At 41.5% G+C, this 69539-nt stretch overlaps 1 protein-coding gene across 4 annotated transcripts; it reads left to right on the top strand.

Annotated features, from left to right (window-relative positions):
* The first annotated feature begins 33096 nt into the window (after positions 1-33096).
* PRDM1 (PR/SET domain 1) lies at positions 33097-56641 on the top strand. Of its 4 annotated transcripts, none has more exons than XM_033234729.1 (7): positions 33097-33391; positions 34958-35206; positions 42319-42438; positions 46023-46275; positions 51520-52628; positions 53072-53200; positions 53607-56641. In XM_033234729.1, the coding sequence occupies exons 1-7, from the start codon at positions 33350-33352 to the stop codon at positions 54180-54182; spliced, it is 2478 nt and encodes an 825-aa protein (XP_033090620.1). In that variant the 5' UTR covers positions 33097-33349; the 3' UTR covers positions 54183-56641. The 4 variants fall into 4 exon arrangements, with proteins under 4 accessions (XP_033090620.1, XP_033090621.1, XP_033090624.1 ...); XM_033234730.1 differs by lacking the exon at positions 33097-33391 and adding an exon at positions 34233-34686; XM_033234733.1 differs by lacking the exons at positions 33097-33391; positions 34958-35206; positions 42319-42438 and adding an exon at positions 44771-44929.
* Positions 56642-69539: the final 12898 nt, after the last annotated feature.

Here is a 69539-nt window from a genome sequence, read left to right on the forward strand (position 1 = left end):
TTGAATTTCTAATCAAATCATTTTTGAATCAGACAGAAGACCTCTTAGTGAAAATTGTAACCCAGTTGAAAATTAAAATTAAAACAACCAGAAATGTTATCATAAGTAATCTCTTGTAAGTAGCCTTCTCCCCTTTATATGTTTTTTTCCTGTTGTATTTATAGTTTTAAAAAGAAAACACAGTTGAGACCCCAATTTAGAAATACATAAATATTCTATTGTATCCCAATTGTTTTAATTATTGAAATACACTTATTGGCACCCAAGGACTCTTAGGAAACTTTAAAATGCCAACACTCTAAGGAGGCTCACTTGTTCTCCTTGGGACCTAGTTATTGAGTAACAGGGTTGAAGCCACAACTGAGTTCCCTGGATCCGGAGGCTCCCTGAATACAAGTGTCTTGGCTAATGTCCTTTTTCCTGGTTTATTTTACCAGTAGCACAGTGCCCACCACCCCCCAGCCCTCTACCCCCGACAATGTATACAATACTCTGTTTGGGTAGAAAGTTCATGCCTTAGAGCATCCTTATCCCCTAGTTTACAGAGTGGTGAGATCTTTTGAATGAGTGTCTAGAGTACAAAGGTTATGAACTACTTGTAAAAAGTTACAGAATAAAAGCCCCTCTGGGGTTTCCTTACAGAGCAGGATCATTGTGTTGGTCTCTTTTTTTTTTCATGGAGACTAGGTTGGTGGATCATAGGTCATCTGTTTGCAGGATCAGTCTGGCTATTGCTTGGTTAAGGGATTGACCAAAGACTGATGGTGTCATGAGGTAGCTGTCATTATTTCATTGTAGCAGGGAAATAGAAAACAAGATCATCTCAACATTTTTACAGAAACACTTATGTATAAAGAAAACTGAAGATACAAACTCAGATATTTCACAAAATGAATTTTAAATGTCTTTTGACTCTGAAGTAAATGATTTGCCTCTTAATCCTTCTTTAAAGCATTTAAAAATCTTTTGTGTGTATACCTGGTGTACTTGTATAAAACCGAAAATCAGATTGCTACTTGTTCCTTTCTATCTCTCTCTCACTTAAAACTAGTTCTGAATTGGGGCAGGGGCAGATGGTGTCTTCGGTATTTGGCTTTTTTTCCAGATTTTCTTTTAAGAATATATCAAGTATTCTAAAGACCATTTGATGAATTAAAAAGCATGCCTCTTCTGCTAAAACAATAACTTCCATGTGTTTTCTTTTGTGCTTTACAAATGAATTTATGAAAGACTTGGATATTTCAGCCTAAGAAGATCAGTGTCAGATTAATGTATAAGCTTTAAGAAGATAAGGACCATGTGCATTTTACTTCTTCAGGTAGAACTAAGAATAGCTACAGGCAGTTTAATCAATTACTTAATGGTGATTGGAATGAACAATGAGAAAGAAGATGCTTAATGTAATGCTTTTCAAATTTTTTATGCCAAAAAGTTATCTGTTTCTTTGATCTTTATGAGAATAGTGTATGTATTCTTTCATAAGCAGAAACATACTACTGATACTTTGACAGAGTGGATACACCTTCTGAATTCATAGTGAGAATAGGATTTTGACATTTCATACACATCATTTTACTGAAGACATCACTACCATGAATACTGGCAATTTGTTTATAATTTGGAACAAAATATATTGAAATGACCCATACTGCTATTGGACTTGTGATCTACCTCTCAGTGTGGTCTGTCCTGGATTATCTGAGCCAAGGAAGGAAATAATTCTCACAAAGCATGGCTAGTTAAAAATCACTGCTAATTGAACCTTCCTAGCATTTTGGCTGGTAGGATACTGGCAGGGTCCTTAAATGTGTATCTGATAGTACTTTGCAGTTTGATGAAGCAAAAAGAAGAGTTGGCTTTTACAGGAATTTTTTTTCTTTAATTTAGTTATATTTGTGTGAACAAAATCTGATCATTACTTTGGGAGGATAATACACGTCTTGCATTATTATATACATGAGACATACTATTAATCGGATCAGGGCCAGTGTGTGATTAGCAGCCTGGTTCAGTATTATAACTAGTTGTCTTTACATCTCTTATGGTTTATTTACTTGTTAGAACACTTTAAATGGAAAATGCTTGTCATTTGAGTATCTGAATCCTTAGAGGAAAAAAGAATGGAGTATGTGTCCCCTTGAAAAGCCTGCAGATTAGATTATCAGCACAGTTAATACGTAAGGGACCTTGTGTCTCTCTAACTTGCCAATATCTATTTGTTGAGTGTTGCAAGAGTTTGCTAATTAAACAATTCACAAGATGTTTTGAGCAGAACCTGTGGACATTTCACCAATTGAACATTTTATTGCTGCCGTTGAAAAAAGCTAGTTGGTGTTTATTAACTAACTTTCTTGCCATGGTTCTGGAGAATCATGGGTATAGCTCTGGTCCCCAACTCTAGATTTTTAGAGCTCAGAGTCACTATGGACACTTTGCTTGCAAACGTGCCTGTTGTTACTTCAAGGCACCACCATTACTTTACTGAACTTGCAAATATGAATTAAGTAACAAGATGCTTTTGACTGAGAGTCCAAATCAAATTAAAGCTGTGTGTGGGAGGGGATTGGGAGAAAGGCTCATTCTTAAGAATAATTTTTTTAACTCAAAGAAAAACACATTGTTTCAGATATAAAGGTAGGAACTGAGATATTCAAAATTAAAAGTAAATCCTTTCAGGTTAAGAATTTCCATCTCATAATTCCTTGCAGATGAAGCTACAAAGCAATTTTATGTCATAGTGTAAGTACAAACTTCCCTTACCCAGTCTTTGTGGTACAGCCCAGCAGGACTTGGACTACTGGCCTTCCCACTCTGTTGTCCTGCAAGTGAGCCCTCAGCGGCGAAATGGGAGAAGCACAGAGAGTCTGCACTCACCCACAGATCCCTAAGAGGATAAGGACAGTTTCTGGCCTTCTTGTCCTTCACCACCTTTGCAAGTGATTTTAGTTGAGTGAATTGGCCATTCCTAGAATGTAATTAGTAGGAATATTAATTTAGCCTTTATAAAGGTGGAAAACTGCTCCACTCTTCAGACAGCATATCTAATCTGCTCCAGCATGTATCAACTTGCTTGGACTTTAATGCCTTCAGACCCAAAAGCCTGTTTATCAGCCACACACAACCCACTCAGAAACAGCAAGAGAAGCTCCTGCGAAGGAAGTAGGTTTGAGTCTATTTGCCCTTTGTTGTGGTCAGTAAAGGAACTACTTGTGCTTTTTAATTAGAAGGGTGGGACCAGATTTTTCTTAATTGCAGTTTGAGCTATAACACAAAACATTGAAAGAAGAAAGACTTTTTAAAATAAATTCAGTCACATTCTCTCCTGCATTCAACCCCTAACCTTTTCTTTGAACGACTTCTCATTTTCCACTTTTTCCTTAACCCTTCCTTCAGAGCATATTCAGCCTCCTCAGTTCTGAATAAGGTTTCGAAGCTGTGGCACTGCTTGTGTTTGTTATTTGGCTTGGGAAGGTGCCCAAGATGTGCAAGGCCCCGGCAGGTGAGAATGCAGGGACAATGGGTGTGGCTTTTGTTTTCAGAATGTGGATTCACAAGTGCTCAAGGAATATGACTTCAGCACTACACATTTTGAATAGCCAGAAAGGGTTCGTCAGAAATTGCAGACAGTTGCTTGTACCACATAGGATTTATCCCTAGAACTAGACAAGGAAATTTGTATTTCCTGTTTTAATTAGAAGGGACTTTCACAACATAAGAATAAAAGCCATGGTTTGCCCCCCAAAGACATGCATCTGCTTTATATGAAATAAATGCATTATAAGTGTGAAACATTGCTTAAAGATGGCCATGATATTGAGAATATGCTGTGTATTTACTTTATAGTCATCTGAGGTTTTTTTTTTCCAGTAAGGTTAAGAACCTCAAGAATTTTTATGAGTGGTTTAGAGAAAAGCATGTTCAAGCATTGGAGTTAAAGTTGTATTTATATAGAAATGTGAAAAGAAGCCTTTTGCTTCATCCACCTGCCAGATATATTCACATATCTGTAGCCTTCTCTTATGGACCCTGAGAAGAGGCAGTGGTCCTTAATTTTTCACTACAGTTTTTGGTTTGGAATGCATACTGAATGGCGTATAAGTAGATAGGAATATATTTGTTGGGATTTTTTTTTCTTCTGAATTTGTAGGATAATCTACTGGTTTATTACACAATGTTGATTTTTTTATTCTCAGTAAATCAACCTTACATATGTCTATGCAGAGAATGCTAAATTGACTGTTTCAAAGGAAAGCGTGTCAAAGAGCCATTTTTAAATCATTTGGAGTGACAGAGGATTCCTCATAGAAGCATAACTCATCTTTTAAAATGATATTGGATGTAATCATCACTTAGTCCTTGCTCTACAAGAAACTCAGTTTTTATTCCTATACACCTCTTACTCCCAGAAAATGTGCCTTAAACCTTACATAATTCATTTTCCTTTTGAATTATACAATTATAGGTAAGACAGAAATAAGAGGTATATTCTGAAGATCATAACTCAACTTTTGCTGTAAAAAGTAGATAGAACTTGATGCAAGTGAATTTGTGCCAGTTTCTCCTAACTTTCCCATTTGGGCAGGGGCACTGCTTGATTGTATAGGTTTAGAATTTTGAAATGCTTTGTGACTCTTCATCTCCTTGGACTATTCTTACATTACATACCACCCTGAACCAATATTTGGCAAAAGTTATTTTCAACTCTCAAGTGACTCTTGGGACAGCCTCTAAGTCAGTTTGAGCTGCTATACAAAGTACCACAGAGTGGGCAGCTTATAAACAAAATAAGTTTATTTCTCAGGGTTCTGGAGTCTGAGAAGTCCAAGATCAGGGTCCAGCCAAGTTGGGTTCTGGTGAAGGCCCTCATCCAGGTTGCAGACAACTTCTCACTTGTTGTCTCCTCACCTGGATACAATCAGAGTGAGAGAGCTCTCTGGGATTTCTTTTATCAGGCACTAATCCCATACACAAGAGCTCCACCCTCATTGCCACATTACCTTCCAAAGATCCTGCCCCCTAATCTATCATATTGAGGGCTTAGGAGTTCAGCATGTGAATTTTGGGGGGACACAAACATTCAGTCCATTGCAGCTTCAAGACAATTGATTCTGGCCTCCATTTGCTTCCACTTTGGCATTCCCACTAGCCAGCATCTATCTATCTATCTTTCTTTCTTTCTTTCTTTCTTTCTTTCTTTTTCTTTCTTTCTTTCTTCTTCTTTCTTTCTCTTTCTTTCCTTCCTTCCTTCCTTCCTTCTTTCCTTCCTTCCTTCCTTCCTTCCTTCTTTCCTTCCCTTCCTCCCTTCCTTCCTTCCTTCCTTCCTTCCTTCCTTCCTTCCTCCCTTTTTTCTTTCTTTCCTTTCTTAGATGGAGTTTCACTGTTGTTGCCCAGGCTGGAGTGCAATGGTGCAATCTCGGCTCACCACAACCTCTGCCTCCTGGGTTCAGGCGATTCTCCTGCCTCAGCCTCCCGAGTAGCTGGGATTACAGGCATGCGCCACCACGCCAGGCTAATTTTGTATTTTTAGTAGAGACGGTTTCTCCATATTGGTCAGGCTGGTCTTGAACTCCCGACCTCGGGTGATCTGCCTGCCTCAGCTTCCCAAAATGCTGGGATTATAGGCTTGATCCACTGCGCCTGGCCACCAGCATATTTCTTTAACTTCATCTTCATAATGTCAGTGTCCTGTTCAAGAAATCACAGTTCATAAAGATCACTTGATGAACCAAATTTAAATTTATAGCATTCAGAGTCACCATCTATCCAGTCAGTAATTATTTTCATCCTACAAATATTTCTTGAGTACCTACATGTATCAAGCATTGTCCTAAGTGCTGAAGAGACAGCAGTAAAAACAACACAGACAAAACACCACAAGACCCCCATTATTCTGTAACCCCAATAGGGGTTACATTCTAGAGGGAGAGACAGATAAATCAATAAACAAGCACATTAATTAATTCAATTTCAGGTATGATAAAAAAGTGTGATTATGATAGTAGAAATAAAACAGTGTAAGAGAATAGAGAAACAGGCTAGGACACTATTTTAGATAGAGCTCTGTAGACCAAAAATGAGTCTCTGAAGAGGTGGCATTTGAGTAGAGACTAATGAAATGAATGAGTGATCTGTGTCATGTGTGGTAGAAATTCAAAGGTGGGAATATGCTTGTTTGTTAAAGAAATAGAAAAGCAAACAAACAAAACAAAAACTGTGTCTGGAGCCTAGAGAACAAGTGGGAGAGTAAAAGGAGATGAGACCCAAGGGATAGGTAGAACATGGAAGGGCCTGGTTTGCATACCTTGGCAAGTAAGGAGCTTTAATTTCATTCTGAGGATGATGGAAAGCCCTTGGCAAGTTTTACCATTGGAGTGACATGATGTGATTTATGCTTTCACAGATTTCTGAATGTAGGTGAAGAATACATGGTAGATGACAAGTAGAGAAGAGGAAGATCATTTAGTAAACTCTTTATTTCAACAGTCCAGGCAAGTGATGACAGTGTCTTGGCTAAGATTGGAGTGGTAGAGATGGTGAGATATGGTTGGAGGATTTGGCATATATTTGGAAGGTAAAGCAAGTAAGACTTGCCGATGGATTGGATGTAGGTGGTGGAGACGGAGATAGGGAGAATAATAAATAACTGATGATTCCTAAGTTTGATTTTGGTGAATGGAGGTCCCATTTACTGAGACTGGAAGATATGGAGAAGAGTAGTTTTGGAAAGAGAGAAACAGTTCTGTTTTGGATTAACATTGAGATGTCCATAAAATGTCCAAATAAAGATGGCAAGTAGGAAGCTGTTTATAGGAATATCGTGCTCAGAGTGTTCCAGGCTGGAAATGAAAATCAGGAGTTGTCAGCTTGTAATTAATGTATTCAATCCAGGCAGTTATTTAAATTCAAGCATTAGATGAAGTAGTTGAACTCCAGGTCATGCTATCTTTTCGAAGAGGAAAATGAGGAACCAGCAAAAGACACTAGATGTAGTGGCCAGTGAGGAAGGAGGAAAACAGGACAGTGGAATAGTCCAAAGTCACGTGAAGAATTTTCTCAAGGAGAGCACAATTGTGTCAAGTGCTGCTCAGAGATAAGCTGAAAACAGAGAATTGCCCATTCATTTGGTAACTTGGAAGTCACTGGTGAACAACGTGAAAGATGATTTTAGTACAATCATGGGTGAGAAAGCTTGATTGCAGAGGGTTGGGGAGAGACTGAGATGAGAGAAAGTGGAGGCTGTAAACATAGATAACTCACTCGAGTACTAGGGATTGGCATAAGTGATGAAAGAGGAGGGACTATATAATAGAAAATTATATACAAGGGAGGATGGATCATAGACTTGAAGTTGGGTGATAAGGGAAGTGAGAACAAGTGGTAAATACTGGAGAATGGAAAAGTAGGGCAGTTGTTCATTGGATTGGAAGAGCTGATCTAATTTGAGGAATTTCTGGAGTCAGAACAGTAAAAATGTTCTGGGAAGACTAAAGAGGAGGAGGTTAGAGACAGACACTTTGGAGGACATGTGCTTCATGGCATGATGGCCATTAAGTGAACTGAGAGTGGGTAGCTGGGATGGGAATGAAGGGGGAGAAAACAATCAGACGATGACAGAGGTAACAAGAACTAACAGTAGGGAGGAAGACAGTGAGCCAGATGTAAAAGTCTTCCGTCATCAAGGGAGACAGACCAGGAGATCAGGGGATGATGGCAACTAGCAGAGGTGTAGCAGACACCTGATGTCATGTGCTTCAAAAGAACTGGGATTGGGATTGGAGGAAATGATCTGGAAGCAGTCAGAGAAGCAAGGAGAACCCCAACCTCAATGCCAAGTCCCCTGCTTCTCTTTCTGGCTTTTAGCCAGTGTCCCTGGATTTAGCCACAGCAGTTAGATGGCTCCACTAATCTGGACTGAGTGCCTTCCAGCAGCTCAGCTCTACCTTGTCCTTAAACACTTGGCTAAGGAGTTACACACCAGCCAGGATGTCCCTGGTTTTCCTTCTGGCTGAATTCATCTGCAATGGCCATGATAATTACATCCCATAGCTCATTGTTATCTCAAACATATTTTCCAGTATGTGATTAGATTCTGAATTCCTCTACTTCATTTTGGCCACCCTCAACAAATTTGGCTCTTATACCCCAGCAACAAGTACTGTAGTGTAAGGACACATGATTTCTTAATTTGAGTTGAAGGTCTTAATACGGAAATTGAAGCTTAGAGACATTGAGTGATGGGCTTAAAGCTTTCAGCTAATTAGGGGCAGAGGTCTTCATGCATTTTCAAGGCATTGGGAGACTTTAATGATATCCAACTGGCAAATTCAGCTCTGGCCCATCCATGATCATTTCTACTTTAGTTAACGGAGTTAGAATTTAGACCTGTCCAGGAGGCCTAGAAGTGAAGTGACAGACTTTAAAGCACCATTACAAGATATATTCAGGAGAGGATCTATTCTAAAGTTAATTCTGTAGATCCACTTTGATTATCAGATTGGCAAAGATGAAAATAGCTTAAAAATGCCAGTATAGGCAAGGGTGGGGGGAAAACAGCTATCAGTGAGGTTGTGAATATGTTCATCAGTGTTGCAGAGCAAGTGGGATGTATCTATTAAAAATTTTTTAAAAATCTTTTAGCCTCCACTGTCTACATAGCTTGTTTTGATAACTCTTTTAGGATATTGGATATTTTAGGATAAATTCCAAATTTCAAATTTGGAACTGCCTATAGAATCTTAAAAATACATTTTTACTATATCTATGGGAACAGATCTTTGTCATGTGCAGTATTTCTTGTTATTCTTCAAGATTTAAGTATTAAGGGTAATTTTCTATTTCTTTGTCCTATGGAAAACTGAAATTTTAGTTTTTCTTCTCACAGGGAAAGAAAATGTGTAATCCCTTCATGAGGCTAATCCACAACATGAAAACTCATATCTTGAAACTGATTTTCCACTGATTTATACAGAACAATTTGAGATGTATTTTCAGTGCTCCAGATGCCTCTGCACAGTTGTTGATGGGAATGTGGAGGAAGTTGGCTCTTACTAAAGTAATTTTAGTGGGATGTATACACAAAATATTGGCTGCACCTGGCCCTTTCTAAGAGTGAAGTGTCTTTTATAGCAAATTGCTCTAACAAGAGTTATTCCTGTCTAGAAAACGTTTGGAATAGCTTTCAAAACATTTTCCAACATAACCCCTACCCTTCCTCCAACACACACACCATTTTGAATCATAGGTTTTGACTAGGTTTTGGCTTGCTGCTGCTCAGCCTGCAACAGTTGGTTACTAAACAGGAGGACTACTAATGTGTTCAGAGAATATTGGTTCTCTTCTGGTAGCTGATAGGAGGGTTTGTTGGGAAGGAATGGGAGCGTAAATGAATAATCAGTGTTGGTTTCTGTTTTTAAGAGTCAAAAGAAATGGCAGTCCCCTCTCATTTCACCTCCCACCCCCCAAAAACGCCTACATGAAGATAGATGGATTCCCTTCCCAGCAGAGGGCGAAGGGGATGCCCTCTATCTGCAATAGGAATGGCGGGGTGATTCTTGGGTCCCCGCAGATTCAGTCCTTTCGTTGTGTTGTTTTCCTGGGGCTTCCTGACTGTGACCACTGCTCAGCTCTTAAAACCTCTACCTTCAGGTCACACGAAGGTCAATGTAAACTAACTCAACACCTCCTTTCCAGATCCTTCTTCAAATGGCAAGAAAGACCGGGGGAAATAATGAGCTTGGATTTTCACTTGATCTTAGCCAAAAGGCCAAGAAGTGATATGAGCTTGGATTTTCAAAGGCTACTTTCTACACCAAGTATGTGCACTAGGAGTCTTTTGTGCTTTGGCTATAGTGCAGATAATCTCAGCACCAACTAGTATGTCTAACGCTGGTTTCACAAGTAGAGTTTTCTTGATCTTAATCTGTATCCTGCCTCTGAATGTCTTACACCCCTCCTCCTACCAAATAATGAAAAGTCACATTTTAAAGCAAAAACATGAATTGCTGACATGTCAGGCTTAAGTTTTCTCCTCATTTTCAGGTATTCAAGAATTAGGTGTGACTCCCTGCCCTGTGTGATACATATTTTCTCTAGGGTATCCCTTCATGTATAAAGAGAATGAGTCAATTTAGTAATTCCTAGTTCCTTGAAAAATAATTTCTAAAAAAATAGGAAAGAAATACATTGTGATCAATCCCCAAAATATTTATTAGTCAATTCTGGAAATTCCATGTTAAGTTTACGACATGCTGAATCAAGTTCTTGACCAAATCATTTGTTAGCTTGTGATTAAAAAGATGGGGCAAGGAGAACAGCTGACATGGAGGGTAGAAGGCAGAAATGTGTCAAGAAGCTTTTGCAATGTTATTTTTGGTTAATTTCCCCCTTGTATGCTAGCTAGTCTTATTTAAAGTAAATTATTCATCTTCATTGTGTCAGCGTGGCTTGTAGGGATTTAGCCTATATTCTGTTTACTTACATGTTTTAACAGAGTGCAGAATAGAGAATAGCTTTGAATTTAAAACTAGCTTAGAGAGCTCAAAGCTCACTCCTTCTGCAAAGGGTAATAATGCCCTAGTATTAAATTTTTACCCCAAATCCAGCATCTGGGATGGACCCGATTGTAAGAGGAAGTACATTTTTCATAGATGAAAGGGGGGAAATCACTGTCCCATCTAAAAATAGCATTGTGTTTTCCACCAGTTTATATCAGCTGGAAGTAGGATTAAACAGTAGTTGTCTAGAAGAAAGAGACAGTAATTGAGTGTGACTGTTTCCTCTGCAAAGGCCTGGCCCAGGTGGTGAAAGTTAAGTATTGTCATTCAGATAAGGCCCAAAAGCAGTTAGCCTCGATGTCTATTTGGCTTTTCTGTAAAATGTCCTCTCTGGGTGTTGAGCTGTGGACAGACGAAATCCAGGCCTGTTCACAGGGCAGTCACAGTGATCACTCAGGATCAGTGAGATGCTTAGCCAGCGGGGAAACTGTTGGGCAGTTTAAAACACAGGTGGATGTTTTTGCAATGAGTAAAAGAGCCTTGAAGAGTATTTGCCAAATGACTCAAACCTGATGTTTTGAGGACAAGCAGAATAATTCTACTCCTATGTGAAAGGGGAGATAGGAAGCAGTGCTTGTCGTCTGAGGGCGTGCGGCCCAGCCTTAATTTATCTTGACCTCTAATAGCAGGAAAATCCTCTCTCTGATTTTCCTGGCAGTATAGGCATAATTTGGGTCCTTATGTTTCAGATGTTTCCAGAGCTGGTTCTCCTTGGTGAGAAGGAAAGAATGCATGCTTGGCCAAAGTCCTTACAGATGCTGAATTAAAGCTAGCATTGATCAGGAGACTTTCTGGGGATAGGGTGGGAGTAGAGAACAGCAGAGAGCCTTGGAAAGAGCCTTGAGGGGCTTGCAGATTCTGGAGGGGTTTTCAGCCCAGCCAGTGAATTGCTTTTTGAATTTGGAGCAGTTACTTAACTGAATCACCGTTTCCTCTTCTGTAGAGGAGAGTTGATGCTCTCTGCTCCTAGTCTATCTGGTCTTCAGTAGGACCTCTGCCAGCCACACTGGTTGTCCATGTGACTAACTGTGCACAGACTGCTGGAATGGCTGAGGTCTGCTAGGGATGGGTTTATTCTGATCTCTGGGGTAGTTGGGGGTTGTCTTGATGGCTAGAGGAGGTGTGTGGCTTTAGTCTTTTTGTTGATCTTATGTATTTATTGAACAAGCATTTCTTTTTGTCGAGTTTTTGTATTTTAAACAGACCAGGTCTTGCTATATTGCCCAGGTGCTGGACTCAAACCCCTGGGCTCAAGCAATCCGCCTGCCTCAGCCTCCGAAGTAGCTGGCACTACAGACATGTGCCACCATGCAATCTCATGTATTATTTCTTCAACAAATATTTCTTGAGTACCTACTATGTTGAGACCTGCCCCCACACAAACCAATCCATAAGAGCCAGGCCCTAGGTGACAGTACATTTTCAGAGAGCATCCTATAATTTAGCTCTTTTATAGCATCTCGTGTTGTTAATAAGCTGAAATGTACACTGGGTAAAAGTCTGGAAGGAGGAAAGTGTAGTGAACAGTTCACTTTTTCTTATGTGTATGATTAACATGTATCAGTAATGTTAAGTTTATTGTAATTATATATTAAAAGGGCTACACTTTGGGCACACAAGTATGTTTTTAATTACTGCACAAAAGGTAATACAGGACTAGGCTGCCTGCCCAATAATATATAAATATAGAAAAGGATTATGTTATTTGTAGTTTGTCAGTTTATTTTAAATAAAAACTGGGTCAGCAGGCCTTCAGATAAGAGGTTAGGATAAAAGAAGATTGAGACTTCCCTGCTTCCATGGATTGAACCCATGACTTCCAAAATCAGGGGTCTGCACTATAATCCTAATGGATTGACTTCCAAAATTCCTTGGATTTGTCCTGCTGGACTTGTCTCTCTAGGGCTTAGCTGGATCCCTGCAGATAGATATTATGGTTTATATACAGTAATTCCACTTAGTCCAGCTGTAAATTTAAGTCTATTGTATTAATACAACATTGAAAGGCAGCCTTGCCCTTGCCCATGGAAGCTGAGCCTGTCTTTCAGATGTGTTTAGCAGAAAATCAAGGATTTTCAATTAGTTGGTTGGGAGGCCCTTGGAGAAACAGCCGCCCAGCCTAACCACCCATTGTCTATGGTTTCCGCTTGCTCCTTCCAAATGGGACAAATAAAGAGATTCTGTGCGTGGTCATTAATAGGCAAGCTTTGGTGGGGGCTTTGTTCTTAAATGGGGGCTTTATCTTATCCCTGCTGGTTAAGCCCCTCCATGTACTCCTCACCTGTCATAACTGTCATACATTTAATTCATCATGCTAGTGGGCAGGAGCTAGCTGATCATGTTTAAATGGAAGCGGGGTGAGCTGTGAGGAGGGCTCGGTCAAGTCAGTCTTAGAACTTTACCCTCAAAGACGATTATCAGATTTTAATAAAGATTTTTAAAATAAGATTTTAATCAAGTAGGCAGTTTCATGAAGGAGAATTTTCTGCTTCATGATTCTCCCACAGAGCAGGTTGGATTTTAGAATCCAGCATTTCAAAAGATAGTACAACAAAATATGTTTAAAATTCTTGAATCCAAATTTAAAATACAAGAGACATTCAGAAAGGGCATTCTTCTGTTCCTTTCCTGTCTAACTTTTTTCCTAATTATAAAAGTAATATTCATTCTTAAAGATTTGAAAAAATACAGAAATCTATAGCATTTCTACCACCTGGTTCTAATTGATTAATATTTTATATGTGTTTCTAATCTTTTTTTCCTGTGGATATACGTATATACACATTTTCCACTAAAAATGCTTACAGTAAGTAATGTCAGTTAGGGATCCAAGTGTTTTCTTCATCATTACATATCTACTGCAACACTGTTCTTTATTATAAAATTATGATATTGCTTGTGGTAAAGTGTTTGAACCATACCTGTGGACATAGTGTGCCAGGCCCTTTTCCGGATGCTTCATGTGTATTAAGTGATTTAGTCTTCACAGTCTCCCAGTGAACTTAGTGCTATTGTTATCTCCATTTTGCTGATGAAGAATGAGAGATGTAGGGAAGGTAATTAACTTGGCTAAAGTCACACAGCTTGTAAATAGTAGAGCCAAGATCTTAACCCAGGCAGGATGACCTCAGAGCCGATTCTCTTCACCACCATTACAAACAGCCTCATAGAATTTGCTTGCATAGATAAGACATTTAACTGAGTCTACATTGTTAATCATTTGGCTTGTTTCTAGTTTTTCAATATTATAAACAGTGCTTATAGGCAAAAACTTAGTGGATAATTCTCTGGTTGTATTCAGTTACTTCCCTGGAATAAATTCCTGTAAATGTAATATCTATGTTTAAATGTATGATGTTGCGTTTCCTTAAAAAGCTAAATATAGAATTACCATATTACAGCAATTCTACTACTAGATATATACCCAAAAGAACTGACAACAAGGACTCAGATACTTATATGCCAGTGTTCATAGCAGCATTATTCACAATAGCCAAAAGGTGGAAACAATCCATGTGTCCCTCAACAGAAGAATGGAGAATCAAGATGCAATATAAGCCATAAAAAGGACTGAAGTGCTGATACATGCTACATGTGGATGAACCCTGAAGACACTGTGCTAAGTAAAATAAGCCGGACACAAAAGTTCCAATACTGTATGATTCCACTTGTTTGAGGTACCTAGAAAGGGCAGAATCAGAGACAGAAGGTAGAATAGAGGTTACCAGGGGCCGGGGAAAGGGAGGAATGGGGAGTTATTGCTTAATAGGACGGATCAGAGTTTCTGTTTTGAGTGATGAAAAAGTTTTGGGAATAGTGATGATGGCTGCGTAACAGTGTGACTATAACTAATACTACTGAGTTGTATGCTTTAAAATGATTAAAATGGTAAATTTCGGTTTTATATAATTTTTAACCACAATAAAAAAATGTACATTTGGTAAAAATTTAGAGTATCTTCAGCAACATCTTATTATTTTTAAAAAATTCAAAGCAGTTTGTATATAATTTATCTAAATTATATTTATTTTGCATAGGTAAATATACTCACATTGTTCAGAATTCTAAAGGTGCCAACAGGTATACAGTATACAGTAAAAAGTGTACACACGATCCAGCCACCGTATTCTTTTTTTTTTTTTTGAGATGGAGTTTCGCTTTTGTTGCCCAGGCTGAAGTGCAATGGTGTGATCTCGGCTCACTGCAACCTCTGCCTCCTGGGTTCGAGCGATTCCCCTGCCTCAGTCTCCTGGTAGCATGCCACGACACCCAGCTAATTTTTGTATTTTTAGTAGAGACAGGGTTTCACCATGTTGGTCAGGCTGGTTTCAAACTCCTGACCTCAGGTGATCCACCTGCCTTGGCCTCCCAAAGTGCTGGGATTACAGGTATAAGCCACAGTGCCTGGCCCACCCTGTTCTCCTCAGAGCAGCAACTCTTCTCAGCTTCTTGTGTAGCTTTCCGTATATTTATCTGTGTGCAATATGTATATTCTCCTTCCTTCCTTTTCACATAAGTTATAGTGTCTTGTAAACCATTCATTTAAATTTGTATTTATAGAAACCTCTCCCACTTTAACTCATGCACTTTCCAAAAGCATGGTTAAATTCTCCTTCTACCATCCACAGTCATACACAGGAACGTTGTTACCACAAGCTGTATTGAGCTGGGGTTCTGGGTCAAGAGATGGACATCCTTGCCTGGACACACAGTGCACTCTTTGGAAGGGACCTTTTCAACTCTACAGTGACAGCATCATGTCCTCTGCAAAGAAAAGAGGACATGCAGGCATTTTTCTTTCCCCACATAAGGAAATTATGTTACCCTCCCTAATTTGTTGAAAAGGGGCAACTTCTTTAGGAATTTGGGCTATGAACATTCTCTGTTTGGAGGCTATTGTTAGGTCAGCCAGGGGCAGAGCCTTCTTCAGCTGCAGGTGACTCCCTGTCATTCACCCATCTTTGTGCCTGATGGTCTATCTAGTGGTGTAGGGTTGCAGAAAGCACACCAGGTTGTGGGGATAGACTTTGGATTGGCCATCAGCTTGACTACCACTAGCCATCACCTTTGGACGGTCACTTTGCCTCTCCTGTAAAATAAAGGGCTTCTGTAGGGACCCTTGTGGCATCTACAGTCTACAAAGTCTTTTTTTTTTTCTTTTTCTGAGATGGAGTTTTGCTCTTGTTGGCCAGGCTGAAGTGCAATGGTGTGATCTCGGCTCACTGCGACCTCTGCTTAAACCACTGTTTAGTAGCTTAGCACAGGGTTCAATCAATTAAAAAAACTTGAAACACATAGAGTTGAGAACAAATTCTGTACTTGATTATATATGACTCCCAATAATGTCTAGGTTTAAAATAAATAAAACACCAGTTCTTGATGAAACCATATATAAAGATGCTAAAATTGCCTGATGACACAGAGCTTTAAAAAAAAAAATCAAAGTAATCAAAATTGTTTGTAGACTTACGCAACTCCAAAGTGGTATCAAGAGTTAATAAATGAAAGCATCTTTAGCACCTAGGAAAGATATTATGGGCTTTTTCCTTTCAACAGCAATAGATACCTGGAATGTCCTTTTATAGTTGTAACAATCATGGAAAGAAAGCAAACTGGAATCTGAGAAAGGTGCTGGATTTGAAGATTTAGATGACAGCATCTCCTCACTCTTCTATGGTTTGGCAGCTCTCTCCACTGCTCAGATACCACGGAGAAAGAGAGACGAGCTTCTCAGATACTCCGAATGACACGTGCCAAACACGTGGAAGGTAAATCCCCTAATACAGTCTGTTCTTCCAGCATTCCCTGGCAGTTAGCCAAGCTAAATATTTCTGCTGGATAAAAAATGCACTCTCATGTGCTCTACTGTTAACTGGTTGCCTGACTTTAGTGGAAGAGATTGCTTCAGTGGGGAGAATGGGAAATGAGGAGTTGGTCTCCAATACCCTGTGTGTGCGTTTTTCACCTGAAAAAAATGTCTCTCCATTATTTGTGGCCTGTGACTGTGTTAACTTATGCTAGAAGGAAGAAGAAAATTGGGAAATAGGTTTAATGCAATTCTTCCCTCTCCCCATCCACCACTTCTCCCACAATTTGTTTTTGGTGATTATCTTTTCAGATTTCCTCAGTGGCTGTCATTTGTGTCTGTTGCATGTTTTTTAGCTAAATCAATTTTCAAAGGCTGTTACATTTGGTCAACTGAGAAACCTAACATATGGACTAGTGGGTTTGTGTCAGATGGGGATTATAGTTAATTGAAATTTATGACAAAACTGCTGACTTCATTAAGACTAATAAGACGAATAGAATTTGGAATAACATTTCAGATACCCCCTTCTAATTGTTTTAGATGTTTTTCTTTTACATAAACGATAGCATGTTTTTAGTCATTGCAAGAATTACAAATGAAATTATAGTACACTTTTGTATCTGCTTTTTTTTATCCAGGGACTTATCTCAAGCATTCTTTCACATCTCATTTTAAACTTTTAAAAGTCCTGAATAATACTTATATTATGTTGGCCTTATTACAATCTATTTGATAATTTCTGTAAATTTGAATATTCAGGTTGTTTCTAGTTTGTCATAATTGTACATAACATTGTAACTAATATGCTTATATAACTTTGCTCGAATTATTTCCCTGTGGCTATATTTCCATAAGTATAATCATTTGGTCAAAGGTTATAAATCTCTAAGGCTCTTGGTAGATATAGCTAAATTTCTTTTCAGAAAAGTTATACCAACAAAGTATAGTTTGTAAATATCTAGACATTTAAACTTAACCTAAAATTTCGAGAATTTCCATCTCTTTATATTTTCCTCTATGTAAATATTGGTAGTATTGTTAATATTTGAATAGTAACCCTGTGGCATACTGCTTCTATCTTTTGTGCATTTGACAAACATATTGGGCTCTGACTGTGTGCTGGGCACCATGACATACCCCAAAGATTGGCTTTGCTACTTTCAAATATTTATTCTGGAGGCAATCTTCCAGACTGTTTCTTTGAACAACCATGATTTGTAATGACATGTTTGAACCATCTACATTAAGAATGCATCTTATTGGCCTGGTGCAGTGGCTCATGCCTGTAATCCCGGCACTTTAGGAGGCCAAGGCAGATAGATGATTTGAGGTCAGGAGTTTGAGACCAGCCTGGCCAACATGGTGAAACCCTGTCTCTACTAAAAATACAAAAAATTAGCCAGGCTTGGTGGTGGGTGCCTGTAATCCTAGCTACTTGGGGATGCTGAGGCAGGAGAATCACTTGAACCTGGGAAGGGAAGGTTGCAGTGAGCCAAGATAGCACCACTGCACTCCAGCCTGGGGGACAGAGTGAGACTCTGTCTCAAAAAAAAGAATGCATCTTGTTGTGCCACCCATTCATGTTGTAATTCAGAGAAAGAGGAGAATTATATGTATATGTTATATATGTATGTATATGTATATTTGTGTACATATCTATACACACACACATACATACATACATGTATCTCCAATAAAAATTAATACAGAAAGATAACAATGCTGATCCACTTCCCATTGATTTTGCACTGATTTTCTGGATTAGACATTGCATTGCTATACCCATCCATATATTTGCTGGTGGTTTCCTTTCCAAGCCACAGTGTTCACTCATAACTGGAATCAGGAGCACAATCTGTGGCCACAGACCCAAACCAGCCTAAGTGACCGCTCTGAGTACAAAACTCAGGTCCTTGGCCTCATCACCCCAGTTCTTTGTTAATCTCAGAGGCAGATTGTGTGTTATGTGGTATCAGTCCAAGCCATATATTCAGATGCCATTCCTGGGAATGTTCCAAACCACAGTATATTTTCTTTGCTTGAGAGGGAGGGTGAGTGAGAGTTAAGGAAGACAATATTTTAAGTGTAGATATCATCTAAAAGGTTGGTATCTGATTAAGGCAGGGTTCCCAAACTTGACAGCACATTGGAACCACTTGAGGAACTTGGAAAAATAGTGGTGCCTGGCTCCCACCCCAGCATTCTCAAGGTTCATTAATTGATTTGAGATGCAACTTGGACATCAGGATATTTTAAAGTTCCCCAGGGTATTCTGGTGTGCAGCAAAGTTTGGGGACTACTGAAAGATTTCATGGGGCATATTTTAATGACCTACTATCAATGTGTTCCATTTTCTGATGCCCTTGGCTGGGCTTTTGCAGTTGTGTTTACACCAAGTCATAGACATTTATCTTCTTTGCCTGTGGTGAGGAAAAGATGTCCCTCATACTTAGCTGTTTCACTGGGGGCAGGAAAAGAGGAGAGAAGTAAGGAAAAAATTCACATTCTAAAAGATAGCAACAACTAATTGAATCTGGACATTGTTTTTTAGGGCTATTTTGGGGTGTAATATGTAGGTCTTAAGCTGAATTCCAGATCGCAAATGAGGTAGCTCTGGGAATCATGACCTTCCTTGTCCTCTCTACACTGAAGTGCAGCATGCAATTGGTTGTGCCTCACCTGAGATTAAAGTATCTCATATTCCCCAAGCACAACTCTTCTATTTTCTGTTATAGAAGGGGGAGGAATAGAAGAAGGGAAGAATAGAGAGAGAGAGAACAATTCCCTCTTCCTCCCACAATTAATTAGTCCCATAGTCTTTTCTCTATAACCCAGTCCGAATAAAACTCAAGACCCCGATATCTGGATTTCAGCATCGCATTGGGAAGCTCTGCCCGGATGTGTATGTGGCTTCGCCTGCTGTCCGTGATGCCCCCTGTGTGGGGGAGCTTCAGGGCAACCTTCTAACCATCTACATCGTGAGCCCTGGGTAAATGAGAACAGAAACATGACGTGGTGGATTGAGCTCTTCTCTGGAAAGAGGATGGTTTCAATACTCCTCCTCCCACACAGCTTCCAGGGGTGCTTTGAAGGGAACCTTATGCCAGCAGGCCTTTGAGCTTCCCTGGCAGACGTGGCCTATGTTGTGTACAGATTTGACTCTGGTGGGCTGAGGAAGGGGAAGTAATGATGTTACAAGGGAGTAGTAGAAGGGATGAGAACTGGCTGCTGGCTCTGCTCTTCACCATGTGGCAATTAACAGGAGACAGACGTCCAAATCCTGGTGACAAATGAATGTTTGCCTGTGTGCATATATATCACTCTAAACCCAGAGTATCTCTCAATTTCCTCTTTTTTTTTGAGGCAGAGTCTCACTCTGTTGCCCAGGCTGGAGTGCAATGGTGCAATCTCGGCCCACTGCAACCTCCACCTCCTGGGTTTATTCTTCTGCCTCAGCCTCCCGAGTAGCTGGGATTATAGGTGCCCACTACCATGCCTGGCTAATTTTTGTATTTCTAGTAGAGACAGGGTTTCACTATGTTGGCTAGGCTGGTTTCGAACTCCTGACCTCGGGCGAACCACTCACCTCAGCCTCCCAAAGTGCTAGGATTATAGGCATGAGCCACAGCACCCGGCCTCAATTTCCTTTTGATTAGGTATTAAGGGCCATGCTGTATCATCATATATCATATTGTTTTTTCAATTTAAAAAATGTTCTGAATAATGATTAAGCCATTTACTGTCTATGCTCTCTGGTCTGATGTACAGCGTGAAGGAACTAGTGTATTTATTTATTGCTTTGCCTAGGTAATATGTGGCTAAGTATTTATTGTTTAAACATTATTTGTGATTTTTAAAATTTACGTGAAAAGAGAAAAGATCACAACTTAGTAACTGATTTCAACAAGTGTATTTATTAGAATCATGATCAGTCACTGTCCATGGAATCCCAGGCCCAATGACCAATGAGGAGGGAGGCCTGGCTGTAGTATTGACACAGATGCAGGTCCCACATCCTCATCTGCATTCCTCAGAGGCCAGGTGTGACTTTGGATTCAGAATTTTTCAAATGTTAGAGAGGTGATATTGAAGCATATACCCTCAGTGAGGTGTTCTTATTCAAATGTTAGGGTTTCTGCAGCAGAAAACATGATCCACATGAGTGGAGACAAAGACGACAGACAGCCTCTGGTCAGCATCCGTGGGAGCCATGCAAAATTTTGGGGGAGGGAAGGACCATGGGAAGGCTGTAATTCAGAGTGATAATTCTGGTGGCAGTGGTGATGATGAAAATTGCAAAGGAGTGAAACTGAAAATGGAGAAGGTAATTACAAGGCCACTATAGTATCTTAGTGGTTAAAGTTAATCTATGGCAGTGGAAATAAAAAGTGAAACAACATTCCATTTCCAGAGCGTTTTGGATTTTGGAATTGCAGATGAGATGTTGTAGGCCTATAGTCATAACTGAGTGACCAAAAGAAAATTACTTTCCCTGAGAGTCAATTTCTTCCTTTATGAAATTAAGAAATACAGTTTCTAGGGATTGTAATTTCCCGTGTACCAAACACTTGTGGACTTCCCACTCAGGTTGCCAGTTGCTCACAGCATGTTGTATAATGATTTTAAAATACATTACTCATGTATGTGTGATCATTGCATTTTCTGATTTGCATGCTCCCCAAGGGTTGTTTATATTTGTTCCCAAACTAGACAATGCTAGTTATAATTATGTAACTTAATTAAATATTATATAAATCAATGACGTATAAGTATTAAGAGTTGTTTCCATTAAAAACAAGTAGAACTCTTTGGAGACACTTGGTAAATACTGGCTGAAAAATCCTATAATTGAAATAGATGAAACAACTATAGAATATTGGGGTGGGGGATGAGAGGGGATATAAATACCAGAGAGGCCTGGTGCAGTGGCTTATACCTGTGATCCCACCACTTTGGGAGGCCAAGGCAGGAGGATACTTGAGGCCAGGGTTTGAGACCAGCCTGGTCAACATGGTGAAACCCCATATCTACTAAAAATACAAAATTAGCCAGGCGTGTTGGCACGCGCCTGTAATCCCAGCTACTCAAGAGGCAGAGGCATGAGAATCACTTGAACCTGGGAGGCGGAGATTGCAGTGATCCGAGGCTTTGGTCCTGCATCAAAGATGGGAGAGTTGACATATTGTTTCCAATACTGTATAATGTTTAAGGTTAATAGTCATCATCTTAAAGAAGCTCTAACTTAACTCTTTGTATAATTTAAAAACTATTGGTCCCAATTGCGTTGGATAAGAAAGCATCAACCATGCTGACTATTGACCAAATTGGGGGGGAAATTTTTTTTTTATTATCATAACACAACTTGATTTGTATTATCAATATTTCTTAACATATCAATGTACCTTATATTTTGAAATTTTCTCTAAGACTGTGTTTTTATGAATTGAACCATATTTTTTTCTTTTCTTTTTTTGAGATGGAGTCTCCCTCTGTCTCCCAGGCTGGAGTGCAGTGGCGCGATCTCGGCTCACTGCAAGCTCTGCCTCCCAGGTTCACACCATTCTCCTGCCTCAGCCTCCCAAGTAGCTGGGAATACAGGCGCCCGCCACCATGCCCGGCTAATTTTTGTATTTTTAGTAGAGACGGGGTTTCACCGTGGTCTCCATCTCCTGACCTCGTGATCTGCCCGCCTCGGCCTCCCAAAGTGCTGGGATTACAAGCGTGAGCCACTGCACCCGGCCAAGCCGTATTTAAAGTAAGGACAGTGTATTATTACCTTTAGTGGCTTCATTTCCAAAACAAGCAATTTTCAAAAATCCTCATTTTCCTATATTAAATTAGATTTCTGGGGGCTGAAGTAATATTTTAGCCATGGTTTTAGTTCTGATTCTTAACTAATTCTATGTATTTTGAGAAAATTGTATTTTTATTCTGGTGATCTATGGCATATGTAACAGCAGTATCTTCTTGAGAAATCCAAGACATTTTTAAAAAGCTTTAGATAGCCTTGTATTAACCATAAAATGTCCCTGGTTCTGATCATCTCTTCCCTGGCCTTCAGGGGCTATTGTGTTTGTTTTCCTGTAGGATTGCCCTCATTTTTTCACATACAATTTATCACCATCAGATGCTTATCAGGAATCCTAGTTGAAAGAAGACTATACTTTTAATAGAATGTAGACTTTCCCTTTTCAGGGAAAGTTGCAGCAAGCTTCTTTTTCTTTCTCTTCTTTTTTAAGAGCTGGAGTCTTGCTATGTTGCTCAGGCTGGTCTGGAATTCCTGGGCTCAAGTGATCCTCCTGCCTCAGCCTCCAGAGTAGCTGGTACTACAGGCACACAGCACTGCACACAGCTAGTAAGATTAATTTTCATCACCATACTCTTATTCCAAAATCAAGGAAGTTGGTATAAAACCATAATAAAAATCACTACCGGTAAAATTTTGGGGAAAAAAAAAATTTTTTTTTTTTTGAGACAGGGTCTGGCTCTGTTGCCCAGCCTGGAGTGCAGTGGCACGGCCTCTGCTCACTGTAACCTCCACCTCCCAGGCTCAAGCCATCCTCCAACCTCAGCCTCCCGAGTAGCTGGGACTCCAGGTATGCACCACTACACTTGGCTAATTTTTGTATTTTTGTAGAGATGGGGTTTTGCCATGTCACTCAGGCTGATCTCAAACTCCTGGACTCAAGGGATCCGCCCACCTTTGCCTCCCAAAATGTGACATCCCAAAGTGCTGGCATTACAGGCGTGAACCACCGCACCCAGCCTGGTAAAATCAAATTAAAGTATATAAAACTCTAAATACATGATTGAACTCTTAGGTGGCACTAATATTGAAGAATCAGCAAAATAATGGAATTGTACTAAATTTTGTATACAGAAAGAATTTGGAGTGATAGTGCCTGTAAAAACTAGATTTGAAATCGTAGTTTGTGGAGAAGGCTTTTGGGGAATTGGATGGTATTGATTATGTTACATCAGTCTTTTAAAAAACATGTAAGCTGTTACTTTATTAGTAGAAAAACAAAGAAGCATTTTCTCTGAATAATTTAAAATTATATAGCACTAGAAAAAAAATACCAATTTAAATTTATTAGATCTGAATTAGTATTATATGAGGAAGACATACTGCTTAGTAAAATGTAATTTTAGGCTATATTACTTAAGATGTACAACTGTTTCCTACACACAAACAAATGGATTATATGCAAAATGGTTGCATAACTTATTTATCTTTGTTTTAAACTACTCTGCACATCCTAAAACAATTTTGCAATCAGAATTCTATCAACCCACTAAGCAACAAGGAGTTTGTTTTGTTAATTAATTGCTCTAGTTAAACCTAATTACTGTGGGTGGAGTGGCTTTCCGTGAAGGGGAGGAAGGCCCTAAGACTGGCAGGAGAAAATTTTAGGAAGAAGTCCAGTGCCAGGAGTGCAGATGGCTGAGTGGACAAAAGCAGACCCCACAAGAACTGTGTAAATCACTTTCACTTGGAAAATCTATTACGTTTGTTTTTAGTGGATGAACTGATTTTCAAATGCTGTTGTCAGAGATAAGTTCTTCCCATTCCCGTAAACATGAACATCTTAATGTCTGTGGCTCCTGCCCTGGAACATGTTTTTCGAAGTCCCATAAACAAGGGCTGAGCGGCAGTCTTATTTTCTCTAGAGAAAGAGAAAGTACATTCAGAGCCCACTACAGTGCTCCCTTCACAGGTGGGAGCTGAGAACCATTTTAATTGATTCATTCAGCACACATCGAACACACCGCCAGGCACTGTACTAAGGGCTGGGTTTTCAAAGATGCCTATGATTATGCATAGCCTGGTAGGTAGAACAGAGACAGATCATTGTCTAGGAGAGTGAATCACAGTTAGAGCATGAGCAAAAAAGTGGTATACATGAGGAAATGGAGCCCAAGGCTCCCTGTTTTCCATCCACACCGCCTGAACTGGAAGCCAGGTGTCTGGGGCCATGCCTAGCACTGTCACCATTCCCCAGCAACTCTGTAGCAATACATGTACTTCAATAAACCAGGACTGTATGCGGACTTCTTGGCTGTGTCTTTGCTTTTTGGGACTTCTGAAATTAAAAATGTTTCCACGAATGTCTGAAGTCATATGAATGAATGTTTAATATACATAACAGTTTGAAGGATAATTTCACATGCTGTGTTTTCATTGCTCATGGCATTTTGGAAAACCGTCTATCTTCTAAAGAATGGGGGAATATCGTCACTGGAGAAACCTTTTCTTTGTCTGGCAGAACCTTTTTCTATTAATGTAAACTAGTTGTTAATGAAACAGAGGTCAATAAGGAAATAAATCTTTGATTTGTTTAAATATCTTCTGCACAGAACATCAAGACAAATGGGTGTCCCTTGTCTGAGGAGGGGAAAGCTATGGGAGAACACTGAGTTAAGCAGTGAGGTAACTGTGATGAGATCTTTCTTGCTCAGTAAATGTGTTTACTTTTTTCACTGGTATTTATACTAGTTAATGTGTTGCTCCAGATAAATCTACTTCCTGGGTCCATCTTTCAGCTTGTTCTCCTCTCTTGGGAGTTGACAAATGGTTTGTGTTTGACACCGTTTATCAGCTGAGTCCCTGCTGGGTGCTGCCAGCGGCTTGCTCAGACTACCGTAGAGAAAAAGTGAGTATGGTAAATTTCTATTTCTAGTCCCTCTGTCTAGAGGAGGGTGCATCGCTCAGGAACAGATTCGGATGACTGCGAGTTTTACCTCCTGGAACACATAAATTTTCAGTCCAAAATAAGCTCTTAATCTTTTCCTGGTGGGATCTCTGTAAAATTGAATAAAATGAGACCCAGTTTACAATTTCCTCTGAAGGGCTAAATTAAACCTACTGAGTGACTGCTGTCATATTTTTGACACCCTGAAAGTGCTTTACATTTGGGGAACACTGAAAAAACATGTCCCCCAAAATGACTGCAATCCCAGAGACAGCTTCTTTTGATAGAGCAGGATAGCAGCCAGATGCCTTCTTTGTGTTATATCAATGCTTTTGAAAACATTCATTCACATTCATGCAAAGGGAATAAACTTAAGTTAAACAGCATGGCTGGGCACAGTGGCTCATGCCTGTAATCCCAACACTGGGAGGCCGAGGCGGGCAGATCACTTGAGCCCAAGAGTTTAAGACCAGCCTGGGCAACATGGCGAAACCCTGTCTCTATCAAAAAATACAAAAATTAGCTAGGCGTGGTAATGGGTGCCTCTAGTCCTAGATACTCGGGAGGATCACCTAAACCCGGGAGGCTATGGTGAGCCATGATTGTGCCACTGCACTCCAGCTTATGTGACAGAGTGAGACCCTGTCTCAGAAAAGAAATAAAATAAAAAATGAAACAGCGTGAGGGCCTTGAGTAGATCATTTGGGGTCTCTGGAATTTAAAGTTTTATTTTTAAAAAATTATTATCATTATTATTATGAGATGGAGTCTTACTCTGTCGCCTAGGCTAGAGGGCAGTGGTACGATATCAGCTGACTGCAACCTCCGCCTCTCGGGTTCAAGTGATTCTCGTGTCTCAGCCTCCCGAGTAGCTGGGACTACAAGAGTCTGCCACCACGCCCGGCTAATTTTCGTATTTTTAGTAGAGACAGGGTTTCACCATGTTGGCCAGGCTGGTCTCAAACTCCTGACTTCAGGTCATCCACTCGCCTTGGCCTCTGAAAAGTGCTGGGATTACAGGGGTGAGCCACCATGCCTGGTCTATTATTTTTAACATTTTAAAAAACTGTTAAAACAAGTATCAGTGAGGAAAAAAAAATAACTGAAGAGAATGGTCTAATGCACTCAGTACCCAGTTCAACAATTACCAACTTAAGACCTGGGTTGTAAACGGTGTCAAACACAACAATTACCAACTTAAGACCTGGGTTGATGAATATTGTATCTTGTATTTCTGAAACACAAGGATTTATTTTAAAAGAATATCAACACAGCAGGGTGCAGTGACTCACACCTGTAATCCCAGCACTTTGGGAAGCTGAGGCAGGCAGATCACTTGAGGCCAGGAGTTCGAGACCAGCCTGGCCAACATAGTGAAACCACATCTCTACTAAAAATACAAAAAGTAGCCAGGCGTGGTGGCACATGCCTTTAATCCCAGCTACTCTGGAGGCTGAGGCACAAGAATTGCTTGAAGCCAGGAGGTGGAGGTTGTAGTGAGCAGGGATCCCCCATTGCACTTCAGCCTGGGTGACAGAGCAAAACTCTCTCAAAACAAACAAACAAAAAACCCAACACGTGATTCATGATGGTTGGAATTGTTAATTCCAGTATTGTATTTTAAAAGCACAGATTATTAACCATTCTTTAGGCTATTGAGCAAGGAAGAGTAGGAAGAGATAGCTCTATAAAGATTTTTCAGCTTTAAAAATACACCCAGGGGCCAAGATTGAATTGCAAAGATGATTTTGCTCCTTTCATGCATTCTAGGAGATTCTGGAAGGAGAGCACATGCAGGCAGGCACCAAACTGGCATTTAAAGCTCTGTTGTTCAGATAGAATTACATCCTTTGGGGTGTTGGGTGAGAATGAAGGCTTTACTCTGCCTAGCTTGTGGTGGCAGCGTAATTAGTGAGATGTCAGCTACAAATGAATCAGTGAGGCATGCACTCCCCACACATAAGCACATGCAGATTTGGCAGCTAGCAGTGATCTAGCAGTTGGAGCCTAAGTGTGCCTCGTGCCACTTGTTGAGCCTAATGCAAAGTGCAGTTTAATCACTGATGTGCCCGTGAGCATGATTAGCTGTTAACCGATTAGTGAACTGTCTGAGGCCCCAGAGTCATTGATTTGGACTCAACCTTATGTTCCACGCTCCCCACCCAGCCCCCAGCATCCTTCCTTCTCCCCTCAATATATGAGGAAGAAGGGAGAAGGAAAAGAGGAGAAAAGGTCCAGATGGGAAGAAAAGAATGCTGAAAAGATCCTGTAGGAAGTAGGTCAGGTACTTTGGAGATTAGAGTAGCTTGCTTCATCCCTGAATGCAAGAGCCAGGCACAAGTAGCATACAATTAGAAGGAATTAGAACAGCAACAAGTAGCTTGGATTTATCAGCTTTAATTGTCTATTGTCAGGACAGAGCTCTCCTCCCAGGGATCATGGTGGCAGTACACATCCTAATACTTTTAATGGGCATCCATTGTGGGATTATCTCTCCTAAAGGCAGTGCCTGTTCTCCTAAAAGGAGCTGTGGGGATCCTGCCTGAAAAGCACCAAACCGCTCCTTCCCTGTGTTTGGTCCCATTCTAGGGTAAGGCAGGGTTGCCCTTCAGTCCCCCAGAGGTGCACCTTAAGGGAGCGGATGCCTATTGAACATTAACTCCTTTGCCCTGCTTCCCCGGGGTGCATGCTTGGAGGAAACAATGGGCTGTAGATGGAGAACAGATAAGTCAGAGCCAATGGCTTCTGGATCTCCAGGCTATCTTCATGTTAGAAGTTTTCCCAGCTTTTCCTTAGTCAACATTAGAGAGTTGTTCCACAGATAAGGTATCTATTAAATGAGGTTTGTTACTGTCTTACCTTTGCCTTCTCTTTCCTGTCCACCTCTCAGGTGGGTAGAGGTGAAGGACAGTCACGTCTTCTTCCAAACTCTGGCACTGAATTCGGTTTAGGCGGGTTGAATTTCTTCTGGTGTCACCACCAGTTTAACATTTAAAAGGTTCTCCAATAAGCGCAGCCCCCTCCTCCTCCTTTTCAAACTCATGTGTACCTTAGGTCCAGTAGGTACTTAGGATCCAATATAGAACCCTGAGCTTGGCTGGAAATCTGAGAGCCAAGTTCTGGTTTTGCTCCCTGAGCTGCAGCCCTGCCTGTGGGCTGGCATTTCCCAGGTTCACAGTTGTATTTAAGATCCAATTACCAAAAAAGAGTCTGGGAGAGATGCCCTTTCTGCTTCCTGACCTCTGGTCCTCAGTTTCCTCAGCAGGAAAATGAAGTGTTGGAGGGGATATATGGTCTTCGACTTAGATTGGATACTAAATCCCCTTTGGAGCAGAATGGGAGTTGGGGGCTGGAGGTGGTCAAATTCACTATTAACCTTTATGATGCTGTCTCTTCTATCCTAACTTACCTTGGCATGAAAAAAATCAAGCCTCTACAGTCTTGATCTTCCCTTAGAAAGGATGAGAAGAAATTGTCAGTCCCATTTTAAATAAAACCACCTGCGTCCTTTGGCTAATATTCTGTGATTTCAGGGAAGCACATGGTGGCAGGTACAACCGTAGGGTCCTTTTTCCTGTTCCAAGGGGACTGCTCCTCCCTGCACTGGGTCTTCTGCTGCTGTTCCTGCTCATCCTCCAGAGAAGCCTTTCACCTTCATTTTTAAGCCAACTGGTCCTTTCCTAATCTTATTCTTGGTGACATTCCCTTTATTTCCACCTTGAGTCCTCCCCTCTTCCAGAATGGCTTCTCCTCCCACTGAAAGGTGAGAGAAGCAAACATTTGACCCACAGTCTTGCTCTGTGGAAGCTACTCTTCCTGTTCTCCAAATAAAGAGAAGAGATGAGTTTCACAGCGGACACATTTCCTGTTGCTCATTTTCTCCCTTGTTAACAGTTCAGGTTTTGCCTTCGGTTAGTTTAATTTTAGGATTATTCCTTTTTTCCCACCAACTGTAAGGTTAGGAAGTGTCTTCTGGGTTCTGAAATAATCTTCCTTCCCCTGTTCTTTCCCACAGACTTCTCAGAAATTAAAATTCTTCTGTCTGAATATTCACTATGATAAAAAACATAATTAGAAGGGAAAGCAAATATTGGAAACCCCAAACCTTGGTTTCCCCACAAGTCATATGGAAATGATTAGTATTGCTATTATCATTTATTAAGTTGGTAGATGCTGAACTAAAGGAATAGTTTAAAACATAATTTTAAAACCATATATAAATGATTAGATGAGAATACAACTGTCTTTCTGAAGGGAGGCTAAAAAAGATATTAATACTTAGATGTAATGATACAGGTGGTTCTTTAAATACTCTGAGACCTAGGACATCCTGTGGGTTTTATAAAGTCCTCAGGAGAACACTTAGAGCTTCATTCCTAGGGAGGGAAGGGAGCTCTGCTTGGGTTCTTGAATTTACTTAATTTTTGTTTCCCTTATGTAGGAAGTCAAAACACTGACCTCATTCCAAAACATCCAACAGCCCCCGAAGGTCACCATCCCAATATTTAGGCCCTGAATATGTTTGTCAGAAGTTTTTGGGAGGTGAGCTGTGTCATGAGAAGGAAGCTTGTGCTATTTTTAAATTGATTCAACTCATCATCGAAACATATCATACACATATCACACCAATGACACACACAGACTGCATTGTAACATAGCATGTGTCATACACATATTCTCTCTCACTCATACACACATACTCGCTCTTCTTGTCCGGCTTTTAAAAGGAAGGCAGCCAGATGGCCAAGCCCAGTGATTTGAGTTGAAAAGGCTGTTAAAGTTTAAAAACCAAGTGTCCCTCTAGTTCTCAGCCTGGCTTTAAGACATGTGGGAGGGCTTCAAAGCCTCAGTGCCCCTCTCTCAGGCTCAGGCTTACAGTTGGTCCCCAAATGTTTACCAGCATGAAGATGCCTAACTTACAGGAAGCGGGAAATGGGTGTGGGGGGTGAGGGTGGGTGGGTGGGTAGGGAGTAGGAAGAAGAGGGTGGTGGGGGCGTTATTCTCTTGATGTGGTTAGCCTGTCATTGACCTTGTTTGGGTATGGCAGGAGTTGAATGAGAAAATGAAAACATGTTTCATCTTGGGTACATTTCATCCCATTTTTTTTTTACTTTAGGAGAAAAAAAATTCCTTTCCTTAGGAAAAAAAAATTTTTCCCCAAGTGGAGTTCAGGTCTCCAGATTTGGTACTCAATTTCCCTTCATTCTACCATAGTCCTTTCCCTATAGAGTCATCTGGCTGCCGACGTTGCAATTCCCAGTCCACCCAGGAACTGGGAGAGGAAAAAAACTGGCCCATTGCTGAAACCGAATTAAAATTGGCTGGTGGAACTGTTGTGATGATGCCATCCACGGGAATAGATGAGGATTTCTGAGAACAGAACTATTTGGCTCATTCATGATTTGCTGCCATTGTGAACACTTTTAATGAGAGAGCTCTGCCTCAGAAATGCTGATTAATAAAGATAACTGAGGTTCTTTTCGGTGTTCTAACTTGGGGGGAAATAATATAGTGACTAAAAACGCACCAAGTTATTACTTAGAAACAAACCCTTTGAGACATAAGATTCCAGACAGTGGCAGCCTCTGATAGCTCTCTCTGCACAGCTGTACTGCTGCCAGGGTCTCCTAGCTTTAGTCAGCACTAAAAAGGTACACGGCTCAGGCCCGCTGGGAGGACCGAGTGAAGTTCAGAGGTCAGTCCCTTTTATTCCCCCTTAATGATTTTGTGCTGGACAATACCTAAATATTACAATGGGGACATGTTTTTTCCTATTATGGAGCAAGCTTCCTTTCTTTTATTTCTTCTTCCTTTTTAGTATCTTTCATTTTAAATGATGATATTATCCTTCCTTGACTACTATAACCATAGTCAAAAAGTTGGTTTGGAGGTTTTTTTCCCCAGTCACTTTGAGACAAGAAGCAAACATGTGAAGGATTTTACATTCCAACACTCTGTGTCTGAAAATTTACTTTCCTGAAAGTTCTACCCGTGGCCTTGTCCAGCTCAGCTGGGACACCTGGAACTAATTTTAGGGTTGCCTGGCTAAGCCCCACACTGGTATTTGAAGTCTGCGTCCTCCCTAGACTCAAGCCCATTTCACCACCTCTGAAGGTGAGTGCAGGCTGATATTAATTAACAGTGAGTTGATTCACTGGCATCTTCCAGTCATTAAAGCAAATATTTGGCTTAAAATAGCCTTCTTCCCACCTCAAAAATCCAACTTTTTGCCTATTCCCTTACTCTATCTTGGTTGACTCACCAGCAGTTGCATGATGGTGCATGTGGCCTAAGAACAGAGTTTGATTCTAAAAGGGAAGTGAAATACTCTTTAACATCTGCAAGTGAGACTGTTTGAACAGCAGGCCAGCCTTCAGTATGACTACATTGTTTTTCTGGCCATTGTGGTGCTGACTCAGCATCAGTTAATAAACCCTCTTGAGCAGGCTGGATCTCTCTTGTTTAATTATCAGCTTGGAGTTTTCTGAGGACTCTTAGGAATTGTTCATTCAGTTTTCCACCCCTAGCAGATCTGCCTTCTAAAAGTCCTGCTTCCTCTTGGTGCTAGCGTCCCCTCTGGCATAACATGAAATCACAGGTGGGCCAAGCAGGGAGCAGGGAGTGTGTGCTAATCATGTCCCCTAGTGGGAATTTAATTGTTCTGTACTGAGAGAGAGATTGCAGCAAGACTTTAGACACCATTTCCTGGCAAATAATCTTTTGCTTCTGCCTCTGTCCCCTAAAAAAAATTCTAGAAAAGTTTTCTAAAAGTGAGGAAAGAAATTTTAAAGATAAACAGACATTCTTAGGATTTAGTTGGGCTTTTGTTTTACTTTGTTTCATTTCTTCCTGTAAACAAATACTCAGATGTCCATTTCATTGTATGACTAAGTTGGTATCATTAGGTTGGAACTGGGTGTGTGTTTGTGGGTGTGTGTGTGTGGGTGTGTGTGCACACGTGTATTTAAAATGTTAGAAAAGACATTGCAGCCTAAGTTCGAAGGAGAGATGATTAAAAAAAAAAAACCTACCTATGGTAAGGCAAGCAGGAAAAATGGAAGACCTGGATTTCAATGATCTAAATAATAATTGAAATGGTGTGTTTGCTATAAACATTGTTTCTCTGAATTAAAGGATTCCTTGCTGAAGGCACAAGACCATTGAAGGAAGTAAAGCATCTGGTTTGTTTTGTAATGAGAAGCAGGAATGCAAGGTCCACGCTCTTAATAATAAACAAACAGGACATTGTATGCCATCATCACAGGATGTCCTTCCTTCAACAGAGGACTGACTGGGCTGGAGGAAAAGCTGGACGGGGCTCAGAATAAGCCCCACTAATTACTGCCTCCAACCGCTTTCCACTTGCAGTGATCAGTTCAATATTCCTCTGAACTGTGAAACGACTAATGCTCTACATTTTACTTACACTCCTGGGAAGTCAGCCTGTGGGTTCTGGGAGGAGAGGAAAGGAAAACAAACATTAATATGCAGAATTATAACTTTTTCCTATTTCCCTATTTACTAAATAGTTAAAAGAGGAAAGTTCGTTCTGCCAAGTTTGAACGTTAGCAGGAGAAATGGAATGTTACAACTTTTGGGGCGGGGGGCGGGGAAACGTGCGTTACATACACAGCAGCTTGAGGACCAGACAGCTCCACTGTATTACATTAGCTGCAAAAACAGTTTAACCTGCTCTTTTGAAGTAAGAGTTATGTCTTTTGTACCTGGGGAATTGAGCTGAGAAATTACAAAATGTGTAGTCAAATTTTAAGTTTTCTTAATTTAAGGAACGTGCGCCCCCTAATTCTGCCGCGCCAGGAAGGAGGGCGATCTGGAGTGTTTAGAATACAATAGAGCCCAAGTAAGCGTTGAGGTTAAGTGCCTTCAAAGGGAAGTAAGAAGATTCCAAGTCAATGTTGAAATACACATACGAAGAGAGGAAGCTCTCGGCGGCTGTGCTCGCAATCTGGGGGAAAGCCCTGGGCTCGGCCAGGTGGTGTTGGCCACGTTGGCCACGCCCCCACTTCGCGCAGCCGAGTGGCTAAGGAAATCTTAAGCAGGGAGGGGAAGCCAGACGGTTAACACAAAGTGCTGCCGTGACACTCGGCCCTCCAGTGTTGCGGAGAGGCAAGAGCAGCGAGCGCGGCACCTGTCCGCCCGGAGTTGGGACGCGGGCGCCCGGGCGGCCGAACGAAGCGAGGAGGGACCGCCGAGGTGCGCGTCTGTACGGCTCAGCCCGGCGGGGGACGCGGGGAGAATGTGGACTGGGTAGAGATGAGCGAGACTTTTCTCAGATGTTGGATATTTGCTTGGATAAACGTGTGGGTACGACCTTGGTAAGGAACTTGAATTTTTTTTTTTAATTCTGAAATTGACCTGAAAACTTTCTTTTCTTTTCCTTTATTATTATTATTATTATTTTTGCCAATGTCGCAGTAGAAACATGCTTCTGCTTTAGTGCACTTAGTGCTGTCAAACATTTGTGAGACTTTCCTTATGAATCATTAACCCTTTCAATTCTAGACATAATTGCCAATTCATTGAAATTTCAGTACTGGTTCCAGCTCACACTCGTCAAACTATTCCGGGTTGGCTGAAGTTTCCAATTTTATTTTATTTTTAACATGTATTTGGCATCATGGCTGTACATGTTGGAACTAAATAAAAATAAGGTTTGCTTAAATCATAACAGGGAAAAACAACTTTGCATCCAACTTTTTTTTAAAGAGCATCCTATTTAGAGAAGTGGAAGAATGTAAAAACCTCCTTGAAGGACTTCCACAGAATGTTATGTTTACATTTTAATAAGTACACATTCTTACATGGAAATGATACCCACATTCCTCATTTTTATCAAACACCTCTATATGAGAAAGCCCTTACAGAAGTTGTTTACCTTTTTTTTGCCTTTGGAAAACACTTTTCTGAGTGTGAGGGAGGATTTGGGGGAATATCCTCATCAATGTACAAGTGAAAGCAGAGCTTGTCCTCCAAGTCTTCTAAATTTGTTATAACTTTAGTTACAGTAAACTGTAGTACATCAGTGACTTCTGGGAATTCATACACTTTCAGATTTAAATGGAAAGTGCTATTTGTAGCTGAGGGCTCCTAAAGGAATTCTCTCCAGGGAATTTTATTGAACAGTTTTATGTTTTGTTTTTGCCTTTTCAATTTGGTGTGAGATGCTTGCAAGTCAGAAGACACTGCAGTCTGTTTTCCCCTTCACCCATTTTTCCTCCTCTTTTCCTGTGGTCCAAGTGATTTCTAAGAGGCCGTAGCTCAGTGATGCTGGCAGGATGCAACCCTTTCCAGTCTTCCATGTGAGAGGATGAAAGAGAGCTCGCAGCAGAGGGAGGAGGGAGTTGTTTTGAAAGTTGTTTTGCGTTGGGAGCTGGTGGGAAAGTTCAGTCTTCCCCATTTGGAAAAGGCAGGCTGGGTTCCGCTCCTGCACCACACGCGCTTTCCATTTTTAGCTTCATTCAGAGGCAGACAGAGCTCCTTCCTCTTCCTCTCCTTGTTTGTGACACTTTTCTGAGGCAGCTTTTCCACAGTGTCGAGGGTCTGGCGGCCATGACCCCAGGCATTCTGGGACACTGAACTCTGTGCCCAGAACATTTTTCTGCCGTGAGAGGTAAAGCCAGGGATTGTTCAGAGGTGATTTTTTTTTTCCTTTTCCCCACAGTGAGGTTGCCACATTCTTTTTTTTTAGAGTAGAGTTTTAAAACCTTGCTTCTTTTCAAGGCAGTTTACTTTATACGGCTTTTTGGCTCTTACTCAACTGTACCAAGCACTCTGCATCTGCTTTTAAAGTCTTCAGACTACTGTATTAGTCATAGCCTCTCAGAGGGAGCCACAGGAACGGCGGGACAATGGGGATTAAAGGCCTTTCCCTTCTCTTCCAGGCTGCCCCCAAGTGTAGCTCCAGCGCTGTGAGGTTGCAGGGATTGGCAGAGGGGACCAAGGGGACCATGAAAATGGACATGGAGGATGTGGATATGACTCTGTGGACAGAGGCTGAGTTTGAAGAGAAGTGTACATACATTGTGAACGACCAGCCCTGGGATTCTGGTGCTGATGGTGGGACTTCGGTTCAGGCGGAGGCATCCTTACCAAGGAATCTGCTTTTCAAGTATGCCACCAACAGCAGAGAGGTAAGCCTCTGGTTTATTGACGAAGAAGATTGGGGACCTGGCGCCAAATCTCCCTACTAACCTTTAAGGCCTTGTATTATCTCTGAAAACCTCTGAGAATCTGTAAGTATCAGTAAATAATTGATTGCTTGATTCAATTCTTACATTGCTTTCTCTTTCCCTAAACCATTTCCTTCTTATTTCCTCCAGCCTTCAACTGTTCCATACTAATTAGTAAACAGTTAAATATTTTGGCAAATTGACACATCTCAGAAAAGCAACTTGCAGCATAGGGTGGGTGAAATTGTCAGTGAACTTCAAGAAAGCTCTGGGCCCACTGGCCCTAGTGCCCCTGTTGTATAATATCTCTTAAGGGAGAAAACATTTTCTTAGAAAAAACAGTTTTAATGATTCTTAAGTCTGTCTTTGATAATGAGTTGGCTTTATTCTTTTTAACGAGCCAGCTTTATTAGCTGGGTTTCTAAAATTATTCTCAAAACTCTGACGTGTTTATGAAGTGAAGTGATGGTATAAGCCGAGAAAGGGGGTCATGTAAAAGTGTCCTCTGTCCGGATGACTTCAGAGCTAACCAGTGTTTATCTGCAGCAGCTCCTTTGCTGGGGCTGGGCTGACAGGCCAATTCCTTATTGGCCTCTGAAGTGGGTACACTCTTTGTTGTTTCAAAGGGGATGAAAACTTGGAATGAGCAACTGATGTGTGTTTACCTTCATATAAAGCTTATAGCTAGGCGTGCTGTTCAGCTGTGAAATAACTTGCAGAACCACCTCTTGTTTTCAGAATTTGGCTTACTGTAGCTGCACTTACTAGTCTACTACTGGGTTGAGTTGGATGAAATGACCCCTCAGCAGGCTCCCCATACCACCATGAGCACAGAGCACTGTCAGTTCTATTACTTCCTTCAGAAAGTAGGGAAAGGGGATGATTGGCCCTAGGAATCCAGAATTTGCTACTGGGACTATTCCTTAGAGCCATGTCAATTCACTTTCCCCTTCCCTAAGGAACATTATTTGAAGGAATCCGGGAGACTGGGAAACTCTTTGTCTCTTTCCTGTTTGTGTGTCTGAGTCCAGTGTTTTTGGTGAGGGGGAGACACAGCTGTCTAAAATTAAATAGAGCCACGATGCTCAGTCTTTCTTTTTTCCCCCGCTACTGGGTGAATGCAGGCAGATTTTATAAAAAATAAAATTTAAATTCTAGTTGTACGTGAATGTTACCAAAAAATTTAACCCCAGAGGTCAGCCTTAATTATACCTCTTCCTGAAAGTAATGCTCTTCTTAATAGAAAGTCTCTCAATATGTGGCCTTGGAATGAATGTAGAATTTGTTTGGGTATATAAAGTTTGACGATGGCTTTAAACGGTGTAGTGTTTTTTTCCCTATATCAAGTTTGACCAAATATTGGTCTGTTCCCAAGATTCATTTGTGCCATGTTGCCCTGTCCAGCCCTTTGGGACTGAAATAAAAATTTCCATTCTGTGGGTCATCTTTGCCTTTTAATTCTATAATGTTCTTATCCTTAGTTCAGCTCTTAGCTTCAGTTTTTCAGTTTCCATCATTCTTCTTTAAAATCATAGCTAAGTCAAGTAATGCTCTTAGATCATTTTAGTTCAAGGTTCAGAAAGATAGTCACTTACCCAAAGGCATATAGGCAAAGCCAGCCCTGGGACTTGAAGCAGAGTTCTTCTGACTTCTCCAATGAGTGCTTCTCGATTATGCTACACTGGCCCCTCTTGGTGTCACTGTGGTTTTAGTTATCATCTTAACATATTTCAGACCAATCCTTAACCTATTTTGTGTGTTTTTCTTCCCTCTGAATGTATAACTTCCTATTTCAATATATTAAGCAACCAAAAAACAGACAGTGCCTGTGTTCCTGAAGAGGGTCCTTTGAAACTAACCTAAGAGGTCAGGGTTCTCTTATCCTATTTCCCTATCTTGCATTTAACTGAAGCACTTGAATAGAGGATAGTATATCTTTAAACCCTAATCATAAAGTCAAGCAAGGAGTAAGCTTGAATGTAATACTGTCTTAAGCTTACTCTGGAATTTGTACCTGTTTTTCTGTTTCTCTCCTTTGTTTTTGAACTTTGGGAAAGGACAGCTCCCCTTAGAAGGTGAAAGAGGATGGTGAAGTTGAGCCATTAAGGGTAGAATAGCTGCAAACCAGTTCTGGGACAGCAACATTAGGGACTGATGAAATGTTTACATTATCTTTATTCAGTTAGTTCTTTAAGTTCCATGAGCCATTGAAATAGGAAGAGTCTTTCTATATGTATTTTTTATCTGACTTATTAATCTTGCCCTTTAAATGTTTTCATTTAAATATTAAAAGATGTTACAGTATGTACTATTGTGCTTACATACTGGGGAATTTTTTTTTTTACAAGACCATTTTTCATTATGAATTTGTACAATGTGTCAGCACCTTTTTTTTTTTGGTTAAAACAAAACATACAAATCATATTTCTGATCTAGACCCTCATTTTTAGATTGGGTTTAGAATCATTCAGCACCTTTAATGAAACTGTTCTTACTTCCTATTTCCAGAACTAAAATCAAATATAGACCTACTATTCAAAACTTTGAAAATGTTTTAAACTGATGGGTTATTCTTTTATGGGGGTTTTCCCCGTGTCCTCCTGAAATAATCTCTTATGACTACTTGACTACAGAAAAATCAGTTCAAGCATTTATATTTCAGAAGCGTTGCCCTGTAGAATTTCTGCCGTCGGTTGAGACTGCTTGCACTCAAGAGGCATCGTGGCTCTTTGAGTCTAACCTCCCTGTATTGTGGCTGATAAACATCAGACAGATCGTGAGGACTCCCTTGGTGTCCATTCTGATCGAAGTCCATTATTAACTCAAGCCATCTGTAAAAAGTATCTAACCATAACATGCAATTCCCTCTTCATACTGCCTTTTATTTGAGAAATGATGTACCAAGGCATCACCATGTTTCCTTTAATAAAAAGATAATGAAGAAGGAAACCTTCTCCAAACAACTTTGTTCACTTCACTCCTTTTAAAAATGGGGTGATTGCCGGGTGTGGTGGCTCATGCCTGTAATCCCAGCACTTTGGGAGGCTGAGGAGGGCAGATCACCTGAGGTCAGAAGTTCAAGACCAGTCTAGGCAACATGGTGAAACCCAATCTCTACTAAAAATACAAAAATCAGCCGAGCATGGTGGCAGGCACCTGTAATCCCAGCTACCTGGGAGGCTGAAGTAGGAGAATCACTTGAACGTGGGAGATGGAGTGAGCTGAGATCACGCCATTGCACTCCAGCACAGGCAACAAGAGCGAAACCCTGTTTCTAAATAAAATAAAATAAAATAAAATAAAATAAAAATGTGGTGATTGCAGGCTGAAGGTCTTGGTCACTACTGAGTTCCAATCCTCTCAAGACAAACATTCATAGGGTCAAAACAGAATTATAATCTAACGTGTCATTCTTACAGAGTGGGATTCGGGGAGGGAAAAGAGATAGCTAGTAATTTAAATGATCTTAATGTAATTTGGGGAGAGGATGATCAGATGACATTTAGACTTGGATACTGTTTCTGCTTCAGACCCACTGCTGTGTGTGTCTGTTTGCATACTCTAAAAAAGGAATTTGCAGGGAAAAAAAAAAAAAAACACCTATATTGTTCTTGTTATCAGACTTCCATTAAGCACTGCAACTCAACCCATCCTAAACTGTAAAATCTCCTTCATTGTGTAAAACTGAAAAGAAGCCCTGTGTTTTGTCCGGAAGCTGTGGACAGCAGGGTGTGTTCTGTAACTGAGGCCATGGACAGAGACAAATCTCCTCAAGTGGTGGAGAGGTCTGCACTGCACATAAAGAGCTTCTGCAGGAGCAGGTGATGCAGGGAGGTATTGAAGCCCAGTGTCCTCTCGCTGTTCGTTTATAGAAGGCACACAACGGCCCGTCCCCAGCAGTAATTCTTTAGGACCCTGGTCAGTTCCAGTGAAGTTTCCTTCCTGAGTTAGGTGAACACATTCTTTGTCTTTTTAGCACTATGAAGTTTAAGGCACATACCAGGTTCCTCCTTAATATTTGCTTGGTTCAAAGACAGACTGTTACAAACTATGGGTCAGGGAGATGGGTAGTCTAAGATGCACATTCTGGATCTTTCTAAGACCAGAGGGAGACTTAGTACTTGGTTTTTCACTTCCCTTTAAAAACAGTCCTGATTCCTATTCCCCCTCCAAAGTTACCTGGACAAGCACAATAGTCTTAGAGTTTCAGCTTTTATGGCGTCTGTGAATAATGTCTCAGACGTGCATTTGAGATGAAGATGTTTATTGTGTATTAGAACGCTAGACTTAGAATGGATATAGGTGGTTTGTAAGCACCTTCCAGTTTTGAAATTTTATGATTTTGTATCTATCTATAGCTGTGAGTTTCTATGTGCCCTGTAGCACTGTATGTAATTGAAATTTAAAATATTAGGGCTCTGTCCCTTTCCTAATGATAACCTAATATTGAAGCTCTTTAATTTGTCTGGAGTTTGAGGATTATCGTAGACCTCTCTTCCACTACAGAACCTTTTCTTTTTAATTGTTCTCCTGTCTGGCCTGTTGAATTGTATTTGTAAGGTTAGAGATGGCAAGAGCTACTTCCGGTGCTGCTTTATAGCTCACTAGTGACGAGTCCATAATTGTGCTCAAAAAGGTATTGGGTAGCTTATGCTTTCTAGCTGACTTCTTTTTGGGCACAAGAAAATGTGTGTAAGATTGATAACTGAAAACCTAGAGGCCCATTCTGTAGAAGAATGGCAATTTGGAAGAAGAACCACGACCTCAGTGTAGTGCTCCTTGTTGGTAATCAAGCTGTGACTCCCAAGACATCATCTGTCAGAGACTATAATTTAAAACAAAGTTGACGAACCAGTTGAGTGCCTTTCTTAAAATTACTGCTGTAAAGTTGATATGTTGAAAATATCAACTGCTAATTATTGGCTCACCAACAAATGGCATGATTTGTTTTCCTGTTTGTCATTCTGATATTACGGAATAATCACTGAAATATGAATGTCAAATGATTTGCATGTCATAGAATTCAATTCCATGAATTTTCCAAATTAATTAGATTCAATAATACGTCCAAAACAATGAGCCTCTGAATAAGTCTACTAAAGCTTTAAACATATATATTTATATCTCAAGACTGCTCTGAGATACTCTTGTCCCCAGTAGTTTTACTGCCAACAAATACCAATAATGACAAATGGTGATTAAAAGGGCAGATAGATGTAAATGAAGGCAGAGGAGGAGGATGAAATGAACATCTGCTTTTTTCAGCTCTCTGACAGAAATTCATAAAGGACCAAAAATAACACTCTTGTTTCAACTTGTGTTAGGTGTAGGAAAATTTTCTTTTTTTCTCTTTCCAGTCTGAGTATGCTTCATTGATTTGTATATTGAATACTAAATTGTTTCAGAAAAAAAAAATCATTGGCTGATAAGACACTTAAATGAGAAAAGCTAGTCTGTCACAGGCATGTAGGTGTGCCATATCTATTTAAATAGAGGTTTAAATTATTAATGAGACTTAATGAGGAACTGGTGTATATTGTAACCAAAATAGTAGATTCCACTGCAAACAATCTGTGTGCATTGATAGAGTCACATATTTGTGTCTACCATTTCAGGTACATGAATGCACAGGAGCTACTGGGGATATAAAAACTGGAAAATAAACATTATCATTTATTACTACCACTCCCTCCTCCTTGGTCCATTTTAGTAAAGAATTCAGTCAAGTGATTGCTAGGCTGTCTTGAATGAGAAGAAAATAAAAATAGGAAAGCGAGAGAATAAAAACCAAAACAAAACTGTGACTGCAAACTGTTGTAAAGGACTGCTCGCAGAGGAGTTCTATTGAATAGTGACGAATTGCTTCCTGATTCATGGTTGGTGATTTTTTTACCCTCTCAAAGAGAAATGTATTATTAAGGAGGAACTGGTATAGTTAACATGCTTCTTTAGCAAGGCCCTACAAAGTTAAAATGTGTGATGCATCCAGTCTGAGGTCATTTCCTCAGATCTTAGAACCTGCAGCTTTCCTCAGTATAAACTCAGTTTCAAAGGAGGGCTTTTGGCCAGGCGTGGTGGCTCAGCCTGTAATCTCAGCACTTTGAGAGGCCAAGGTGGGAGTATCGCTTGAGTCCAGGAGTTTGAGACAAGGCTGGGCAATATGGTGGGACCCCTTCTCAACAACAACAACAAAAATTAGCTGGGCGTGATGGGTGCATGTCTGTAGTCCCAGCTACTCAGGAGGCTGAGGTGGGAGGATCGCTTGATCCCGGGAGGTCTAGGCTGCAATGAGCCAAGATCAAGTCACTGCATTCCAGCCTGGGTGACAGAGGGAGACCTTGTCTTTAAAACACACACGCACACACACACACACACACACACACACACACGAGGGCCTATGACCACTCTTGAGTAGAAGACTCGAGAAGAACAAAGTAGAAGACCAGAGAAGAACAAAGTTACTTGAAAGATCCCTTATTAAAGAGAATATACAAGCTATGAAAACACACACACACACACACGCACGCACGCACACAAACCTCATCTGGAATGAAAAAAGCATAATACATTTGGTTTCTGGTTCCTTAGGCTATTATGGAACAACCAAAGGACACTATTTCGGTTTCTGAGGTCAAAACTATTTTATTCCCCTCAAGCACACTATGCTTATGGTTTGAGGGAGAATGAGAAATAGGAAACTAGAAACAGGCTGAAATGGTCTAATCTTGACCATCTAATTCTGCAGGGTCATATTCTCATTCTAAAAGAGAATGGCTGTCTTCTCTGTTCTAGTATAAAAAGTCATGATAAAAATAAAGGATCCTTTATTACCAGACAGTAATCCCCTAGACCGTTTTAATGCTTGGTTGAGTGCTTATGATCTCAGACTTTAAAAGATGGTCTCCTGTGGTGAAACTTGTTAATTATGTAGGCATTATTAATGTCTTGTTCTACTTATCAAAATTTTATCATTGTTAGTTGTATTACCACTTGACAGTCCAATTTATTTAATTGAGAGATTGGTTAACATTTTACAGTTAAAGTAATTGTTTCCTGTGTTTTTTCCTGTTTAGGTTATTGGAGTGATGAGTAAAGAATACATACCAAAGGGCACACGTTTTGGACCCCTAATAGGTGAAATCTACACCAATGACACAGTTCCCAAGAACGCCAACAGGAAATATTTTTGGAGGGTAAGTAAGGGAAATTTCTTCAGATCCATTAAATGTTAGGAAAAAATGGAGCTAAAAGAGCTGGTTGGCTCACCTCCTTTCTCATCCCGTGCTGAGAAATGCTGGGGCTCACCCGTAAGTATCCAGCATCCCCATGGACACAGGGAATTCTGAACAAATGTGATGAAACCGATTAAATGTTTGGCCTGTAGGTGGTTAGTGATCGAGATATGGGCTATATGTGAATCTTGATTTTTGCAATTCATTAGAGCTTTGTAATGAAAGGAAACAGTTTGTTGCTTGCTTTAAGGATAGTTTCATTTGCATTCCTCTGGAAGGAAGTAGTAATGAGTCACCAAGCCTTAGATTTCACCCCTTTTTGATTTCTTGCTGACTTTAATTGAATGGAAGAGTTATCACAAATGAATTATCTTTTTTTTTTCTTTTCTTTTTTTGAGACGGAATCTCACTCTGTCGCCAGGCTGGAGTGCAGTGGTGCGATCTCGGCTCACTGCAACCTCTGCCTCCTGGGTTCAAGCGATTATCCTGCCTCAGCCTCCCAAGTAGCTGGGACTACAGGTGCCTGCCACCATGCCCAGTTAATTTTTGTATTTTTAATAGAGATGCGGTTCCACCATGTTGGCCATGATGATCTCGATCTCTTGACCTCGTGATCCGCCCGCCTCGGCCTCCCAAAGTGCTGGAATTACAGGCAAGAGCCACCACGCCCAGCCAGGAATGACACAAATGAATTACCTTAAAAGTAAATGCCATTAAGAAAGGATAGCTGGAAGATGGGTTGAGGGGAATGGAGGACCACAGAACTAGTCCTATTTAAATACATGTGCACTGTAAACGATTCCATTTGACAATAGGTTAATTATCTCATAGCAGAAGGAAAATGCTTAACAGTCATGCAAGATGATGAGCTTTCCTATAGAATCCAACCAAAAGATCTAGCCAATACAATTTCCTTTGCTAGATTAGGGTTAGAAAGGCCCCCAGAGGTGAACTAATTAGATGAAATCCTTGAATAAAAGACTGGATTAGCAGTGAACAGAAAAAAGACAGATTGCTTTCCTTCTTCCCATAGATGTCTCAGGGATATTTCATTTCCTCAGAAGATAAAGATATGGTTATTTAAATTTAGTAAGCGTTTTTGTGTATACTTACATGAAATGTACATTATTTGAATTCTTTAAAAAGAAACAGCTGCATGATAACCAAAATTGCTATGCTTGCTTTAGCTGGTATTTTTGCCTAGAACAATTATTGTTCGGGCAAGAAGCTATTCCTAAGAAACAATATTCTTAATCCAGGAAGTTTTGCATTTTTAGAAATGTATCTTACTATTTCCCAAGCAAAAGAGAGTGGTTACAGATTCACTAAGAATCATGTGCTCGCAATTTTTATTTAATAATTATTCCTGCTTAAAATACATTACTCACCTGACTTATAATGGTGAAACCATGAGTGCATTTTTGCCTTTATTGTCAATAAAGTCTTCTCAGAAGTGAACCATAAAGGTGCATCATTCTTGGAGTTAAAGGTCTGAATTAAGACAATCCAGCATAAGTCTCATTAATGTGTGATTATTTTGAGAAAAGGCAAGAAACACCTAAAAATCTCCCCTCACTGTCCAGTTCCCTGTTTCATTTAAAGATTCACTATAAGTAACTGAAAGGCTTTCCTTGGGAGGATTTATTTGAATCAGTCTTTCACATGCAAAGGATATTGTAGAACATCCCGGTTTTGCTGGCAGGAATATGAACATCTGTTGTGAGGAAAGAAAAAGTTTCATGCAAATTACACAGCCAAAGAAGGGATGTTCAAGTTGAGAAACCAGTGACATTTCTTGTAACTGTACTATGAATCAGCACATTTTAATCTTCTAGATAATATATGGAAGTGCAGGAAGGTGGTAGGAAACGGTGTTCATTTTACGTATGCATAATTGTATTTTATTGTGTGTGAGCGGCTTCACGGCATCGACATTGCTGTTTTTAAATGAGGATACAGTAAATTGCAGTCCGAGGAAGGCTAACTGGAATCAACATACCCATAGCTTTAGAAAGCAGTTTCCGCCCCAGCGAAGAGTGCAAGAGCGATGGAACCCCATGTTCCTGGAAGTTTGCACATCAGAGTAAACAAACTTGAAAACCCCTCTTGATAGCAGAATTCACCCAGCCTTGTTCCATTTTCTCTTAACAAAACACACCGCAAAAGCTCTCACAAGCTGCTTTGATGAAGCCACATGTATTTCCCCCTTCACAATTTACAGGAAGTTACTCTTAAAAGAAAGTGATTCTGGTGTTTACCGCCTGTGTTAAAGGGACAGAGTTCCTTTTTATTTCTGATAACGTTTGAGCGAAATACAGAAACTATCTGTAGACTAGCACAGTCGGTACGTGAGTAAGGAAAAGCAATAACCTGCTGTCCGGTGAGCGCAAAATTCCTGCTACGAACAGTGCCTTACTACTGCTTGGAGACTGCAAGTCGCAGATCACACTAGGTATTGACTGATGGTATATGTATAAGGGCATTTCTTAAAGTCTAAAGTAAAGGTGGTACCTCCTAAAAAGAGGGAGAGAGAAAAAACTCTGTGTGGAAGGATAAGAGGTGTGTTTATAGTTTCAGTAAGAGTGTACATTTTAATTTTTCTTCTTCCTCTGCCTCTTTGCCAAGTATCATGAGTGCATCTGTTAACCAGAAGTAGTATTACTTTAGGACAAACTTCGAATTCTTCATTCTGCGTTGCCTTTAAGGAACAACATACTTTCTTCCTGTTCTTTTTCCAAAAACACATGCCTATGGGTCTGTGTGTGGTGTTTTAGCCAGCCTGCTCCCAGATAAGGGGTTCCCTCTTCCCTCGTTTGAATTAAAAGGAAAGTGCAAGTCTGGACATGTTTATCAAGAGGAAAAGTGACTTCTCAGTAATAGACTGTCAGATTCTGGCTGCTGCCCCAGTATTCACTTTGTTATGGCAGGTGAAGTTCACCTTTGCCCCACCCAGTGTTTCCACAAAAAGGCAAGGTTCCAAGTATTCATATGAACAAGTGTTACTTTAGGACTTGGAGGGTTGGGGGTGGAGGATGTTTGCATAGTTGAAGCCTTGGGCGGGGGTGTAGGAAACGGCGAGTACAGAGGCCATAGAAAAAGCTGAGACTCAGTTTGACGTCGTCAGCCGGCTTGGTCTTCTACCCAGTGACTCAAAGCACTAAAAGTCAGCATAATCAGAACTGAAGTCAGTAGCATCGCCCATTTGCCATTCACTGCAATAGCAAAAGTAGTACTCTGTGGTGGGTTAATCGGTTTGAGGCAGCTCCTTAAATGAACATTTGTGTTTCATTTTTCTGTTATTTTCCCGAACATGAAAAGACGATAAAACTGAAATGGAAAAGGTAACTGACAAAGTGTGCCTTACCTGTTTCCGTCCTGATTTCTGCTGATTCAAGACTATTCTGGCTAAACTGATTTGATTCTTTTTCTAACTAGGCAGTAGGGGATCAGAAATCACACACGGTACCGGCTGTGTTTATTCTGAGAGGTGCTGGGGAGCTTTGGGGTTGACTTCCTTTTACATGCCTGTCTTCTCTTTTGGACAGATCTATTCCAGAGGGGAGCTTCACCACTTCATTGACGGCTTTAATGAAGAGAAAAGCAACTGGATGCGCTATGTGAATCCAGCACACTCTCCCCGGGAGCAAAACCTGGCTGCGTGTCAGAACGGGATGAACATCTACTTCTACACCATTAAGCCCATCCCTGCCAACCAGGAACTTCTTGTGTGGTATTGTCGGGACTTTGCAGAAAGGCTTCACTATCCTTATCCCGGAGAGCTGACAATGATGAATCTCAGTAAGTGGATTACAGAACAAAAAAAATTCAAAATGCCAGTAATGTCAGTTCTGCCCCTGTGAACTAATAACATGTTGTTTAATTACACTGCTTGGTCATGTGTTGGATGAAGTAGGTGGCTTAAGCTAGGGACTAGGAAGAGGAAAAACATTTCTTGAGTCCCTATTAACTATTATGAAACTTGGTCATTTAAAAAAATATATATATATATATATGAAGAGCTACCTTGAGTTTTGAATTCAGAATGTTACAGAAAGAAATATATGTCCAATTCTAATTTATCCAAAAGCAGCTGGGAGAATTGCAGGGACTGGTCCTGACATGCTGCGTATGCAAGGTATAGCCCTCATCTGTGGTAGTTTGTCAGGACTTAGACTGCATCAGAACATTTATAGAGGTACATTTGAATGTACAGTTAGGATCTGATGTGGAACATTGTAAGATCATTGCTAGAAAAACTTCGTCATAATTTTTCAGTATTATTCTAAGTGAATAACCGTAAAGATTTTATATCTTAGCTTCCTTCCTTACAGTAAAAAACTATCTGATCTCTTGATCAGTATTATAGTAGCCACCTATCACCTTATCTTAACAAATTCTCCATTCCTGAGGTTTCTATGCTTTTACTTCTTTTATTGGGTTAAAATTGCTGTCATGACCTCTCTCTGCAGAGGGCTGCATCATTTTAGTCATTCTCAAGTGGTCTCTGTGAGCAATTGAAGAACTGCCATAAGATTCTAACCTCTGCTGTAACTATGGTTGTGTGTTGTTGGTTAGACCACTAAGTCTTATTAGCAGTTTTAAGAATTAGTTCCTTTTGGTTTAGAAGTTAAGACTAGATGCTGAAGTTTTTGTAACTTTTTGTTTTGATATCATTTCAAACTTAAGAAAACATTTTAAGAAAAGGACAAAGAATTTCCAGTTACCCTTGACCCAGGTTTACCAATTATTGATATACTGTCCGTTTGCTTTATCGGAAGGCTAAATTGTTTTAGTTCTCATTTTCACCTTTGAGACATTTGGAATAAATATCAATGTTAACATAAATTGGAATTTTGACTTTGATTTTAGGACCAACGAGCAAACCAAGTACTTACCCTAGTCATATATAATCCAGCTGTATGGTTATTTGGTATTCAGTCCACACTTCATTTGACTTGATCTCCCTTAAGATTGTGTTTGCAGTTTTCTGAAAATCTGGGGCTATAAAAGCACCAGGACCTGCCTCGTAGGATCCCGTTTTAAGACATGTGTTTGGGGTCCTTACACAACAGGTTACCCTTTAGCTTCAGGAAAAGAACTGGCTCCCAGTTCCCCAGTTCCAGCTTGATGGGTCTAATCAGGTACTGAGCAAAAAGGTGGCAGTTCTTTTCCCTCATCTCTCTTCAGCACTCCCCGAGACTCTGGAGACTCTGTCATATCCCTGGGGCTGAACCTCCCAGGAGACATTTGGTTGTTTTGGCATGTGTGTGTGCCAGGCCCAGTGCTGAGGACCTAGTAACAAAAGACAAATGCACAGGCACAGCAGCATTTTTGGGGAACTCATTTTCCAGCTGTGCATCTCAGGAGAAGCGCACAGCTCCCTCCTGGCTTTCTTAACATAGTGAGCCACTTCCTCTTTAGAGTCTCCTTACATTCCTTGAGTTTAATCATTCATGGATTCAGAGGAAAGTCTTTTGATTTTTGCTTTTCTTTAAACAGTTCATTTGAGGTTACCTACCCCAGTGACTTTGCACCAACCACCAAGAAACTTTTTTGCATGTTTCCCGCACCCTGTGCCAATCAAGGGAAGGGTTTAAAGGCCTGGTGTTTTTATTCCTCAAGGAAAGACTTTGCACAGTATTTTAAGGTTCAAGTGCTTCTACTTTGTGTTCAGAAGCAACTCTCATATATACTGTGAAATGACACCTTTTATTTATCCCTTTTTATTTATGCAGTATGTCCCCTTTTATTTTGGCAGAGTTTTTTCTAAATGGTGGTTTAGCATTTTCAAGCACATTTCATTGTCCAATATTCATAGTAAAGAATGAGAGTTAACAATAACCAGTCACATTAAAACAAGATTCCTGCTGCCAATTGTGAAACCAGTTTTCTTAGGCGTGGCAGCTGGTGATTGAGACTGTGATCAGGAAAATTTCCACTATTTCATCAGGCCTAATAGGTAGATTGTGTCTCCAAATGAATTGTGTTGGTTTCCGTGCTTCAAGCACAATAGAAGTGGTGCAAGAATCTCCATGAGGGCTTAAATGGCAGTGATGGTTCAGGTGGTAGAGTTTGGAGAAGAAGGGATTTGCAACAAACCAAAGGAAAGAAAAGTATGTAGCCAGAAATCACAAACCGGCATTTTTCTAAAAACAAAGGAAAAGGAATAAAAGAACTAATAAGTTTGAAACCCCTACCCCTCCCAAATGGGGGGGGGGGGTATTTTTTTTCTGTCTATCTAACTAACCCATCTAGAAAACAGTTGACCAAATTATAGACTTCTAAATGTTCATCTGCTTTCTCAGTTTCAGTTGAAAAGAGACTTTGTTTTGCCTACTGCAGAACTTCTAGGTTCTTTCTTATAGTCTTGGGGTTCTTATTATAGATCGAAAATGTGAGTCGGCATAATTAAGCCATTCGGAGTCTTCAGAAGCAGTTCACTCTTGAAATGACTCCGTCCGCCTACAGCCATTTAAGATTTCAGAACAAAAACAGATCTTGATTTTCTTTTTCATGTTAACTCAAGCTGCTGCTGAGTGGGAGAGTCAGAAATGACACCAGCTCCACTGATTACTCAGCTGCTGAAGGATGATTTTTTAAAATGCACCTTTACTGTATATGGACTTCCTAATTTCCACCTGTAGAGCATCTTGGGGAGGCTAACATGTCACTCTGGATGTTCTTTTAGAATAAGATGCAATCTATTTTTCCGAAGGCATTAGAGATAGCAAACATCTATTGTGAGTTTACTGTATACTGGGCACTGGGCTAAGCATTTTGCATAGAAAGTTTAAAATTCTGACTTTTTTGTTGGCCCAATCGTAAGTTTCATATCAGTTCAATATTCAAATTATAGTAAGGTGCTTAAGAAGAACGCCTGGCTAAATGTGAGGGGCAGTGCCACGAATGGACTGAAACTTGATGCTTATTGCAAATGTATGCTTATTATTTGTTAAATTATAGAACCAAGGGAATATGAAAGCCACTGGAAAAAATATGAAACTTAGATCCGCCTAAAAATGGCTCAAAGTCATGAGGATAAAGTGTTTTGTATTTTCATTTTATTCGAGTGGCATCGTTTTAAAAATCATTATGAATTTGACCCTGTATAGATGTTTCCAAATCATTCTTTTTCACCTTCATAAAATTCCTGCCTGTGGCTGTGGGATGCCTTGCCTATCAGTTTTCAAGCTTAGTTGTCTTTCTTATCCTTGACCATTTTAGCTTTAAAAAACAAAAGTGACAATTAGAACTTCCTGCCTGCTGGGCCTCACTGAAAGACCGATATTGGCCTGATAAGGAGATATTTATTTTGGTTTAGTGGCTTCAGAAATCCCTCTCCCTCAGCAAGCTTTCCATCACGGCCCCCCATCAGCATCTTCCCTGATAGCAGCGTTCTCTGTGTTTATTCTGGGGCTTCAGGCTCGCCCAGGAGGAACTGATAACAGCTGGCAGGAGATAACATTCTCTAAGGGGCTCTCAAATTGGAATCCCTCAAGCCAGTCAGCCTAGAGAATACATTTGAAGGGTTCAGTTCTGGAGTTTCACAGAGTTCATTTCTAGACCTATCAGATAGCAAGCCTGGAGTTCTTTCTCAACTAATCAAGCAGGGACATTTTTTAGACGATGAAGGATATTTGCACAAAGGCTTCAGCGCAATCCCCGAGACTTGCTGCCTCTGAAGGCATCTCCCCACATCGACAACGGCTGATGCCTTTAGTGCGTTCCTAGGGCAGGTGTCCTGACTTGAGTGACTGCCCTCCAATAATCAGAGCTCAGACTAAACATCATAGTTTTACTTTTGGTTTCCAGGCAAGGCTGAGCAGGGAATTTTCAGTTTTCCCTGCTCAGATGGGCTTTTTCCTGAAGGCATCGTTTATTGTGTGGCGAGGACACAAGGCTGGCTGTGGCAGGGAAGGTCTAGAACTGTCTTCATTGCTGCTGTTCCTAAATAGTGTCTTTACCAAGTAATAACGTGCCGTCTTTGGGAATAAGTGCCTTCCTTCTTAGCCTGTTCTGTTTTCTTGGGTGCGCTAAGTAATTGAACTGGCTCAGGAAGTACCTATTGTGGTTTGGCAGGGGTGACTGTCACGCCTTGTGACTCCAGGGGCCAGCACTGCTGGAATCCTGGCTAGACCAGACCGAGCCTTGGTGAAATGCTGTCTGCACATTGCCAGGAAGGGTGGCATTCACTTCGCTAAGCTCCTTGGCATAGGCAGTTTGAACAGGGCTTTATCAAATTCTTATTCAACAAGAGTAGAGGTGAAAATTGATGACTGTGTATTACTTGAAATGAGTCTTAATCTTTCACATTTAGTTCTCAGGGTGTGCTGATTTCCTTTAGGTAAACCATGAACATCAGAAAGACTTTTATTAACCTATGACAGGGTCCCCACCCTAGTATTTTTCCACTCCATTAAAATGGAAGCTATCTTTTTTTTTGAGACAGAGTTTCTCACTCTTGTTGCCCAGTCTAGAGTGCAATGGCACGATCTTGGCTCACCACAACCTCCGCCTCCCGGGTTCAAGCGATTCTTCTCCCTCAGCCTCCCAAGTAGCTGGGATTACAGGCATGCACCACCGCGCCCAGCTAATTTTGTATTTTTAGTAGAGACGGGGTTTCTCCATGTTGGTCAGTCTAGTCTCGAACTTCCGACCTCAGGTGATCCGCCTGCCTCGGCCTCCCAAAGTGCTGGGATTACAGGCCTGAGCCACCGCATCCGGCCTAGGCTATTTTACTCCAGCTTAAACAGCAATTTTCTATCATAAGGTCTGTACTAATGGAAACAGAATTACCCAAGGCTGCTGTTTGTTCTGTCCGTGCTGCCATTGTCCCCATTTTGCTGAGGAGGAAATGGAACTGCACTTTTGAGTTGAGTGGCCCAGAGCCCTCTAGAATGAGAGCGCGTTGGAAGCCAGCTATGTGGCGATTGTGTCGCTAGCTGGTACTCGGGTTTTCTCAAGAAGGAGGAGCAAGTTTGGCAATTTTGTTTTCAGTTCTCTCTAGCCCGCTGTGTAATCGTCCCGTTTTCTTTACTTCAGCACAAACACAGAGCAATCTAAAGCAGCCGAGCACTGAGAAAAATGAACTCTGCCCAAAGAATGTCCCAAAGAGAGAGCACAGCGTCAAAGAAATCCTAAAACTGGACTCCAACCCCTCCAAAGGAAAGGACCTCTACCGTTCGAACATTTCACCCCTCACGTCAGAAAAGGACCTCGATGACTTTAGAAGACACGGGAGCCCCGAAATGCCCTTCTACCCTCGGGTCGTTTACCCTATCCGGGCCCCTCTGCCGGAAGACTTTTTGAAAGCTTCCCTGGCCTACGGGATGGAGAGACCCACGTACATCACTCGCTCCCCCATTCCGTCCTCCACCACTCCAAGCCCCTCTGCAAGAAGCAGCCCGGACCAAAGCCTCAAGAGCTCTAGCCCTCACAGCAGCCCCGGGAATACGGTGTCCCCTGTGGGCCCCGGCTCTCAAGAGCACCGGGACTCCTACGCTTACTTGAACGCACCCTACAGCACCGAAGGTTTGGGCTCTTACCCTGGCTACGCACCCCTGCCGCACCTCCCGCCAGCTTTCATCCCCTCCTACAATGCTCACTACCCCAAGTTCCTCCTGCCCCACTACGGCATGAATTGTAATGGCCTGAGCGCTGTGAGCAGCATGAATGGCATCAACAACTTCGGCCTCTTCCCGAGGCTGTGCCCTGTCTACAGCAATCTCCTCGGTGGGGGCAGCCTGCCCCACCCCATGCTCAACCCCACTTCTCTCCCGAGCTCGCTACCTTCAGATGGAACCCGGAGGTTGCTCCAGCCGGAGCATCCCAGGGAGGTGCTTGTCCCGGCGCCCCACAGTGCCTTCTCCCTTACCGGGGCCGCCGCCAGCATGAAGGACAAGGCCTGTAGCCCCACAAGCGGGTCTCCCACGGCGGGAACAGCCGCCACAGCAGAACATGTGGTGCAGCCCAAAGCTACCTCAGCAGCTATGGCAGCCCCCAGCAGCGACGAAGCCATGAATCTCATTAAAAACAAAAGAAACATGACCGGCTACAAGACCCTTCCCTACCCGCTGAAGAAGCAGAACGGCAAGATCAAGTACGAATGCAACGTTTGCGCCAAGACTTTCGGCCAGCTCTCCAATCTGAAGGTAGGCCTTGAGAGAGAGCAGCCCGAGGGGCTGTGAGTGCATGCTTGTGTTTGTGTTGAGCTTGCTTTCCACCGGGTATCCATTGCATTTGCAGTAGTATGAGCCCCGGGTTGGGAATAGTGGGTATGGATTCTACCTGGCTTTTGCCACTTCTAGCTCTTTGACTTTGGACAAGTGACTTCCCTTCTCCTGATTTTCTTCTGAATAACAAAAACATTAGGGGTTTGGACTAGAAGATTAGGTGAAACCCTGCTAGCCTGTGATTTTTGTGCTTTTAGTTTAAGAAAAGCACCATTCTGAAAGCATGAAGATTTTTTCTTTGTGAGACTGTCTTGATGCTTTTCTTAAGATATTTGCATCATCAACACTTGAGTCTTTGAGCAGAAATGTTAGGTCTCAGGGCCAGCTTGAGAGCAGAGCTAACACATGTGGCTTCTTCCCAGGTCCACCTGAGAGTGCACAGTGGAGAACGGCCTTTCAAATGTCAGACTTGCAACAAGGGCTTTACTCAGCTCGCCCACCTACAGAAACACTACCTGGTACACACAGGAGAAAAGCCACATGAATGCCAGGTGCGCAGTATTTTCTGGGTAGACCTTCTGACCTTTGTAGAAAATGTCCGTGAGTCACCCTCCCATGTCCTATATAGCCCGTAGTTAAAGCCAACACCAGATTCTGCCTTGTCCCGGACTGATGGCACTATGGGCCTCCCCAGTGCTCTGTATCTGCTGATGACCTGAGATGACACAGCCAGCTTCCAGTGGGTGGGAAAATGGTAGGGGAAATAAACAGCCACTCGTGTGCCATGTGCCCACATCCCCCTGTTTGCTTAATACCACACTGGAGGTGCCACAAGGAGGCTTCTCATCTCCCAGGTTGCTGGGCGTTGGCCTGTGAGCCTGCCCCTCCAATTGGCAACTCTTAATCTTCTGACCTTCCTGTCTCCCTTCCCTGCTGTCTCTCTCCCCTACACTGTAGGTCTGCCACAAGCGATTTAGCAGCACCAGCAATCTCAAGACCCACCTGCGACTCCATTCTGGAGAGAAACCATACCAATGCAAGGTGTGCCCTGCCAAGTTCACCCAGTTTGTGCACCTGAAACTGCACAAGCGTCTGCACACTCGGGAGCGGCCCCACAAGTGCTCCCAGTGCCACAAGAACTACATCCATCTCTGTAGCCTCAAGGTTCACCTGAAAGGGAACTGCGCTGCGGCCCCGGCGCCCGGGCTGCCCTTGGAAGATCTGACCCGAATCAATGAAGAAATCGAGAAGTTTGACATCAGCGACAATGCTGACCGGCTCGAGGACGTGGAGGATGACATTAGTGTGATCTCTGTGGTGGAGAAGGAAATTCTGGCCGTGGTCAGAAAAGAGAAAGAAGAAACTGGCCTGAAAGTGTCTTTGCAAAGAAACATGGGGAATGGACTCCTCTCCTCAGGGTGCAGCCTTTATGAGTCATCAGATCTACCCCTCATGAAGTTGCCTCCCAGCAACCCACTACCTCTGGTACCTGTAAAGGTCAAACAAGAAACAGTCGAACCAATGGATCCTTAAGATTTTCAGAAAACACTTGTTTTGTTTCTTAAGTTATGACTTGGTGAGTCAGGGTGCCTATAGGAAGTTGCTTGTACATAATTCCAGCTCTGCAAAGCTCTCTCAACAGCAAATGGTTTCCCCTCACCCCTGGAATTAAAGAAGGAACTCCAAAGTTACTGAAATCTCAGGGCATGAACAAGGCAAAGGCCATATATATATATATATATATATATATATATAATTACACACACACACACACATTATGTATACTTATTTACACCTGTGTCTATATATTTGCCCCTGTGTATTTTGAATATTTGTGTGGATACGTTTGCATAGCCTTCCATTACTAAGACTATTGCCTAGTCATAATTATTTTTTCAATGATAATACTTCATAATTTATTACACAATTTATCATTCAGAAAGCAATAATTAAAAAAGTTTACAATGACTGGAAAGATTCCTTGTAATTTGAGTATAAATATATTTTTGTCTTGGTGGCCATTCTTTGTAGATAATTTCTGCACATCTGTATAAGTATCTAAGATTTAGTTAAACAAATATATGACTTCAGTCAACCTCTCTCTCTAATAATGGTTTGAAAATGAGGTTTGGGTAATTAATTGCCAATGTTAGACAGTTGATGTGTTCATTCCTGGGATCCTATCATTTGAACAGCATTGTCCATAACTTGAGGGTATATGTGCAGAATTACCCAAGGATAACTTAAGTAGAAGAAACAAGAAAGGGAATCTTGTATATTTTTGTTGATAGTTCATGTTTTTCCCCCAGCCACAATTTTACCAGAAGGGTGACAGGAAGGCTTTACCAACCTGTCTCTCTCTCCAAAAGAGCAGAATCCTCCCACTGCCCTGCCCACCTGCCGAGTCCTATGGCCGTTCAGAGCAGCCATATGACTTTTACGTCCATTGTATCATCAGAAAATGTGAAAAAGACAAATTGCCATGTTTTAAAACCACTGCGAAATTTTCCCCAAAGCATAGGTGGCTTTGTATGTGTGAGGTTTGGGGCTTGAGTCTGGGTGGTGTTCTGTTGTTGGTTTTTGTTGCTTTTTTTTTTTTTTAATGTCAAAATTGCACAAACATGGTGCTCTACCAGGAAGGATTTGAGGTAGATAGGCTCAGGCCACATTTTAAAAACAAACACACAAACAACAAAAAACGGGTATTCTAGTCATCTTGGGGTAAAAGCGGGTAATGAACATTCCTATCCCCAACACATCAATTGTATTTTTTTCTGTAAAACTCAGATTTTCCTCAGTATTTGTGTTTTTACATTTTATGGTTAATTTAATGGAAGATGAAAGGGCATTGCAAAGTTGTTCAACAACAGTTACCTCATTGAGTGTGTCCAGTAGTGCAGGAAATGATGTCTTATCTAATGATTTGCTTCTCTAGAGGAGAAACCAAGTAAATGTGCTCCAGCAAGATAGACTTTGTGTCATTCTATCTTTTATTCTGCTAAGCCCAAAGATTACATGTTGGTGTTCAAAGTGTAGCAAAAAATGATGTATATTTATAAATCTATTTATACCACTATATCATATGTATATATATTTATAACCACTTAAATTGTGAGCCAAGCCATGTAAAAGATCTACTTTTTCTAAGGGCAAAAAAAAGAAAAATCGTTTCTGAGACTTTGCTTAATAGTTGGTGGCCTCACGATCACATCGGTATGCTTGGGCACCCCTTGCCTACTGTAAGAGACCCTAAAACCTTGGTGCAGTGGTGGGGGCCACAAAACAACCAGGGAGGAAGAGATACATCATTTTTTAGTATTAAGGACCATCTAAGACGGCTCTTTTTTTTTTTTTTTTTTGCCACGTTATGATTATGTGGTCACACCCAAGTCACAGAAACAAAAAACTGACTTTACCACTGTAACTTTTCTCTTTCCCTCCTTACTAAATACTGATACATCACTCTTCAATCTATTTTATAATTGTATTTGACATTTTGTTCACATCAACTAATGTTCACCTGCAGAAGAGAACAAATTTCGAATCATCCAGGGAAACCCAAGAGCCTTACTGGTCTTCTGTAACTAGCAAGACTGACAGTTTTTTTATGTATCAGTGTTTGATTAAACATAGTCCTTAATTGAAGGTAAACCAAAGGATCACATTGACATTAGACCAAACACTTTTGATTCCCAACTACTCGTTTGTTCTTTGTCTCCTTTTGTGCTTTCCCGTCGTGAGAATTTTTATAAAGACTTCCTGCTTCTCTCACCATCCATCCTTCTTTTTTCTGCCTCTTACATGTGAATGTTGAGCCCACAATCAATGGTGGTTTTGTTTTTTTCCTCTACTCAAAGTTAAAACTGACCAAAGTTTGGCTTTTTACTTTGCTAGAACAACAAACTCTCTTATGTTTACATACTGGTTTACAATGTTATTTATGTGCAAATTGTCAAAATGTAAATTAAATATAAATGTTCATGCTTTACCAATCTTTGTCTAGTGTCTTGAGTGAAGGGTCAGTGAGCGACATCTGCATACTGTACAGATGGCACCAGACCAAATTTTGAACACCATACAATTTGCCTCTCCCTTGCACCCACCCCGGTTCTGCTTCAGCAGCACCCTCTGGGATGCCCTGATCTCCCCCAGCACCTTCCCAGAGTATATTTGTGCGTGGTCTGACAGCATCGATCTGTCTCTCATAACTAAGATTTTTCTTCATGAACTATAAAGATGTTCCCTAAAGGAGGCATTTCAAGCATCAGCCAGTAAGTGGGAGACGATTTGTTTGCTTTGTGAACTTGTACATTTTATTTTGTCAATGGACGTGGAGTGGTGAGGAGATAAGGAGGACTTGGATCACTTCCAGAAAGGCCCTGCCAGCTCGTGCCAGTCTGTGTGCGTGTGTGGAGACTCAGCCCACTTGCGGATGTGGGGCCCTGGGAAGCTGGGTCGGGGAACACTGCTCATTGGTGACAGCAGCGTCAGTAGCTTCCTCTGGGCAGGCCATGGGGAGTGCCCTACAGCCCATGTTTACTCCTTCACATGTAAGACATGTAAGTACATTTGCTATTTGCCACTTGTCCTTTTTTTTTTTCTTTTTCTTTTTCTTTTTTTTTTTTACAAGGTTTTGCTCTGCCACCCAGGCTGGAGTGCAGGGAAATGATGATGTCTCACTACAGCCTTTATCTCCCAGGCTCAAGCCATCCTCCCACCTCATCCTCCGAGTAACTGGGACTACAGATGCGCACCCCCAGGCCCAGCTAATTTTGTTTGTTTTTGGTAGAGACGGTCTCCCTACGTTGCCCAGGTTGGTCTCCAACTCCTGGACTTAAGCAATCCTCCTGCTTCGGCCTCCCAAAGTGCTGGTATTACATGCATGAGCCACCGCACCTGGCCTACTTGTGCATTTAAAACAAGTTTCCAGAAAGCTACTTTCCCAGAATCTGAGCATTGTTAGTGGGAGAGCCAGGGATCTCGGTGGTATGGCCATGTGGCCCCGTGTGATGGGAACACGTCTGCGTGCTTAGTCATTCATGCTCAGAAACTAACCTGTCTCCAGAGAAAAGGCTCACATAAATTCGAGTCTCATTTGATAGATGTAAGTAGGAGATGCTTCTAGAAAAGTGATACTGCATTCACTGAAAAGAAAATCTAAAAGCCCTTTGCAAGTGGTTTTCATGCTTCCCATTTCATCTATTAGCAAATTTATGGTTTTATGCGCATGCCGACTTCATGTTAAGAAAATAATGCTTCTGCTTACATTTGGACACTCAAAACTGCCTGATGTTTTGTTTTTAATGTTTCTTCTTTAAATTCACTTAAACATCTGTGCCAAGAATTTGAAATGCTGCCAACATGTAACTGTGGAGTTAAGAAAACCAGGCCCCTATTGCCATAAACGTGCCAAATGGTGCTGGTTATACTCCTAAATTCTACAGTACCATTGTGGTAATAATTTTTCAAAACAAAGCCCAATAAGATCCTGAGTGTAACAGCTAACTACCATAAATCATAGTTCTTTACTTGGCAAATCATTTCTTTTTTTCTTGAGAGTTATATATCTTGGGAACACTTGTGGACTTAGCTGTTTAATGAAACATTACATAAAAAGATAATATTCACTAATGAGCCCAAGTGCACCCAGCCAAAGTCCATACTGTTGAATCAAGGCTTCCTCCAGCTGTTTGTAAGACAACGTAAGACTGAAGAAGTCACCTTTTTCTGAGTTTACCTTTAACAAAATAAAAACTCTCTGCAGAAATGATGCATTTAATTCCCTACCATAAGGCAATATACAGAATATACAGCACCACGGGAGTCTGCAGGCACATTTCTAGATATTTTTTCCTTGGGGGAAATGAAATCAATTCAGGACCCATAAGATGGTATAAACGAGCTCATTCCTGTGTGTGTGTGTGTGTGTGTGTGTGAGAGAGAGAGAGAGAGAGAGAGAGAGAGAGAGAGAGATGCCTTCTCTAAAAGGAGATAATGAGAAAAGGTCAAAACAGAGGAATGAAAGTAATTAGAGGCACATGGCAGAGAATTTGTAATGCAAAACCAAGCCTCCAGGATAATCCGGTCTAGAAAGGAAGGCTCTACCACAGAAGGCAGCAGCTGAAAGAATTGATGAACAGAAGAGTTAAATAGAATGTGATCATTGAACCAGTCCAGAAGGCACTTCTATTTCCTTTCAGAGATCATGGAGTTCTTTGTCCATAACATGTCATTTTATTTGCAGCTTCTGGCCAGAAGAAATCAGATCATTGTGAGCAGTGGCCACCAAATCTACTTCTGAGTATGTAGTGGCCACAAGAAATGTTTCAGGATCTGTGGATAAGCTTCCCTAACATCATTTTTCAAGCTTCAAGTCCTCAGAACCCAAGTTCATTTGCTCAAAGTGCTGCTGACAGCTGCTCCTTAAATAAGTGAAAAGTGATTTTAATCTCAATACATTCTTAATCGTGTAATTCAGGCAAAAATGCAGCAAGATTCCAAAACGTTATTTTTAACTGAATTTATGCAAATAGTCACTCTCCCTTTCCCAGTTTTACAGCATACTATAAACTAACAAACCCTCTCCTAGTTTGCTCTTCCTTCCAGGTTTGGCAAGTAATGAACCAGGGTTGGCTGTGTGCACTTTTCCTTCTCTCTGAATTTTCAATAGGTTTTATTCAGCATAAACATGAACGTAGTCATCTTGTGGTTTCCCCTACCCCCTTCATAAAAGAAAGGAGAAGTGACAGATGAATAGCAATGGCTAATTTGGTAAGAAATTCTTCAATATGTTAACAAAGGGAGTTCTTATGGAATTGTGGCCAAGTTCTCCAACTTCAGGTGTCTTAAAGATTCACCTGTGGGTGATGGCAACCAGCTCTTCCCCATTGTGGGTGAGGAACAGAGCAAAGGAAATGAAATTAAAGCGTTGCAGAGAGGACTTTGGTTTAAGTCACCTAGACGAACACCTACATTTAGGGCTTGTAACACAATGGATTCCTTCCCATGGGAGGGAGTAGTCCCCATCCTTGCAGGGCTTAGAGAGGAATCAGTGTGTTTGAAAGCACAGGATGAACAAGATGCTGTGGCAAGCTTTTCCTAGGTCTTTAATGTTTCATGTTCTTTAAGGTTCCTGAGGCCTCCTGGGAAATGCTTTGTATTTAGGCAGATCTGGAGAGCGCGTCTGATTCTAAGGAAGAGTCTATGATACCATGAAATGAATTATGCTGTATATTCTGTGAAATATTTTAAGATATATTCAATGTTTGAATTCCCAGGGCTTCTGGAAGGGTCTGAAATTGAAAATGAGGCACGGTGCCACTGTCACCTGCATCACGTGTGGCACTCTGTAAAAAAACCTCCGGGCTAGCAGCCTTTCAGCACAGGTATCACTTAAGAAGAGAAGGGACCATCTCTGCCTTCTCTTCTCTCACCAGCACTACTTCCCTCGAGTACTGTTTCCCATCCACAGGCAAAGGAAATGAGACACACCCCAGTCCCCTTCCACATGACCCGATCTTGCCTCTCCAGTTTTTAGTACAAGCAACCTGATAGTGATTTGCTGTGAGATCAACCAACTGTGGATCATTAATGGGGTCACTTACTCTTTCTTCCATGGCTCTCAGGGCCAGAGTTTAAAAATATACCCAAGGTGGGAACTGAGTTGATGAGCTCCTACCCTCAGGGAAAAAGCAGCGTATCAGGAGTTTAGGGAGCTTGGTTCTAGTCCTGATTCAGCCCCTGGTTAAACGTGTGCTCTCAAGAAAGTCCTGGAACCTCGCTGGGCCACAGTTTCCTGGTCCTTAAAAGGAAGGAGTCATTCCTGGGTTGTCTTCCTGTTCTTTGAAAGATGCTCTTACATCTCCTAATATGCTCAGATTCCACTGTTTTCTCTTATTTCCTTTTGATTTGTTTTCCTTGGAACTCCGGTTGTTGCTATAGGCAGATATTTGTAATTTAGAGAGCAGATGTCGGAGAAAATAAAAACGAGGGGCAAGTCTGCATGGAAACAACTATTGTGGCTTCTTTTGGCAAAAGTGAGTGGGCTTGCAAAGGTCCTGCTAATTTGTAAGAACCATGACCTTTTCCCAGGAATTAATATGCTCATCTGAAAGGAATCAAGATTCTTTTAATGGACATAATGGCTTATGCTTAAATCAAACTTCTGCTTAAGTACCATGAATTCTAGGATGTTTGGTGGGTTTTTGTTTTTTTTTTTCTTCGTCTTCTTTCTCTTTTACTTTTTTTTCTTAAGCAAAGGCCTACGTGTAAGATGACTGAGAAAGATTTAAGCCCGCTGCCACAAAAAGGAAAGGGGGACAAAAATACAGGCAGCTAAAGAAAAGAATGAGGACCCAGTCAAGAGACCCTAAGAAGACGTTGAAAGGAAACGTTTCAGTTAGCAAAGCAATCAAGGCCCCAATACTGTTTTAACGGCTCAAAGTTTAAAAAAGGGAATAAAGAAAAATTAAAGTGAGAGAGGGAGGAGAGAGGGAAAGGTTAAGCCAAGACAGAAACTGTGAGCAGATAGATGTGAAAGGGGCTGAAAATAAGTGAAAAGTGAAAAATTGCTTTATGAATAAACCGTTAAAAAATAGTGAGTGAAAAAGCAATTGTGCTTCCAGTTATTACTGAATCACAAGCTCGTGGAAGCCAGCGGCTGACCCCAGCAGCAACTCCACACTAACCTACATGGCAGCAGTTGGTGCACTGCAGTTCCTGTGGGCGGACACCGTTTTCTACTTGAGTGTTCAGTTTCATTGTGATTACCTTCCATCACTGTCGCATGTGGGCCATTTTACCGCCTTGAACATAAAAAAAAACCTGACTTGGTCATCTCTCTAGCCTGCTGACACTCCAAAGCAGGTGATATCCTCCAGAGGACACACATAGACAAAGGGGTAAGGGCAAGGGGAAGGTAAGCAAGCCTGAGAGACGGAGAAACCTCTGCCTGCCCCTGCTTTTTCCTGAAAATGACAATGCGATTTCATACTCAGTGCCCCTGGTCATTCTTGGAGGTGCGTTCCCACAAGGACATGGACGAGTCTCTTCTATGCTGACAGTCAACTGATCACCCTTCTTAGGAACACATCTGGGCTCAGGCTTAGCAAATGAGATGCCAACCATAGCAAACCTCCCTCCACCCCTTGGCATACTTGGGGAATCATGGGGAGCCCTAGGAAGTGGACCGGTTCCACCAGTGTGACCGCCCTCCTCCTCCAGGAAGAGGCCCAAGAGTGGAAGTGACAGACACCTGCCATAAGAGAGGTCAGTCCTCATGAAGAATGTCTGGTACCAAATGGCACACGCTGTTTCCGAAGCTGCAGGCTTGCTCTGCTTCTCATTGCAAGTGCAAAACCCACTTTTGTATTAGAACTGCCCCCACACAGCTAGCTTTTGGTTATATGCTTCAACGGAAAGGAGGTGGGAAATGGGTGGCCACAGATTCCAAGGTAATTTGTGTGGGAGTACTTCCTGGGCACTTTATTGGTAAGCGTTCACCCTCCCTGAGCACATCCTCATCTCGGTGACAGACGTGGGGAGGCAGGTGGTCTTCCAGGGTTCTAAGGTTGGAGAAGCTAGGCCAGGGGAACATTTGACCCAGATGACCCAGAAAGCAGTTAACTCATGCACACAGCTGGATGCATAATCAAAGAATGAGGTCCGATTTTGATGAACCTGTTTCATTTTTAATAACCAGGGTAAGACTGTAGTTCTGTACATCTGGCCAAGGGGGCTGAGGTTTTCCTCAAAGGGCCATGCAGATCTTGGTATCTTTTTTTTTTTTTTTTTTTTTTTGAGATGGAATCTCGCTCTGTCACCAGGCTGGAATGCAGTGGCGCGATCTCGGCTCACTGCAACCTCTGCCTCCCGGGTTCAAGCGATTCTCTTGCCTCAACCTCCCGAGTGGCTGCGACTACAGGCGCCCGCCACCACCTCCAGCTAATTTTTGTATTTTTAGTAAAGACAGGGTTTCACCATGGTGGCCAGGATGGTCTCGATCTCTTGATCTAGTGATCCGCCTGCCTTGGCCTCCCAAAGTGCTGGGATTACAGGCCCAAGCCACTGTGCCCAGCCAGATCTTGGTATATTTTCTTGCTGTTGCTACAAGAGGTCCCTGGCCTCGTGCTGATGGGAAGGTTTAAGGCAACGTGTTTTCCTCTTTGAGACTGTTCATAAAGGAGGTAGACAAGATTGGCCTTTGAGTATCTCCATCCCAGAAATAAGAAAATTCAGGTATGGAAAGTCAAGGAATATGCCCAAGACACCTGACAAGTCCATCCTGGAACTGGAAACTGAATCCCAGCTTCCTGGCTCTGGGCAGATTAGACAATGCTCCTATTGCTGAGCTGGGCAGGGGCCAAGTGAGCCACTGGCATTGTTTGTGTGTAGGGCAGGCTTGCCAAAGCAGCAGAGCCTTACAGCATTACATGACTGTCTTCTGCCTTGTCAGGAGCTTGACTCTTAACTAGTTCTGCAGACACTTCAGTAAGGAAGGAGGAGATAAGGAGTCTTGGAGAATCGTGGCTTACTATGGCCTACCATTACTCTGAATCCATCTCACTTCTAACTACACAAAACCGTTCCTGTCTCCGAAGCTGAGTTCATTCCAGATACCCACTTTACTGAAAGGTTTCCATCTCTCTGGGGGTGGCCAGTTCCCCTGTGAAGTGCCAGAGTAAGGTGACATTTCTGGTGCTTTAGCAGAAAGGTGGATGTCAGGCGTCAGCAGTTCTCCAGCAGCCTTAGGCCAACAGTGTTCCAGAGAGGAAACTGAGGCACAGAGCTAACCCCACCCCATCAGAGTGTTCCTGAGAGACCTGGCAACTGCACCTAAAGAGCGCCACGATCCTCAGGTAGGGGGCATTGCACAATTGCAAAAATTCACATGCTATTTTGGATAAACCGGCTTTAAAGTTCATTCCACTCTAGAGACATGGAGGGTTGTGTTTTCTACAAAGGAAAGGAAATGTATTAATGGACATATTTTCTGCTTCAAGTGCACACACACACAAAAACTGTGTTGTTTCTGAGCCTAAGGAGGTATGTTCTTTGTTTTAAATATTGCCCATGCATAGTTAACCAGTGTACCTGGAGGCAGAGATGAAAACTGAGAAAGAACAGTCAGGTCTATCTTTGTGTTCCAAGACAATGTAATCCCACAAGGCACAATTCCTCTAAGAATTATCTGAAAACTTTCAGTATGCCCACCTGTTATACAGCTTTTGCAACCACCAGAAACCCTAAAAGATTTATAGCTGGATTGCTTCAAATTGGTCGTTTTTGTCTCCTCAAGTTTTGACCTACACGTGGATTCCAGACTGAAAATTACATTATCCAAAGCAAACCATTCAGCCCATCTTAGATAGATTACAGCTGCTTCAACCTTTCCTCCAAATGGAGGGTAATAACATAATATATTATAGCTCATCTATAGCCTGAAGAATTATGTGCTCTTAAAAGGATTGGCTGAAAAGAAAGAAAAGGAAGGAAGACAGGAATCTTCTAAAACTAACTATATAACTTAGAAATGAGAGAAGCATCCCTTAAATTCAGGTCTGAATCTTGTTCACATCAGAGATGTGAGCACTTCAAGGTGATGGTATGGAGATGAACTTTGCTAGTAGGGACTCTCAACCCATCTCTCTGAGTTCAGCTGAAGGCCACTGGGCACTTGGTGGGCTTCTCCTAAAGAGGCATATATTTCTGCAAGATTAAAAAAAAAAAAAGGCAGGGTAAAGTCTGTAGCTGCAGGTTGACAGACTTCCTTCCTCTCTTGGGTTTTTCTCCCTTCTAAGGGCCGTTTGAAAGTTCTTCTTGTGCTTCTAACTGAGCAGAAACCACATCATGTCTTTTGTCATCATCTTTGCTCACCACTGGAGACCCTGGTGGTTAGAGAGGGAAAGTCCCTTTGGATGGTACATATGGGGGTAGAAGGTGTTGGGAGCCAGCAGGGGGTCTGGGTGAAGAGGGAAGAAGAGAGGAGAGGTTATCAAGCCTGCCTCTCTGGCCCAGGCAATATACCCACCCCGGCTGGACTTTCCAATCCTCAGAGTGGCAAAGTATATCTTTTAGGTCATCCACTATGTCCCTGGTTATGTTGAGTTGCTGAGGTAATAATCAGGGGTATCTAATCTTTTGGCTACCCTGGGCCACAAGGGAAGAAGAAGAATTGTCCTGGGCCACACATAAGATACACTAACACTAACGACAGCTGAGGAGCTTAAAAAATAATCACAAAAAAATCTCATAATGTTGGCCGGGCACGGTGGCTCATGCCTATAATCCCGGCACTTTGGGAGGCCGGGGGGTGGGGGCGGTGGATCATAAGGTCAGGAGTTTGAGACCAGCCTTGCCAAGATGGTGAAACCTCGTCTCTACTTAAGAAATACAAAAATTAGTCGGCCGCGGTGGTGGGTGCCTGTAATCCCAGCTACTCGGGAGGCTGAGGCAGGAGAATCGCTTGAACCCAGGAGGCGGAGTCTGCAGTGAGCTGAGATCATGCCACTGCACTCTAGCCTGGGTGACAGAGCGAGACTGTTTCAAAAAAAAAAAAAAATCTCATAATGTTTTAAGAAAGTGTATGACTGTGTGTTGGGCGCCTTCAAAGCCATCCTGGGCTATGTGCGGCCCATGGGCCACAAGTTGGACAACCTTGGAATAGATCATTGAACAACAACAAAAAATTTACTTCAAGAGTTCCGTGTTTCTGGAAAGCCCAAAGAGTGGCCACAGTGGCCTCTGTGTGGCCTGAGAATAGCTTTTACCTGCCTTCCTGGCACAGAAATTACCTGGAGGTGGATTGGAAGCAGAAGCAGGGAACAGGAACACAGCTACATATTTGGTTTGAGCTCTTTTAGAGTAGACTCTATAGAGACATTCTATTCTCTTTTTTATTGTGATAAAAAAAATAGAACATACATTTACCATCTGAATCACTGTGAAGTATACTGTATGGTAGGATTAGCTATATGCACATTGTTGTGCAGCAGATCTCTAGAGCTTTTCATCTTGCAAAACTGAAACTCTATACCCATGGAACAAGAGCTCCCTGCTCCCCTCCCCCTCAGCTCCTGGGTAGTGACATTTCTTGATGGTGCTGTTAACCATGAGTACTTTTCTTCGGTTAAGTCTATAAACTTGATTTCCGTAGCAAGACCTGTTTTGAGTTCACATACCAGCTGACCTGCTTCAGGAGTAGTTCAGATTCACTCCGCCATGAACATTCATCACTCACTATGGGTCATGATCACAAATGCATGTCCTCAGCACTCTGGCTGGGCTTCAGTAATTTATGGAGTTGTTATTTGCACCACCAAACCAGTCAGGAATGAAAATAACGATCAACTCCTCAAATGTTTACAAGCCTCCTGGGCTATTGCACATGTAATTTAGAGCTGCCATCTTGTCTCCTTCTTTCTGTCAGTGGAATGGAATGTCCTCTCCAGTAACTCGTTGCCTTTAGGAACACGGGGAATAAAAGGCTCCTCGACCTGAATGGTCTAGTCAAGGCTGGGCTGAAGTCCTCTTTGGTAGCAAGGTGTTTGGGTTCTCATTGCACTGCAATGCTTCTACACAAGTCACTCCAAAACAAACCTTCCCTGCAGGTTGTCCTTGGAAGCAGAGCAGGAGGCAGTTAAGTACTCTCACCCAATCAGCACAATCAATTTGTCATTCCCTGAAAATAGAGTCGTCCCTCCAGTCTGTCCAGGTCGGTGGGGATAGAGGAAGGCCCGGCTGCCTTTGAGCAATGCCACATTCCAGCGGGGAGTGGTTCCCCCACATTCACCACACTAGGGCGGGCGTGTTGTGCCTCGTGCCTGCAGCCACCCTTGAAGTGTTGTTGTTAAACAACAGTCATGAACTCTGGAATGTCACTGGTCATTTATAGCGTGACTGTGTCACTCTGTAAATGACACTGTCAAGCTTCAAGGCCTAGAATGAAGTTGGCTTGCTTTTCAATAGATCATAGTCCCGCCCAAAACAAAGCTTCCAGGCTTTTACAATGTACTTCTTACTCTGAAACTCCTAAGAGAATCGAAATGCTAGGGAAATAAAATACACGAATAGACTACAAATCACACTCCAGTCATCTTACAGACCCTTTAAAACACACAGAACAATTTCACCATACTATTTGCAAACAAGCAGCTTTCTGGAAATTAGCTGGGTGCTTCCTAGAGCAAGTTTTGTCTTCTCTCAGTCTTGTCTTGACTTTTCCTTCTTTGGTTCATTTCCTTCATGAGATAAATGAAGAGAGCAAGAGATTGAGGTTCCAAAGAACATGTGATTCGTGAGTCATGTCTATTTTTTTCTCTATAGTGTTCACTGAAAATTCATTGTTCCAGTAGAAGAAACAGAAAGTTAAAATGAACATTAAATACTGCCTTTGCTATTTCTGTAATACAGCAATAATTATGAAGATAATGCTTCTCATTTGATTTATGCTGTATAAGTTACTGTTGTATCATTTTATCCTCACAAATACCCTCCGAGATAACTTTATTATTCCCATTTTGCATATGAGAAAACCGAGGCCCAGTGAGGTCAAATGAGTTAGATAATGCAGGAAAAAACCTTAACCCAGTGCTCATACAAAATAATCCACAAACAGTTACTATCTGTAAGGAACTTCCGTGACATCACACACCTGGGAACTGTGACGAGGACTGTGACCTTCCTATGCTGTGGTCACTACTCACTCCACCTCAGCAGAGCAGCCTTAGGCCATAAAATACACAGATCTTTAAAGAGAAATATGGTTTTAAACCTATTCTGCAAACTACAGCTTATTATGTACTATCTAGGAAGGTAGAAGGTTTGTGGAGGATCCACTAAATGTAATTCCCGTAGTCTTGTGTTCTTTTGACCCATTCCCCCCCACAAAAAAAGTGCTTACAAAATCCTTCCTACTGTCCCTCTTAATTTTAAATCCCTTTCATCAGATAGGTTGAGTCAACACCTGAATCCTGAGATTTTTAACAATTTTTGGTCTCAAGTTGTAGGTTTTCCATTGTATTAATGAAAGATAAGTCCTGCATTTTCACTGATTCATTCTACGAACATTTATTACCTGCCTATTATACTTCAAACATGGGCCAAGCTGGGCATGAGGGCCAGGTTCAAACATGACCAGGACCTTGACCTCAAAGAAATACTTGCTTCATGAGGGAGAGAGCAATGTACAATCTGATTAACGTTATTTGTCTCTTTTAAATAAATTGGTTCTATTGGGATTATTAAATTAGAAATACTAATACCCAGCTTTCATTTTGTAGCATTTAATTTGATAAGTGTTTGGGGATCCTTCACATGTATTCACCTTTGGTTTAGTAAGGTTACTTAAGTAACAGCCGTGTATACTGACTATATATTAGAGTTCCAATGTCTGCTAGAAAATTCATATTTTACTTGTTATATTTGTACTAGCCCCCAAGAGCATTGCTAGAATGGAGTTTCAACAACAAAAATCATTGTTGAACATGGCTATACCCACAATGAAAGTACGAGTTATTATAAATCAGTGAGGGCCGGGCGCAGTGGCTCACACCTGTAATCCCAGCACTTTGGGAGGCTGAGTTGGGCAGATCACTTGAAGTCGGGAGTTCGAGACCTGCCTGGCCAACATGACAAAGCCCTGTCTCTACTGAAAATACAAAAATTAGCCGGGCATAGTGGTGCACACCTGTAGTCCCAGCTACTCAAGAGACTGAGGCAGGAGAATCACCCGAACCCCGGAGACGGAGGTTGCCATGAGCTGAGATCGTACCACTGCACTCCAGCCTAGGCAACAGAGCATGACTCTGTCTCAAAAAAAAATCAATCAATCAATCAAGGAGAGTCTAGGAACAGGTGGTTTGTTCCTTGCAATAGAACTACAGTATCATTTTCAGGTACATCTTCAGAAACATGAGTTTCTGGATAAGATCGCAAACCAAAAGAAGTTCTAAGTTTTTGTTTTTGTTTTTTTTTTTTTTACATTGCATAAAACACTCTCTGCTGAGATGTCGTAGGCTTTGCCTTCAACCATCCTAGCATCTCATGAGGATGCACAAAACCATTTCAGGCTAACCATTATTTTATATCAAAAGAGTGCATTCCCAGAACAATAGTAATACTGGGGAGGCACATGAGGGGAGCATCGGTGTCACAAAATGGAACAAGCAAGATACTCTGGGGGATACTGGTGGGACAGGTGATCAAGAGACCCAGGTTTAATCCTGGTTTGGCCGGCTGGGTGGCTTTAGCAAGACATGTAACCTCCCTGCGTGTTTCCACATCTGTTAAATGTAGCAGTTAACCCAAATGACCTCTTGAGTCCATTTCTACAAACCAATGAATGTAAAGCGTATTGCTCATTTTAATAAAGCTGTATGAACATTAAAAATAGTGTTGAAACATTTGGTGGTGGCTCTCTCTTCTAGCCTCTGCCCAGCACGGGTGTTTTGGTCGTGATGGCAAAGGGAAACGGGAGCATTGCCTTGTAGCTCTTGGCTCAGAACTTTGGGAGGTTTCAATGACTCAGCACGAGGCCCTCTGCCCTGTGGGTCAGGCCTGCAGGTGCTCAGGTGGGCCTTGTTATGAAGGAACTGACAGCACTTTCGTGTGAGGCAGGAACTTGAAATGTGGACCGTTTCAATAGCCACTCAGATTCCAGGGCACTTGACTCAAGCTTAGGAGTGTCAACCTCCATCCCCTCATCAAACTGCCACCTTGGATAATTATGCTCCTCAAATTACTGTCTTATTTCAGTGCTGTGTGGCATCCACACTTCCCATTCCCCGGTGTTGTGGAGTTGGCTTGTTGTTTTCCAGCCCATAAACCTGATGACAAGGCTTTTACTGGTTAGGGAGTGGATCGAAGGATGAACTGGGATATTCTCTCTAGACT

The sequence above is a fragment of the Trachypithecus francoisi genome, unplaced genomic scaffold (genome assembly GCF_009764315.1).
Source record: "Trachypithecus francoisi isolate TF-2019V2 unplaced genomic scaffold, Tfra_2.0 Lachesis_group15, whole genome shotgun sequence".
Classification (NCBI taxonomy): Eukaryota; Metazoa; Chordata; class Mammalia; order Primates; family Cercopithecidae; genus Trachypithecus; species Trachypithecus francoisi.

Coding starts and splice junctions, on each gene's coding strand:
- PRDM1 (XM_033234729.1), top strand. CDS start 33,350: ATGTTGGATATTTGCTTGGATAAACGTGTGGGTACGACCTTG. Junction 33,392..34,957: donor AACGTGTGGGTACGACCTTG/GTAAGGAACTTG, acceptor CTTCTCTTCCAG/GCTGCCCCCAAGTGTAGCTC. Junction 53,201..53,606: donor AAAAGCCACATGAATGCCAG/GTGCGCAGTATT, acceptor CCTACACTGTAG/GTCTGCCACAAGCGATTTAG.